Source organism: Nesoenas mayeri, assembly GCF_963082525.1.
Source record: "Nesoenas mayeri genome assembly, chromosome: 15".
Classification (NCBI taxonomy): Eukaryota; Metazoa; Chordata; class Aves; order Columbiformes; family Columbidae; genus Nesoenas; species Nesoenas mayeri.
In genome coordinates this window covers 8,112,831-8,173,934 of record NC_137559.1, presented here as the reverse complement: position 1 = coordinate 8,173,934, position 61,104 = coordinate 8,112,831, and the positions used below count along the sequence as shown (strand labels likewise).

The 61,104-nt window shown below is 47.7% G+C and overlaps 4 protein-coding genes across 10 annotated transcripts; 2 read left to right on the top strand and 2 right to left on the bottom strand.

Moving 5' to 3' along the window:
* Nucleotides 1-841: 841 nt before the first annotated feature.
* On the bottom strand, nucleotides 842-2,865 carry MRPS34 (mitochondrial ribosomal protein S34). Its single transcript, XM_080353890.1, has 3 exons — nucleotides 2,440-2,865; nucleotides 2,303-2,345; nucleotides 842-1,533 (listed from the first exon to the last, which is right to left on the bottom strand). Exons 1-3 carry the CDS (start codon nucleotides 2,755-2,757, stop codon nucleotides 1,256-1,258), a joined length of 639 nt encoding a protein of 212 aa, XP_080210016.1. The 5' UTR covers nucleotides 2,758-2,865; the 3' UTR covers nucleotides 842-1,255.
* Nucleotides 2,866-3,946: 1,081 nt separating this feature from the next.
* Nucleotides 3,947-32,568, top strand: GLYR1 (glyoxylate reductase 1 homolog). Of its 6 annotated transcripts, XR_013922881.1 has the most exons (18): nucleotides 3,947-4,033; nucleotides 6,158-6,194; nucleotides 7,422-7,501; nucleotides 14,178-14,316; nucleotides 14,903-15,145; nucleotides 18,064-18,150; nucleotides 19,049-19,105; nucleotides 20,180-20,230; nucleotides 20,343-20,416; nucleotides 22,249-22,348; nucleotides 23,244-23,354; nucleotides 23,667-23,768; nucleotides 24,822-24,984; nucleotides 25,405-25,584; nucleotides 26,066-26,190; nucleotides 26,508-27,127; nucleotides 30,024-30,282; nucleotides 32,501-32,568. XR_013922881.1 is itself a non-coding variant. In XM_080354124.1 (17 exons), the coding sequence occupies exons 5-17, from the start codon at nucleotides 14,230-14,232 to the stop codon at nucleotides 26,580-26,582; spliced, it is 1,455 nt and encodes a 484-aa protein (XP_080210250.1). In that variant the 5' UTR covers nucleotides 3,972-4,033; nucleotides 4,917-5,009; nucleotides 6,158-6,194; nucleotides 7,422-7,501; nucleotides 14,178-14,229; the 3' UTR covers nucleotides 26,583-29,894. The 6 variants fall into 6 exon arrangements, 4 of the variants coding, with proteins under 4 accessions (XP_080210248.1, XP_080210249.1, XP_080210250.1 ...); XR_013922882.1 differs by lacking the exons at nucleotides 30,024-30,282; nucleotides 32,501-32,568 and having other exon boundaries at nucleotides 26,508-26,724; nucleotides 26,988-29,894; XM_080354124.1 differs by lacking the exons at nucleotides 30,024-30,282; nucleotides 32,501-32,568 and adding an exon at nucleotides 4,917-5,009 and having other exon boundaries at nucleotides 3,972-4,033; nucleotides 26,508-29,894.
* On the top strand, nucleotides 31,198-42,336 carry ROGDI (rogdi atypical leucine zipper). Of its 2 annotated transcripts, XR_013922883.1 has the most exons (12): nucleotides 31,198-31,248; nucleotides 32,501-32,572; nucleotides 33,805-33,887; nucleotides 34,663-34,717; nucleotides 35,210-35,290; nucleotides 37,696-37,791; nucleotides 39,098-39,196; nucleotides 39,670-39,783; nucleotides 40,530-40,579; nucleotides 40,739-40,865; nucleotides 41,354-41,472; nucleotides 42,049-42,336. XR_013922883.1 is itself a non-coding variant. In XM_080354126.1 (11 exons), the coding sequence occupies exons 1-11, from the start codon at nucleotides 31,207-31,209 to the stop codon at nucleotides 41,393-41,395; spliced, it is 861 nt and encodes a 286-aa protein (XP_080210252.1). In that variant the 5' UTR covers nucleotides 31,198-31,206; the 3' UTR covers nucleotides 41,396-42,336. The 2 variants fall into 2 exon arrangements, 1 of the variants encoding a protein (XP_080210252.1); XM_080354126.1 differs by having other exon boundaries at nucleotides 41,354-42,336.
* An 11,916-nt stretch (nucleotides 42,337-54,252) lies between these two features.
* On the bottom strand, nucleotides 54,253-56,707 carry LOC308046290 (galanin receptor 2b-like; the record flags this gene model as incomplete). Its single annotated transcript, XM_080354020.1, has 2 exons — nucleotides 54,253-54,991; nucleotides 56,334-56,707. The coding sequence occupies 2 exons, from the start codon at nucleotides 56,705-56,707 to the stop codon at nucleotides 54,253-54,255; spliced, it is 1,113 nt and encodes a 370-aa protein (XP_080210146.1).
* Between the last annotated feature and the right edge of the window lie 4,397 nt (nucleotides 56,708-61,104).

Genomic DNA, 61,104 nt, shown 5'->3' with positions numbered 1-61,104 from the left:
GCTATCAAACAACAAACCATATCTGTTCTGTATGTAATAAATGTGTTAACATGAGCAAGTGCAGGGCGTCTTGTTCCTAGAAGGGCACTGGGATTTCTGCTCAGTCTTTGAAGAAAGTGTGGGAATGCAGATCAAATGTTCACTGTTAAGCAATTCAGTGGCAAGAAATTAAATGCAGGTTGGTGGGAGGCTGCGGAAGGGACTCACTCATGTCACCCTTCAGACAACCTTCCCCATGCTTTGAAACGATGCAGGAGGTTAATGCATGGGTTTGAGTCTCAGCAGCACTCCCAGCGTGTTCTAGGCATTGAATCTAACACATGGCAAACCCAGACTGCAGCTTTCCAGAAGGGACCTTCAAACTCAGACAACTGTCCCAGGCTGCCCAGGGCTGTGTGTGAAAGCAGGCCATGATTGTACTGATCAGCCTCACCTGGGCACCCACCATACGTGGGCCATTTCCACCCATGGCCCAGGAGCCTCGTTTAAGCACCAGCTGGGGCCTCCAGTCCTTGCCTAAGCTGTGCTGTAGCTGTGCCTGTCTCCATCTGCTCCTAGATGGACCCATTGGACTTGGGGGTTTAGACTAGATTATGTTCAGAGGTCCCTTCCAACTCAAACCACTGCATGGTTCTATGCCTTACGGTGGATTATCTCCATCTGCTTTTGCTCCTGGCTGGGCTCCCTGGATAGACCTTGGTTATGGGTCATTTCTTGACTCCGCAGTGGTTAAGAGGAACCTGACACTATGCCTGTAGTGGGTAAGTTAATGACTCGGCCTTTGGACCTCATTATGATAGGCACTGAAAAAAACCCAACAAGTTTTCTTGTAACTGTGCTGCAGAAAAAAACCAAAACATTTATTTCTGTTAGCAGATACGTTTGTACACAACCCTGTGAAATAACATCATATTTTCATTTTTCTGTGATTTATGTAGAACCCAAATTGTCTGGAAAATGTTCTTAAAAACATCATTTTCAGGCTGTAAAGAAAACTGTGCTCTGAAGAACTGTAACTGGATGACAGGAGCTCTGCATTCAGAGACTACACAAGGAACCGAGAAGGCTTCTGGGCTGACTGAGACCAAAGTTACAGATAAAACAACCTGAATGCAGCTGCATCTTTCAGATGAGGTGACTGTACAGTGCTAGGAAACCCAGATACACCATTCCGCAGCAGACAGTTTTCTGTAAGGTGACGTGCTTCTAACACGCAGTGAGAGCACGTGGGGAGCTCAGGACGTGGAACAAGTCTTTATACAGATGTTCCTCCAGCTTTTTGCTTTGCACTCCGAAAGGGAGAGGCCATGACCCTCTTCAGATCAATCATTGGCTCCTCGGTGATTGGTTTTCCCTCTTTCTGCCACTGCGCAAGGATCATGGCTCGGAGCAGAGGCGGGTACGGAACGTACTGAATGGTCTCCTCTGGCACTGGGGTGAATTTCTTGAAGGCCTCTTCCTCATGCTTGGGCACCATACGCCAGTCGTGGTACATGACTTTGTCGATCTCTCTCACTTCTTCTTCAGTTTTGCCTGAGAAAAGATGATGAACACCAGTGTCCAACACTATTGGCAACAAACTCCCTGGAAATGCAGCAAGTGTTGACTCCCCAGTATCAAAGGTGCTTCAACAGGCAATATCAAAAGAAGTTTTCAAAGGGTCAAGAGAGTATCTTTCCTGCTATACTATGGGATCCCACTTCTGTCCTTGGAAATCAAATCAGAAACAGGCTGAAAGGACTACAGGCAAATCGTTCCAATTCCCTGCTTGACTCCCTCTCTTAAAATGTCACTTGATCTCACTTTGGTTCAGTTTCCATGGCTAAGGAACAAGAATAATTTCTCTCTACACTGGTTAACATTCCCTGGGAAATATATTTAAAATACCCAACAACTTTAAAACCTTTGAATGAGAAAAGTTTCAGAAACTCTAGCAAGCAACAAACACAGGCCTAATACAAAGCAGCTTTAAAAAGGCAAATTCACTCACTCAACTCCACGTTAATGTAAAATCCCAGTAATGTATATTTACTTGCCATCACTCCTGTTATACCGACAGTTTTACCTGGAATACCCTTGTGTTCAATCTGAATTTCACTTTTGAAGTCTAAACAGTCTGTAACCCCCTTGTCTCCCCTTAGAAACACATTCTGAGGGCTTAACTCCAGCATTTGAAACTCAAAAAGGGAGAACTTGTTTTCTGATGAGCAGATCTGAGAAAGACAGGTTTCCCAAGGGGGAAAGCTGCAGCCCCGTTCTTCCCTCTGCAAACCTCGTGTGTAGGAAAACAAGCCGGTGTTACCTCTGAAGGTCAGGTAGCCCCAAGCTCTCCCATGATCCATGTTCTGCAAAGAAAACAAGAACCCGTGGAGGTGGCGGCGGGGACTGGGGAGCTGGGGCCGGGGGGGCCGGGGGGGCCGGGGGGACTGCGGGCGTTACCTCGGCCGTGTAGTCCGCCTTCACCTTGGTGATGACCCAGTAGCAGGGCTCGTCGTACTCCCACAGCCAGGACTTGCGGGTGACGGTGCGGCCCACGCCGAACTGCGGCAGGCGGCAGAGCAGCGTGAAGAGCCGGTTCTCGTTCCGCACGTCCTCCCAGGCCCGCACCGGCAGCCGCTTCTCCGTCAGCGGCCGCCGCAAGGTCTCGTAGTCCAGGGCGAAGCGCTGCGAGTCCCGCGGCCGGTTTTTCAGCGCCCGGTACTCGCGGATCTTCTTGGCCATGGCGGCGATGGGCCGGTACAGCTTCTTGCGCGCCATGGCGCCGGGACACAGCGCGGAGCGCTCCCCGCGACCCCGCCGCTTCCCGCGGCCCCCGGAAGCCGCTCCCGCCCGGCGCCGCGGCGGAACGAGCGTGCGGCGGAACGATCGTGCCGCGGCCCAGCAGCCGGGGTGACTCCGCCCCCCGCTGGGTCTGCCCGCCCCGGGCTCCGGCCGCGCTGCGCCCGCTCGGCAACGGGGGGTCCCGTCCTGGAGCTGCCGCCTGCCCGGTGTCCGGAGGGCGCAGCTCAGCGCCGTCCTGAGGTTCTCCTTGCTCTTCGAATCAGCACGTTTTGGTCGTTCAACTGGAGCTCAGCGACTGCAAGCCTCGGATAGCAAAATCTATTTGAACAGATTCACCTATTCAAGGGAACTTTCAAAGGCAGAGAGTAAATCTTTCGGGATTTTCGGAGAGTGAAGCGATGTTGGCGGCTGGAGCCGAGCTGAGCCAAAAGCAGAACCCGAGTTTTGTAACTCCGACCCCTGGTATAGCCCGACCTGCTCGGGCTGTATTCAGGAACTGCTGCCTGCTCGGGCTGTATTCACCCCTGGATTTTGGCTGCAGGCTGGTCAGTTACACCTGTCAAGAGAAGGACTGGGGTTTTTTTCCCTTTTCAAACCCGTATCTTAGACTGAAGGAAACGCATCCGTTCTAGTATTGCTGTAGAGCCCTTTACTGAAGGCATTCGGGCACACGAGGGTTTTTGTCAGCAGCCAAGGTCAATGTGTGGAGGAAAAGGGGGGGGGGGGGGGGGGGTGAGGTGCGTGTTAAAGAACAAGTAAAACACCCATTTTAAAGGCTATTACTGCTAGGGAGGCCGTTCCCGCAGCCGCTCGGGGAGCAGCGCGCTTCGCTGCCGCCCCCGGCACAGACACGGGAGCGGGGAGAGCGGCCGGGCACGGCAGCAGCGACCCCCTGACCGCCACGGCCGCTTACCCCTCCCGAGCCGCGGGCGGGCAGGGCGGACCGGCGGGCGGGCGGACCCTGGGGCTGCCCCCGCCGCTCCCCGCTCCGCTGCCCCGGACCGGCCACCGCCCCGCGCGAGCCCGACGTCATCACGACGGCGCACGTCCAATCGGCGCCGCCGCCGCAGTCACGCCTCGGCCGGTGACAGTCCGCCCGCCCACGTGACGAAGGCTGACCAATCCCCGCTGCCGTTGCCCGCCCCCTCCCCCGCGGCGGGTGCCGTCCTGTCCCGGCAGCCCTTGCGCGGGGCGGCTGTGGCTCTGTCGGTAAGATGGCGGCCGTGAGTCTGAGGCTCGGAGACCTGGTGTGGTGAGTGGCGGCGCAGGCCGGGCGGCGGCGGGGCGGAGCGCGGCAGCGGCCGCCGGGCAGCGGGGGACGTGCCTTTTGCGCAACGAGACCGAGGCTCCGCCTGTGGCAGCGGAAGCTCGGGCGGGGCGGCGGCGGGGCTGTGTCCGGCCCGGCGGAGCGCGGCGCGGCGGGAGCCGAGAGGGGCCGGGCCCAGCGCTGTCAGCCCGCAGCCGCGGCTGCTCTGGGGGGCGGTTGCGGGGAGGGAGGGACTCGGTAGGGCTGGCAGCGGTGGGTCCGCGGCCCGGGCGGCCGGGTCTCGCTGCCGCCGTCCGTTGAGGCGGTGTGAGGGGCGGGGGCCGCGGGATGGGGCTGGAGCGGCCTAGGGGAGCCCAGCTCGGCTCTCGGCCGGCACCGGGGGCCGGCGGGAGGTGGCACATAAAAGAGCCTGTGTGAGACGGAGCCGGGTGAGGGGAGCGGGGCAGAAGGACGATCGTTGCGGGGCTCGGTTGGAAATACGGTCTCCTGCCAAGGGAACTGAAAAAGAACATGGATAAGTTAGTATGTATGTAGGGAGAGCAACGGTATGATTTCTTGGCAGTGCTTTAGTGAACCAAGACAGCAGTCTGGGAAAACAAAGGGTTTATTCCGGGTTAGGATGTCCCTGCTGAAGCTCACAGAAGCTGTTTCCCCTTGTCACTCCAGTTTTACCCTCAGATAGTCCAGGGAGCTGTGATTTCGTACTTCCTGATCAGGAGAACCAAGGGGATTCCATCGAGCCCTTCAAGTGCTGATTTTTAAGTGCAAAGGCTCTACTGTACTCGATAAGCTTGGGCATCCTGCTAGGGCTTGCAAGAAATAGCTAATCCCCAACACGCAAGTGCATGCATTTATATTTATATCCCAGATAAAAAGAAGCGCGTGCTCCAGGCTGTGGCAACTGCAGTTTCTCATCCGAAAAATTGACAGTGCTGTGAAGTTGTCTAATTTATATAGCAAAGTAAGTAAAGATTGGTTCCTTTTAGCAAACTTGTTTTTTTCCAGCAAGGATTTGGGGAGTACACTGCTTTCAGTCTTGGAATGCAGATTATCCTGCTTTCATTCTGTACGTGACAACCTAGACAGGTACTAACCCTAGAGCCATTACAGAAGAACTATAACAATAAGACAGTAACATATGAAAGGCATTGATGAATGTCTTGTTCAGTACATGAATGAAAACATCGAATATGAAGCACGATTACAGCTCTTGGCAGTGTTCCTGCCTGACCATCGCTACCAAATCATCTGCGTAGCTTTGCCACCTCAGGAGGGGCTGCAGAGCCACTTGCTGAGAATTTTTGGTTCAGGAGCTGGCAGGCTACACAGGTCCTTTGCCAGTCTCTTGGAAGGTGGTGACTGGTAAGGTTTAGTGAGAGAACTGCAGCCCGAGTAAGTGACAAGAGTAAAACACACATAAACCCACCATGCTGAGGTCTAAGACTGCTGTCTCTTCCTCCTCTGTGAAGAAACATTTTTTTGTGTAGCTTTCATAATGGAAACATTTGCAAGTATAGGAAGTAAACTTTTCTTCCTTTTTTATAGCTCTTTTATACCCTTAGCACGTATTACTGTGCTGTTGAGCACCTGAAGAAAGTGGTAGTGGAACATCTGTTCAGGGGGTCCTGCCATTAATGCTTTTCTGTGAGAACCTGTAAGAATCTCAACTCTGTGAGCTCGCGGTCGGTGGCTGCTCTGCTCACCAGACTGTTCTGTCCGTATGGATATAAGTTACCAACTGAACTGTGGTTTGATTCCCTGCATCTGTGCCTTTCTCGGCTCCTTGTGAGGGAATATCCAGTCTTACAAGAGCACTAAGCCCTGTTAGCACTGTGTCTTCTAGGCAGCAGCTGTGCTGCTGCTGTTCTGTTCACTTAAATTCTGATAGTCCAGTGAGTTCATGCAGGCTGTTCGGGGGCTTAGTTTAGGTGTAGGTATCTAACAATCCAGTGCCTGTATGTCAGCTGCGTGTCTTGCCTTTCACGGTAGGTTGCTGTGACTTGTAACTCTATTAATATGAAAAATCTGATGTAATGCAAAAAGGTAGACATGCGATACTTGTTTTTTCTCTGATTCTAGTGCCTAATACTTTTTTTTTTTTTTCTCTAGGGGGAAACTAGGCCGATATCCTCCATGGCCAGGAAAGGTAAGGTTTAGCTTTAATTTTATTGTTGCTTTCTTTGCATTTGTTTGGTTTTGCTCTTTCCATCTGCACAGAGAAAGCTTTGCCTGAAAGCATTACAGTTAGAGATTGATATTGGGTTTGGTTTGTGGTTTTGTTTGGTTGGTTTATTTTCTTTGTGTGGTGGTGTTTTTGTTTGTTGTTGTTTTTGTTTGGTTGGTTGTTTTTTTGTTAAATACATACCCCACAAATCTAAACTATGAACCAGTTTAGGGCTTTATTTGATCTAGAAGTTTAGCCTGTTACTAACAGCTGTTAGTTCAGATGGAATGAAAAGCAACAGGGAGCCGTTCGTCCGGCTCTGGAACTGATTGTGTTTCCCAGATTCAGTTATTTAATCCCTATCACTTTCTGCAAGGCAGATTTCTTTCCTCCCATAGTAAACTGGTTAAATGCACTGTGTTAAATAATAGAAATAAAGAGCCTGACTTCTCAGGATACTGGTTTAGAGCTGTGATTTTTGAGTAATAATTTGGGACGTAGGGAGTAGTTAAACTTTCTCTTCTGGTCTGGTTGTTTTCTTTCTGATTAGAGACTAAAAATATTAAAAAAAAAAAATAGATTATATATGTAATTTTTATTATTTCAACTTCTGTGAAAGAACTTTATTTTTACTTTTGGTGTAAGTGTGAGGACTAAGCATGCTGAGGTAACCAGCAGGGAAAGGTGTTGTCAGTGTGGTTGACAATTGCAAATGTTTGGTTATTGGATCAAGTCAAGTCCAGGCTCCACTGCAGTCTTTCAGGTGTCACCTGTGTGACTGAATGGCAGCTTTTACCTTTACTAATATTTTAAACTTTTAAAGCAATCTGTTCTGGGAGCAAAGACAAAACTTTAAATGTAAATTTTAAAAGTTGCCTGGGTGGAACAAACCTTTATTAATGCCATTTGGCTTTCTAATTTTTAAAAAAGATTGCTGGTTTATCTATCAGAGATAGGGAGAAGAAACCTCACTAAGAATATAGGGATGTATCAGTGAAGTTTGGGTGCTTTTTGCTCTGCTGCAGCATACCCATATCTAAGGAAGTGCATGGTTGCATATTTAGTTGAAAGACGTAATACAACAGATTCAAGTTCTCTTACTAGTCAGATTTAAACAAACCCTATAATAGCTGTAACACATGACAGTAAAATCACAGAGCATAAATTTTCATTATGTGCTTTTTAACTTTCATTTCTAATCACCTTCAGATTGTTAATCCACCTAAAGATCTGAAGAAACCTCGTGGAAAAAAGTGCTTCTTTGTGAAGTTTTTTGGAACAGAAGATCAGTATGTACCTGCTTGTTTTGATCTGATGAAAATACTGTGCCTTATAATATGGATCTTTTGTGGAAGAAATACTAACAGTGCAGTGTAGCTTTGTAGAGGATTGTCTTTGATCTACACACACAAAAAAATTAACTATTATTGCATGTTATAGCTGCTCATGTGGGTGTATGAAGACTGTAAAGACTTAAGTACTCAATCATGTTAGGATTTAAGTTGCTGCTGTGAAGGAAAGTTCTTGGAAGTTTGCCATTTTTAGGAGAGTAGGTGTGACATGACTGACTTAGATTTTAGCATGTAACCATGTATGAGAGGGGTACAGCTAGGAGTATTCATTTGTTTTTCTGCCAAAAGAATGAAACAGCTATATGCTTGCCACTTGTTAAAGAATATACCATCATACCTGCTGACTGAAAACATTCTGGCTGTGCTTTGGAAAGACTTTACACTATAGGAATGCCAAAACTGTTATAGGCTACAAGGCAGAATTTATTGATTCCAAACACATGTACAAAATCATAGTTGTCTTAGACTTAGATACTTACAAACTGGAGAAAAAAAGAAAAAACCCACACCACTGAGAACTTGGATATTTCATGAAACTGAAAAATATTTTGTTAATTTTTCAGTTTTCCCCTGTATTTTCTGCTGTTTTGCATTAAGTCATACAATAAGGGAAAAAATTACAAATATCTGTGGAAGACTACAAAGCCCTTTTTGGAAGAAAGGTTATGAACTGAGACCATTTAATGGATGTTTCTTCAGGAAAATATTTTTTGACTTCTAAATTATTTTTACTCAATATTTAAAATAGTTTTCCATTAAAAACTGAGGTCTGAACTTGATGGAGTAGAAATGAATGCTACATACTAATAGGAACATTTGTTAGATCTGTAGTAACAAAAGGTGGGTGAAAGCTGATTTGAGGGCAGAGAGTGGTTTTCAGTGGTGGCATTGTTGTTAAATGTGGTTATTTGAGCTAATTAAATTCTAAAAGTTTAAGAGATTTTCTGTTTTTCTCCCAGTTGTTAGTTCTTCATTCTTGTATTTCACATTATTGAATCAAAAATAAAGATGTTTTGTTGTAAGACAAGTTTGGAAAAAGTGGCCATATATCTGGGGTACTGTAGCTGAGATTAGTAGCATGATTGCAAGTGAAAAGTTTAGAACTGCAAAATAATCAGGATTTATTGCATGATTCTAGAGCTCTGGCTAGGGAAAATCCAATCGTCTGGCACAGTAAGGTGGTGTCTCCTCCTGCCTCCTGTCTCCAGCTTGTGAAATTTAATCATTTCCTGCTATAGTCATCATTTAGAAATTTACCTGCTTCAACTGATATACCCTACCTGGAAATTAAATAGACATAAATACTGACCCCTTTGTTCTTCTTTTAAAATAATATTGATAGAAGAGAGAGAAGTTTGTGTGCCTGTTCTGTCCTGGAACTTTAAAAGAGTGTGCTGGTTAGAACTGTGCTGGTCTAACCAGTGTGCTGCTTGAGAAAATCCTTATTTTTGAGCATAATCAAAGAACCAAATGAGGAAAAACGTGAATATTTTCACTTAAAAAGTGAGCGTGAAGGGAAAATCTCTTATTTTGTGCAAGTAAACTAATGTGTTTTGCAAATACTTTTTCCTCAGTGTGTATAAACAGTAGGTGGTAATACGTAGCTGACAAAATGTCACTACTCAGCATAGTGAACAGCACAAGGAGCAGGAGGAGGATGCAGAGCTCCATCACTTGCTGGAGTCTGTGGTGTGATGAGTACGCTGACTCATGACAGTATTCTAGTGCACATTGCTTGTCTTCTGGCGCTTCACTTTCTGCCGCTTTCAAGTTTGTAGGGTGACATTACTATACCACTGATTCATTTTTACACCTCTCTTATTATTGCTTTACCCTGTCGAGGTTTAACAGGTGAGCGTGTGGATATGAGCTATTGGCCTGTTGTCTAGTGTGTGTGAGGTGAAGGTGATACCAGTTACTGGGTAGAATCCCTCTCTCAAACTTGTGAGGGTGCTTGCTGGCCAGTCTATTGATGGGTAGGCAGTCTCAGAACTCATAGTTGTATATTCTTCTGAGGATTCCCAGGTGACGGTGGCCAGAAATGCCACTGTTTCAGTTTAGGTGAAAATTGTTTCCTCTTGACTTCTGTGGCTCCAGTTTGCCATACCAAAGATTGAGGAGAAAGCTCCTTAGAAGTTAGAACTGGGGTACACGCATCTGAGTGGAGTGGACAGGTGAATAAAAACATACTGATGAGTTTGGAAGTGGTTTTGGTGTAGCGTATAGATAGGTTTTGGTTATTTATGAAATCTTGAATGCTTCAGGATACAGTACAGAAGAAAATGTTTTTTTTCTTGTGAATTGAATATCGATACTTACTGGCCCAGTGAGGTGCTGCAGTGACTAAGGAAACACATGAACTGGAAGGCTGGAAATAGTTTTCGCCAAAGACATAAAAGTGAGATCATGAATGTGTTCAGGCTGTGGTCTCAGGCCTGGGTTTTGATAAAGTTTCTACTTAGTTCTATGATCCTTATGTTTATTGTGTTGGTGGAGTAAGTTGCTTCTGTTATTTTCAAAGTAGTAGGTTTTCTGGAAGATAGGATTCTCTACCCATGGACAAAAAAATTGCTTATTTGTTTAAACTGTGAAGTACATCTGTGCTTTACCTGTGAAAGCCACCTTGATGTTCGTAGTAGTAATACAGTATCCGTGTCCTGTTGTGATTGCCTGAACTGCAATGCACTTACTCATGTAATGTCTCTTACTAACTTGTTCTCCAAATTGATAAGAAGTTTTTTCTAGTCTGCCTAGAAGTTATTTTTCTAGAGTGTCTCTTCCCAAAGTAAATCACTTTTAAAGGATTCATCATCTGAAATCAAGAAGAGTTGATGTTTGCTGCCCGTAGACCCGGCAAGCATGTTAGGGGAGTAGAAACAATTTTAATTTAGCCTTTCTAACTTTGACCTGTTATCTGTGTTTCTAACCATCCTTTTCAACTAGTTTTTAGATCTGTTTTTATTTTCCAAACTACAGTCTTCTCGTAGGAAATCTTCATACATCATTCCGGTAGTCAGGTACTGCAATGTAAGAACCTATACATTGCTATATATGTGCATTAGTTGCTTTTAGCAGCTAGAACTAATAGACTGGCAGGCCTGTAGCCTAGAAATCTTTCTCAGTGTGCTTCATCCAGTTCAAAATATTCTTATATTTCACGGCCTGCTAGGGAATTCATCATGATGTTGTCAAAACTAAAAAAAATCATTGCTTTGAAGTTATCCTTCTGTTTCGTGGAAGTACTAGGGAGAGTCCTGCAGTCATCAGAGATGTGTGCACGAACACACACATTCACCTCCCATGCCCCCCTATTTTCCCCTTAGATATTCTTTAATATCCAAATGGTCTCACAAGTCATAGATATCAAAGTCTTAATAGGAAGCTGGAGCAGTCCATTCTTACTCATAGCACCTTTTTGAAGCCCCAGTACAAAACTAAATAGTCTCACTAAATGTGGTGGGGTCAAGGGGCACTTCCTGACTTGAAATGTTATGGAAAAATTGGAGGAAGCTTGCAATCCAAGATAAGTATAATAATCTGCAGGCTGTTTCCATCAGGCACAGTGATTTTAGCACAGCACTTACTGCCTTCCCATCCTCTGTATCCTGTTGGGATGCAAACACCCACCCTCTTCTTCTGCCCCTGTTCTCCCTGGTCTTTTAGGAGAGAGAAATTTGGGGATGTAGTCTTTCTAAAATGTTCTTTTAGGTCCTGACATCAGAAAACATTTGCTTAAAGTTTGCAGGTGTTGGACGTGGTGCTCGTTGGCAATCTGACCTTGCTGGTGTTTCTCAGTCGTGTGCGTTGTCCCCTGCACAGCTCTCTGTGGCTGGGGCCGGACTGCTGGGCCGCTGAGCCACCTGGGCTGTTGTTGGGTATCTCTGCGCACAGAGCGCCGTAGCTGAAAATCACGATTGTCAAAACTTTTCCACCTCTTAAAGGTATCTTTGAATGTGTAAGCATTCTGCAATTGTTTTTATTGCACAAATTTAAAAAATCTAATACTGAGGATTTCTTTCAGAATTGCCCTGCTACTTATTATCTTTTGCTAAGTATCCCGTGCATGGACATCTGTTCTAATTTAGTGTGGTCATTTTTGTATCTTTTATCCATTAAGAAGTTTACATATCAAATTTCAGAGCTCAGCCATTTGAGTTCTTTTGCTGATGAATATTGGGACATTCCTTTTCTACAGCAGGAAACCTATCTTGATTTCTCTGTTGTGTGCTCACGCACACTGGGCTTGTAAATAACTAAGCAGTTTTCTTTTGACTGTTGCTTGTGTTAGCATTTTGTGTGGGTATCTGAACTGCTAGAGTGTAAAACTTCATGATTTTTTTTTTCAAAGACTGTAGTAAGTAATAGAAATTTGGAGATGCAGTGCTGCTGTTTTCCATCCGTAACTGTAAGGCTTGAAAAAGTGAGTGTGGATATTCTTCCACTTTCATGTCTCCAATTTATCATTAGGAATTGATTATCTTTTGACTAGAAGAAAGTGGCTAGGAGATTGGGGGGTTTAAGGTCTCCTTGCCTGGGTTAAGCTTATTTGTTTGTTTCTGAGATCTCAAGCTCTTTGTCTGGGGGGATCACAAGTGCCAAGATATACCTTTGAAACCAGGAGCCAGAAAGTTTTATGCTTCAGAGTTTCTCTGTGACAAAGGAAGATTAATGAGAAAGGAAGCTAATGAACATTGTGCAGAGAGGAGGGATAGGATGTGCAGAAACCAAAGAGAGTGCCTTGATAGAAAAAGGTTATCTTTATTTACAAATTCAAATGAACTTTTAAAATGCTTTATTATAATGCAGTCCAAAATTTTGTTTCCTTTGTATACATAATGAAAAGGTTTCTGATGAGCTGATGTTTTCCAGTACCTAGGAATGCTTTGTCACCAGGTGCCACACAGAAGAGCTTTACAGTGTAAGAGAATTTTACAATATGCTTCATTGTATTGTCTGGGCAGCCAGGAGGGATTCTCTGATGGCTGCTGGGTTACAGGCTCTAGTCTGAAAGTGACGATTTGGTTCATTATATTACATGAAGTCAGTTACTCTGAGGAAGGTGTAAACTAAACACAAGGATTCAGCTTTGCATGCAAAAGCTTACGGGGTTCTGCCCGGGAGCTGCGGTGGAATCTTGGTTTCGGCAGTGTGGACAGATGCCAGCAGGTTTTGTAGTCACTTCTAGCAGCAGACCTCACCTCTCCAAATATGACCCAAGAAGTTTCAGTTTACCTTGAGCAAGTTGATTCCTGACTAGAGACAATGGCTAATGCTAGTGAAGAGAAAGATCTCCATGAAGTTTTAAAGAGTTTATTGGGCTTTACTGCTCCATGAAGAGAGGACAAGCAATATCTGGCAAAGCAGCATTGTTGTTATTATTTTCACCTTTAGTTTCAGTTTGACTGTATGACGTGATGCTCAGTGTCTGAAAAAGCAGCTATTAAATCACTTCAGCTGCTTGCAGGAGCTCGACTGCACTGGAGACTATTTAAAACCTGTAATTGTGGCTATTCAGTGTTTGTAACACAGGTGTTTTGAGACCAGAAAAAATAATTTTGGCTTGTTTTTGCTCTGTGTTGGGCTGCTGTATGCTGAGAAGTACTGTTGGCTGTTCTAGCTCAGGAAAAGCTTTTCTAACTCATATACAGGTCTGTTTTCAGTAGGGCGGAGAGAGCTTTTTAACAGTGTGGCTGGTAAGCCTGGGCTTGAATTTGGGGCGAGAAGAAGGTGGGTAGTGTTAGCTCTGCAACAGCCACAAGGAGTGTTAAAAGCAAAGGCATTCCTGCAGTGAAGGAGGGGCAGAAGAGCTGGTCAACCTGAAAGAAAGTGGAGTTGTCACCCTGTACTTGACCACTTAATCGTGTCTAAATGTAGCAGTGGAAATAGGAAAGTCATTTGAGTGTCCTCATAGGACTGCAGTCAGGTTAATACTCGGCTGTTGCACCAATTTATCCTAAAACATCAACAGCAAAGAAAACAGTTCTTTTTCCTCAAAAGTCAAAATGTTTTCATGTAGCATATCAAGGTACATCAGAAATATGTTCAGCAATGAGCCATGTGTGCTCACTTTGTTTGTGGTCAGCTCTATTGAGAGAGATGTAATTTTGTGAGTTTTTTTCTCCAGTTTTTGCAGACACTTGTGTGTGCACAGTATGTTTGAACAAGGGATTGATGACTTCAAATTGTTACGTGGCCTGCACTGCCAGCTTCTTGAGCAGATTCATATCATTGGCTCCTTTATGTGGAGGCATGTGACTGTGGGTGTTCCTCCTGGTAATACTAGAGCAGTCTCTAGACAGCCTTTATTCTAAACAGATACCTGTGATCACATCTAAAAGCTGTCTTGGTGATAGAGAATATGCATGATGCTCAGAGCGGAGTGCTGCTGGCATGAGAGATTATAACACTTGAGAGAGAAACCAAGTAAAAGTACCAGAAGAAAGTTTTCAGTGAATGCAGAAATTGCAGCCCTTCAGGTTGTAGAAAGCAAGTGACTTTGGACTGCCGTCATCAGTTGCTCTGGAGATAAAAAATATACCCGTTTCTAAAAGTGTGATGGTTGAGGAAGTTGCTGTTTGGAAAATATAACTAACTTTTTTTTTTTGGTTTCTAGTGCTTGGATCAAAGTGGAGCAGCTGAAGCCTTATCACGCTCACAAGGAGGAAATGATAAAGATTAACAAGGGTAAGCGCTTCCAGCAAGCTGTGGATGCTGTAGAGGAGTTTCTGAGGAAAACCAAAAGCAAGGACCAGGTGAGTGGTTTCCATTTTACTGTGTGCATCAAAACAGATCTTGGCTTGAGTGATGGTCAGATGCATTTTTATGTGAAATAAGTTTGACGCCTCTTGCGGGGGGAGGTAGTTTTCATTCCTTTATGGGTTTTTTGTTTGTTTGTTATTCCTATCTTCTCTTCATCCCCATTCGATCTTGTTTCATGGGGGAAAAAGGTAGTGTTAAACAGATGAAGAAACTGAAGAGGCTAATTGATCTTATGATGATTTGGTAAATCGGTCCTAAGTTTTGGGCTAGAATTTGTTATCTACTAATCTTGTCTTTAGTGTATTGGAAGTGCAGATATGTGCACGCACTCGCAGCAAGTCTTCAAGTGGCCTGTTCTGTTACTCGCTTACTTAAACTGATGCGTTTTTGCAGGAGAACTAACAAGGAACTTCACTCACCGACTTCTAAGGGCTAACAAATACCTAGTTTTCAAGTTACCATGCTGTTGTTTTTCTTGGTAGTTATCACCACAGGGTCCTTCACATCCTTGGTTTTGCATGAAAATCGTTCCAGCTCTTCTCTTCTTTCCTTACCATCTTCTATTCTGTAATCTCTCAGGCGTCTTCCCATAACTCCAATGAAGAGAAGAATCGGCGTAATTCCAGTGAAGAAAGAGGCAAGCAATCCGCTGCTGAAGAGAAACGCAAAGCCAGTTTGTCTGAAGGGAAGTTGAAGAAGGGCACAGGGGAAGGAAAAAAGAGGGTCTCTTCTGTATCGTCAGAGAGAGGATCAAAATCACCTTTGAAAAGAGCCCAGGATCAGAGCCCCCGAAAGCGGGGGCGTCCACCCAAGGATGAGAAGGTTTGTGTTGTGCATGTCCGCCAGTACCTGTGGACTTTGCAGATGGACTCTAGGGTTGGCTGGCACCTTGACTAAAAGGCCAGCAGGAAGAGTCAGTTCAGTATCGGGTTTTTTTAAGCTATTCCATGTTACCACTTCTAGACCGTTTGCTTGCCTGATACCTTTGGCAAGCACGTTGTTGATTCTTCCTGTGATTTTCACCAGTTAGTTATTTTGAGTGGCTCTATTCGTATCTTTGAGAGGACTTGGAGAGCTGTATCATGAGACTCCACCTTTCATCTTGCCATCCCTCAAGTTCAGTTTGTGTGGGAAGGATTAGTGGAGAGATGTGGGTCTTCATCTGATTCCTGACCTCTGCCATCTCATCTCCTTTGTAGGATTAAGTGATTATTAGTCAACCTAACCCTCAGTACTTACAGAGAGTGGGGTATTCTTAAGGGCTAGGGCTTAAAGAAGAAACTCTTGTAGCATGGGGAATCCGCCAGAAGAATGAATTGTATTCATTTCAGCTTCTATGCTATAGGATATATTTCCATCCTCCATTATAAAGGTTCAGCCTTTGAGCATTATTGGTTTATCCCCTTTACTTCACTGTTATTTCTGGATGTTATGGCAGCAGCAATAGCCACCAATACTTTGTCTACCCTCATCTCGAGTTCCAGCCTTTTTATTTATTGTGGAACTCACTGTTGTGGTCCAGATCTTCCTCTTCCAAGTGGATAATTATTTCAGTGGATTATTTCAATGCACGTGCTCCATCGGACACCACACCTGAAGACCATTGGGAGACTTCAGCTGATACACCCTGTGGCAGCCTGCTTGCTCATCTGTGCTCCAAAGGGATCACGTTACGCTGTGCTTCACAATCTGTGCTTTCAGTGCACTTCAGGATGCAAGTCAAGATGGTAATCTTTGATCTCCAAAACTGGGAATGGATTGGCCTTCACTGGTTGAAGAGCAAACTCCTTCTTGATGTAGTAAAATGAAGCCCATCATCTCAGATATGAGTGATGAAAGAAATACTGGCTGTGTTTTCTGTTTTTCAAAGCCAGCTTCTGTTCAATCAGGCTGTACAATAGGCCATCAGTTTCTCTTTTTTTTTGGGGAACTTGAGGAGGGGAGGAATGGATGCATATTTGTTAATTCTTACTAATAATTAACAGAACTTGTACCCTGAGCTGTAGAGGAAAACCCTTTACTGGCAACATACTTTCACCTTTTAAAGTGTCTTGCTCTGAGCATATTGTATCTTTGCATATTTCTGTTAAAATAAGCCGAAGGGCTTTTTTTTTTTCCTGCTTGCAAAATGCTTCTGTATCTTTGAGCTAGATTCATTCCAAAATCAATCAAAACTAATGGCTGGGAGAATTCTGATCGTGCTGACACATTCCATGCTTAGGTTTTACTGTATTAGCTACCTCAGGGCATCGGAGCACTTTGAGTTAATTGTGGTAGTCGAAACTATTTTACTGGCAAGTTGCAAGCGGAATGGTTGTGAACAGATCACAAAGAGGTGGCCAACAAAGGAATTGCCATGAAAATAGAGCAGTACTGCCTTAGTACTATTTTTCAGCCTGTGAAATAATTTTAAAATCTTGTCATCTTCTTGCTTGGTTCTCATACTTTCCCAAAATTCTTAGCCCTAGGGTAGAAAACATGTCACTGTTCTGAATTACTGCAGTGTGGGGATTTGGGGGGGGTTTGCCCTGTCACAGTCCAAATTCTGGCTTGCCAAGCAATAAGGATGCACAAAATTCAAGGATCCTGTTGTTGAAGTGTGCTCTGTCTAGAAATGCTCTGTAGGCACACATGATCAAATTATGCAGATACTCTCATGTTTAAGTTTAAACTAGTATTTTTCAAGGAACCAACATGACTTCATAGGTATAAGGGCAGGGTATGTCCACACTTTACTGGTTGAAACAGCAGTATGGTCTGTAAGGGGAGGATTTTAGTGTGCAAGGCTCTCTCTAGACTGAAATGACACTTTTAAGGCGGGAGCCTGATGCCTAAATTGTCCCTGCTGACAGATGAAACAGTCACGTCAATCTGGGTTACATCCAGGGATCTTTCTCTCACAGTGCTCTTCTCTTGTGGTTCTGCGTCATCACCAAGGTATATTGTGCATTGTCAGGGAGTTGTTTTGGGGGGAAGATAATGTGATTCCACTTTTGAACCCTCATTTTAGGAAGACAACACATAATATGATGAAGTCCTGCACATTCTCTTCATATAGCGTGAAGACCTAATGTGTCTATACCATACATCTATGACCTGTAGCATGAAGACCTATTTTAACCTATGTATCCTGGGGAAATAAGGCAGATAAATTTTAATCTGCTCAACAGTGAAATACCTGATGTATTGAGCATTATCATGACATTACAGATTGTGGCCCGTTGAGTGAATGGGGCAGTCCATGTAGAGTTTGTCCCATGGATTTTGCAAACTTGAGCAGATGTGGCTGTCACCCTCATGCTTTGAAGGTTCTGTTAACAGGCTACTTTTTATGGCAGCGGACGATTAGAAGTGTTCAGACCTCTATGGTGATGTTGTTTACCTGGTTTTTTAGTTTTTTGCATCTACTGGAGGAAAGTGCTGGATCAAATGTGTTTGTTTGCTTCTCTGTTCATTTCATGATTACACAAGTACAGTGATTCCTCTTGCATCTGAAGAATGGATTCTCCAGAAGCCATAACCGTTGTTGAATTCCTCCATTGGCAGTTCATGTTGTTTTCACCTCACCTGTGTTGATAGCATACTGTCTGTCTAAATATCAACTCTTTATGGAAATGCATGTGAAATGGAAGGCATTTGTAATGCTTTTCAAAACTCTGTCTGCTCATACGATCAACGTGCTGTCGCCAGCCACTGAGCCAGGTTCTGAGCTCTTTCTGATCCTCCTTCTGTCTCCTCAGGACCTCACAATTCCAGAGTCAAGTACAGTGAAGAGAGTGATGACTGGAACAGTGGCTGGATTTAAATGGCCGCCAAGCGTCAGTGAGGTGAGAAACTTCACAACATATGCGATCTGGGAACGGAGTTTGTGGAGGCAAATCTAGAACTTTTTGTCAAACAGTGCTTCTGCCTGTAGGAACAAGTAAGACACTCTCATTCTGTAGTGTAACAAAGCTAGACAAAATTCTGGTCAATTAAGAGGTATGCTGAGAAGTGAGATTTCAGTCTTTGTGGAACCATTTGCAGATTCACACTTGACTTGCTGCACTAATTTTTACACTTTGTGTTTCAAAAGTATTTCTGGGGCTGGCTTTCCAAAACGGGAAGACATGATGTGGATAGTCTCTCCCTGTCTAGATACTATTGTATGAGGTGGTTTCATTTGATTTCCCTCATAAGCAGCTTTTGGAAACCTTTTGTTTTTGTGGATAAATAAAGAAGTGATCTGTAAAGCAGAATAAGAGCAATGTGACTCTAGGCTAATGCATATGATGCTCACTGGGGAGGTTTGAGATACCTGGGTTACCAGTCCTTGTTGCTGTTAATATTGGTTTCCCTAGCATGTGACAGTGCTAGGTGTCATCTCCAGTCAGTTTCCAGCATGCGGTTTTAAGGAGTTCCTTGGAAGCTGGAAATTAAATGTTTTCCTTTACTTGGGAAGAGGAGGAAGTGGGATATGAGATCTCTTCCTACCATGTAAATCTTGCTCATAATCTTCGGTTTTCTGGCAGATGTCAAAAACTTAGGAGTTTGCTATGAATGGCTATGGGAATGAAACACAACGTAAACTGCTTAATTGAAACAGGCTGCTTGATACCGTTGATACATTTTATGTTTTCCACCTTAAGCTATTGTTCTCATGCAGCTTGGGAGAACAAGGGAATCGTGCTGTTGTTCAGTGACTCTCTGGGAATGTTTCTGAGCCTGTATTTTCTCTCTTTGTAGCCTGTGAAGGACAGTGACCCCCATTTTCATCACTTCCTGCTGAGCCAGACAGAGAAGGTGAGGATTTGGCAGACAGGATCATTCTGCTGGTCTGTCTAGCTTGGCATCCTGCCCTTTGCTGGGGCTGAGTACAAGGAGTACATGGAAAGAGCTCTGAAATTGTGTTCTTTTGGGACTAGCAGCAATTAGATTCTCATGTGTAATCTTGTAGTTCAATTACTTCCTAACCTTAAGGTCTAGAATGGTTTAGCATTGAGTACAGTGAGTCATTTAAGTAATTAAAGATAATCTAGGATTTGACAGATCTGTGACAGTAAATTCTGTAGCTTGAACATTGAGGGGCAGGAAAAGCTGTTTTTCTGTTTAAAACTGTCGTTTGATTGTCTTTGGTTGTCCTACCAGTTCTTTCATCTGAATGAAGTTGTCAATTAACCAAATATGGCAGGAGAATTTCCAGGACCAGAAAAGCTCATGTAAAATGTAGCCAATTTATCTCCTGAAACTCAGAAGCCTTGTGGGATTTTATCTTCAGCAGTTGAACATCAGGAGGAAAAGGAAAGATCAAATTAAATGAAAAAGGATTTGTATCTAGCTGAGGATCTGAGCAGAGCCAGAAGGATTAAGAGCAGCTAGCAGTTTTAATCTAGACAAGCTCACAACAAGCAGCATGGGAAGGGGCAGCCTTCACCTTCATGTTTGGTGAAAGCCACGTGCCTTCTCATCATAACAAGAAGGTTGTTTTCTTCCACAGTTGCATTGACACACCGAGCGTAGGTACCAGCAAGGTTGTGGCAGGCTTGGAAGGGCTCTGTTTTCTTTGGGCCAAATGTGAGAGTAGGGGTGCGCTGGATCCGTGGCTCTGGAGGATCCTGTCAAAGGGAGTTTGCAGCACCTGTGTCAGGAGATGGACGGAATTGCTGGGACAGGGTAGGAAAAGAAGAGCTCAGTATGTTGCAGCAGGTTTCCTTGTGTTTTTCTCTCATTGAGGAAAGCCTGAGAGTTTTCCTGCTTTGCAGATGGTGGTGGGTGGGTGAGCTGCCTGTTTCTTTGTGATGAGGATAGACGGTCTGCTTGCTCAGCAGAGCAAATCAGCACTGTCCTTCCCCTGAATGCTTTGTCTTCTCCATACAGCCAGCTGTCTGCTATCAAGCCATCACAAAGAAGCTGAAGGTTTGTGAAGAGGTAAGGCAAATCTTGGTTTTGATGGATTGTCCTTATTGTCATGAGGACTTGCAGTTCCTCCAGAGCTGTGCACTCTATATATTTTTTCCTCTTCCCTCCCCCACCCCTCCAGGAAACAGGATCCACCTCCATCCAGGCAGCAGACAGCACAGCAGTCAATGGCAGTATCACACCTACAGACAAAAAGTAAGATCTCCAACGCACTTCAGCCATTTCCCTTCCTTTTTCTCCTTCCCAGCTCATACATGCAGCCATTATCCAGCTTGTCACTGAGAATAAATAAATCTAACGTTTCCCTCTAACTACAGATCTCCTCTGTCCTTGTGTCAAACTCTGATTTGGGGGGCAGGGGGGAAGGGAGGCAGCTAAAAAGGAACAGGAGCTATACAGTAGAAGAATTCAGAATAAGGTCTGGCCTGGATACATTTGCATTTCAGGGCTTGTCTGCAGTTGCTTTGCTCCTGTAGGGCAGACTGCAGAGCGTCAGGCAGTGTGAGTGCTGCATGAGGCAGAAAGATAAAAGGGTATCTTTCTCCAGTAGTGCCTGGCAGTTGACTGGGGCTGTTTAATCGCTCTTCTGAGTGTGTAGAAGGCAAGAGGAAGAGGGAGGCGTGTTCTCCCAGCACAAGAGCTTTGCTGTGAGCTTTCTGGTTTCTTCTAACGTCCCCCTTCTCCTTTCTAGAGTGAGAGAAGCTTAACTTGAGCTTCCTGTTTCACTCTGTAACTTCCGCTCTGTTCAAATTGAGTTCAGGCCACAGCTTGCTGTTTGCCGTTGGGGTCGTTCTCATGGGATGTCAGTTCTCGACTGTACTCCAGGGGAACCAAAATAACAATGAAGCTGTTCAGGTAAAACAGTCTCTCAGGAAAGCGTGGCTCAGAGGTGGGTTGGAAGAGAAGGAATATCTCCTCTATTTTAGAGACTTGAAAATACGTGGACCTTGTTTGGGCTGTTTAAGGAGCCTATAGTGACTTGTTCTGACCTGTCTAAATTAGTTTGCTGTAGCAAAAGGCAGCGTGGCTTGGTGGGAGAGTGCAGGTGGCTTGTGAAATCCACAGCACAACTGTAGTGTGACTGATTCTGAAGAATCAGCTGGGGAATTGCCGGGCAAATTTCGTTGTGAAGTTACATCAGACGTGTAACTGAAACTTCACGATCTCGTACTAGCATTGCGGGTTTGGTATGCAGCTAGCTGCATGATGTGGAAAAGGATCCTTGCAGAAATGGCTGCAAAGGAATTCCTGTTGCAGGTAACTAGGGATGGAACTTGTTAGTGTGTTGTCTTTTGAAGAGGGAGAACAAAACTCTTGCCAGCTCTGCGGTGGGGGTGGGGAGGCTCGGGGAAGGCAGCTGGTGTCTGGGGCTGTTGTATTGTCGCTCTTGGTGATCAGTACTGGCCTATTCCTTCCTTTGTGTGTCTGTCCAAAATTGCAGCTGTAGAGCAGGAACCAGGTCTTTGGTCTGTGCATGATGCTTAGCCCAGCAGTCCTTGCTGGAACTACTTTGTAGTGTATCATTCAATAGTATAAGCAAGTCGTTGTACTTGTGACTTTGTTTAAAAATCAGAAGGTTAATTAGAGAAGTATCTGATGTTCTAAATGTTCCTTTTATTTTCGGTAAGTCAGTGGCTGGCAATAGAAGGCACAGGAGCAGCGATTTTAATAAAAACAAACAACAGAAAAAATATAAACAAACAAAGAAAGCATAACCCTCCCCACCAAACAAAATCAGACCACCCAAACCTTTAATACTTAAATAGTCTTCTGAAGCAGACTGAAGACTTTCTTCAGGAAATTGTTAGGAATGCTTAGTAAGCAAAATAAATACCAGTATCTGCCAATTTGGAATGGTTGGTTTAAAAATCCTCTTGCTCTAGCTGAGGCTGCAGAGGAATATGTTTGGGGATCGTTTGTTTTTTTCACTGGTGACGCTCCAGGGCTTGCTCTTCATCATCCCTAAGGCCATGAGCAGCTGACACCAACTGCTTTCTGCTGCATTAATGTTTATCTCTTCCCTTCAGGATAGGATTTCTGGGACTTGGCCTGATGGGGAGTGGCATTGTCTCCAACTTGCTGAAGATGGGTCACACTGTCACTGTCTGGAACAGAACTGCTGAGAAGGTAGGCACGTGTTTAAGGTACAGGTGATACTTAACCTTTTCTAAACATGTAGTTACCACCTCTGGCTCAGGGAGGCCTGGAGTCACCAGTCGGTGCTGCCTAGGAAAGTATGCCAAAGAAACATAAGTATTTGCTCGCCACCTTGTTCCATTATTATTTCCTAGGTGCTTGTTGGTGGCCACTTTTGGCTAAATGAAGCTGTGGTCTGTCCTATTATGTTCTTATGTGACCAGTCCCCACCCCATTGCCAGTTTGTATGAGATGAGAGAGTTGCCAGAGAAGTTACAACCTTGTCCATTTGTTGTGGAATGCGATATCAGGTGCTTCTGGAGATACCGCTGATGCAAGGCAGTTGGCCCTAGGAGCGGTGTGGTAAGAGGCACTGCTTGATCACAGCTTCGTCTACACATCCATTGTACTGGTCATGTTGTAGTAACAAAAGTTTTGTTGGAAACCTGCTGTGTTGTAAGGCCAGGATGAGAAGGTTTTTATAGGTATATTCAAAGTGGAAATGGAGCTTGTATTACATCTAGCTGGCATTATTCTTCATAGTGGAGGAGGGAAGGTGAGTGACTGGGGGAGATGTGGTACTCAGATGATATTATGGAATATCAAAGGCAAGAAGAGCACTGTGGTTACTTTGTTAAAAGGAATTAAAATATATTTTTTAACTGCAAAACATGGATGGTTCACTTGGGGTTTCAGAAAAGCTGTGAAAGACCCCCTTGTGTATGTGGAGACAAACCAACAGAAGGCAACACAGTTGCTATGTAATTAATATGCCTGGTTCCTTTTGAGTCCGGTCCAACAGCAGAGTGTTTCAGCAAAATGCTAGAGAAGAACCCATTTGCTCTGTACTCAATTTTTCTCATGTTTGAATTTGTGACTTTTGCAGTGTGATTTGTTCATCCAGGAGGGGGCACGGCTGGGAAGAACCCCCGCTGAAGTTGTCTCCACCTGTGATATCACCTTTGCCTGTGTATCAGATCCAAAAGCAGCAAAGGATGTAAGGATTAACTCTTATTTTTCCTCCACCAGCTAGACTACAAGATATAGTCACTGAGTACCAGTTCTGATTCCTACTAACCACGGTAGCCTGGGTTGTTGTAGATGCAGGGCGATGTATCTATGTAAAAATAAATGTCCTGACAAAAAACATGCTTTTAAAAAAATAATCCCTGGGGGACAGGTTTTGATATTGCTCTAGGGATCTACCACTGCAGTGCCAGGTTCACTTGAACTGCTGTCCTGCAGGATTGGAGAATTGAGGTTTCCTTGCAGACACCCTATTGCTTTACCGCTCTTCTGTTCCCCACAGCTGGTGCTTGGTCCGAGTGGAGTGTTGCAGGGGATTCGCCCAGGGAAGTGTTACGTGGACATGTCCACTGTGGATGCAGATACAGTCACGGAGTTGGCCCAGGTAATCACATTGAACTGAACTCGTAACATCTGTGATTCAGCAGCAGCACTGCAGTTCTTGTTGCTTCGGGTGTTAAGCTGTCAATAATGAAGATGTTTCTGAAGATTTTGGGGCTTCTTTTAGGAGACAGTCAAGTCCCAGGAAAATAAGACAAAATAAACTGTCAAATCTTGACCAAAGTTGGTGTTAACAGCAAAGCCTATAGATTTGGCGGGGCTGTTAGCTGGCAGCAATGCAAGAAACCAGCCGAATTTTGATCTTTTAAGAAGGAATTAGAGCCAGATTGGTGTTCTTTAGCAAACTGGAGGAGAAAGCACTGTCTGGTTTAATAGCTGTCCTTAAATTGATAAAATGCCTAATCCACTTATTTTAAATGTTCGGGTTGCTGAAGAAGAATGTTTTCATGTTTCATTCTGTAGAAATATTATTATAGAGAGGATTTCTGTGGAAGTGTTTTGATTATTTCTGATGTGATGTCTCTGATTTCGTCTTCGGTGTTCTTGATTGTTATCTTCTGCCCTAACAGCATTATGTGTTGTTGCACAAGTTTTGGTGATGTTTTAAGCAGACATATTGGTGATGCAGTAGTGTGTAATGTGGAGAATGAAGAGTCATACATATTAGTAAACCTCTGGTTGAAGGAATCTGTCACAGGCCTTTCCTCTTCGGGCAGAAAGGAGAAAATATCGTAACGGTCAATCTCCTGAGATTCCTACACCACATGTATGACTTCAGCACTGTTTGTTGGCCGTTATGGGGTGCCATGGCAAAAACACATAAATTCAGCTGCTTAAAACAGAAACAGTAATGATGGGTGAAGGAAAGTATTGCTGGAATGTGAGGTCAAGTTTTGTTCTCTAGTACCCTTTTCAGGATGCAGTGCATGACATATTAATGCTTTCCTCTCCTGTTTGTATGTCTGAGCTGTGTGTTTGGCTTTAAAATTCTGTCCTCAGGAACAGGAATGCTCTAAACAATGTTCTTGCTGTGCTGCCTGCTCAGCATCAGTGCGTGCTGCTCGTTCACAGCTCACCAGCGATGCTCTTTTTCCAGGTGATAGTGTCCCGGGGCGGTCGCTTTTTGGAAGCACCAGTCTCAGGAAATCAGCAGCTATCTAATGATGGGATGCTCGTGATCCTCGCTGCTGGCGACAGGGGTTTATATGAGGACTGCAGTAGCTGTTTCCAAGCAATGGGGAAGACCTCTTTTTTTCTAGGTAATTGAAACACAAAGGGCCTGATAGCAGTTTCTTAGTGCAAGGATGGGGAATTCCAGCAAGGAGTCTCAGAGGGGTGTGTGTCATCTGTTCCTGGTCTCCTTGGGCAGTATGGGAAACTGGCCTGCTCTTCTGGAACTTGGCCAATTTCAGAGCCCTCCAGCCTGAGTTTTCTTTCTGAATACTGGCTCATTTTGGGGGATCCATGATGCTTTTTATTTAAAGTCATACTTTGTTATGATATCTCCCTTCCTTTGAGTGCCTGGAAAATGGGTAAGTTTTCTACAGTCTTTTGGGGGGAGGGAGAGCTGCCAAGTGCTTGATATGAAGAGTCTGGTAGTGTTAATACTGTGTGGGGTGGGGGAGCAAGGCTGCTGTGTCTCTTCTGGAGGGATGCCCAACGGTGTGTCTCGCTCTCAGGTGAAGTAGGCAATGCTGCCAAGATGATGCTGATCGTGAACATGGTCCAAGGCAGCTTCATGGCAACGATAGCAGAAGGACTGACTTTGGCTCAAGTGACTGGCCAGTCCCAGCAGACCCTTCTGGATATCCTCAATCAGGGACAACTTGCCAGCATCTTCCTGGACCAGAAGTGCCAAAGTAAAGTTCTCTTACGTTGTTCAGTTGTAGGACATTTGCTGCATTTCAGATAATGGCAGGAGGGAGAAAATACCTGTCCCATCTTCATCAGCCTGGGATTTGGGGTATTTTAACCATTCTGGAAATGAAGAGCTGAGTTCCTTTCCTTCTCCTTCATAGCCAGGGCTTCTGAGAATACACCCAAGCTCTGCATTGTCTACAGCCTACTTGAATTCACAGTGGGGGTTTCATTGGGGCAGGGTATTAACTGACATGGAGGGCAAGCTGCTTAGAAATCTGAGTTCACTTTGTCAGTGGGCAATAGTGAAGGTATCAGCTGTGGCCAGATGAAGATACAGAGCAGAGAAACAGAAGAGCTAAAAGCAGTATTCCTGATGATCAGCATGGGAAAGGGAAGTTGGGGGTTGAATTGCATGCCCTTGCAGTGTGGGCTTGATTTACTTTTGTCATACTAATTTTTGGTACATGTTCCTCTCAACAGATATCTTGCAAGGAAACTTTAAACCTGATTTCTACCTGAAATACATACAGAAGGATCTTAGATTAGCTATTGCACTGGGCGATTCTGTCAACCACCCAACTCCCATGGCAGCTGCTGCCAATGAGGTAAGAGTTGTTCAGTGTTCAGATATGTTACTCAGCATTTCTTCCCTTGCCATCTCTAAGACAAGGGAACAGCGATTGAAATATATTTTGACTAGGACGGAATTGGATTTGTTTTGATTGTAGAAAGCCTTAGAGTGTCACATCAGTAAACACAGATGGCCTCAACAAGACCTGGTGTGTTCTGATCTGCGCTGCACTAATTATTTGACATACTGTGCAGTTCTGTGGTTTGCAATGGTCAGCAAAGTAATTTTTATACTAGGGAAAGGCTTTATACAAGAGCAGACACTGATCCTTTTCTAATTTTTCTTCTCTAGGTCTATAAACGAGCAAAAGCATTGGACCAATCAGACAACGACATGTCTGCAGTGTATCGGGCCTACATCCATTAGGCTGCACCGTTCCTACTGTTAATACTATGATTATTGATTAATATTATTATGATACTGGGTTTTAACTCTGGACCAGTCCATCTCTGTCTCTCCATTTCCTTTTATACAGACTTTGAGATCTGCCACGGAGGCAGCTGCTGCGGTGAGCCTTCCCCTGGTGGCAGAAGGGGGGGAGGAGGGGGCTCGGATTGTTGCAGTCTAATTAGAAAACTCCATGCCATGCACTGACAGTCATGGAACAGAACAGTGGCGGCTTGTTCAGAAGCTCTGAGGCAACTCTGCCAGAAATCTGCTGCTTGGCTGCTTTTATTTTCTTCTTTGTACGCTTGTCCAAGATGCTGTTTCTAATGATCCCTTTTCTCCTTTGCTGTGAAATAATGCGCGTGTTGGACTCTCTGCATCAAGGGGACAGGTGACATACATCCCATCTACCTGTGAATATCACTAAAGTCCTTGGTCCCAAGTAAGGTGAGGAGCATTCCTGTTAATCGGCCACTGTTAGAGAACAAAGCACCTCCCGTGGAGGAGAATGGCAGTTCTAGAAGGTAATGGGGTTGCATGCAACACTGTCTTGATTCTGTTTCTTTTTAAACTTCCACCTCCCAAGCACCTTGATGAAGGAATTCCTTGTACTGGTAAGAAAAACAGATTGCATTGACGTCTTCCCCTGTACAGACAGCTATTGCTTAGGGAACACAAACCTTACTGAAGATAAGAGAAAGCCATCGTAAATGAGCCTCCTAAAAGGCTAATCACAGCTGCCCATCCCACAGACAACATTGGAGAGAACATTTGCATGGAAAATTGCAAGAGAAACATAGCCTGAAACTGGGTCAGAGGTATTTTATCTGGGGAAGGAACAAAGCTTAGGGTTACTCGTGGCCTTAGCTGATGTTGCTTCACTACTTGCATTCTTTTTTTCTTTTTTTTTTTTAATTTCCCATGTAGTCAACAATTTCAAAGGTGTATTGGATTCTAGCAGTGTCACAAGCAGAGTGAGTCTGACAGGTGCAAGAGGAGTAATCGTAGAGCCAAGAGTCTGAGGACCCTGAGCTCCTTTCCACACTCTGGCCTTTGCATGGTCATTACATCTCTTAGCCTGTTTGCCCATCTCTAAAGGTGGGGGATGGTTACCTACCTCACTCGGATATTTTCTGTACTGATGAGTGATCTTTATACATGTCAGATTTTCCATACGTGTTCTTGGTGTTACTACTCTGGGTACAACAGTAGCACAGCATGAGACTTTTCCCTATACCTGTGACCCTGCTTGTGGCCAGACACCAACTTCTAGAAAGAGTAGTAAGGAAAGTGGAAGGCTAAGACCACTGCTGAGCTTTTATCTAGAAACGTGGGGCTTGAACTGCAGATGCCAAGGCCAGAGAGCAGAGATGCTTTTAGTGTTAATAGCGGAGCAACGCAGAGCCCAAAGGATTCCTGTCTCTCTAAAAATACACAGAGCATGTTTTGGGTTTTTAGAAATTGTTCTCAGTATTAGCCTTTTAGGAGGGCTCTTGCATTTTAGGTTTGAGAGTAAGTAAAATGCCAGTAAGAAACTTTATTGGCTAAAATCGCTTCTCAGTGGCACAGTCTCCTCCCTTGTGTTGGGATTCTGAAAGGAAAGAAAGCAAATTCAAAGTAGACCATGTTCCTTTAAATCTGTGTGGTCTGCCCCTCCCACCATCTTATATTCCTAGGAAGTTAATGGCTTTGTAGGGAAATTTTCTTGTGGGTTAGGATTTCTTAACAATCCTGCTTTGTGCAGCACGTGCATATGGTTCAGGGCCACCTTATTAAGAAATAGAGAAAGTATCAGTTACTCATTACAAATCATGACATCTAATGCTGTAAATGTTACTTTGTTAAGTATTTCACCTCCTGTGATCACTATTATTTGTGGGCTAATATTGTGTTACGCATTACGTCCTGTGGTGAACACCTCCTAGTAAGTAATCGATCTGTTAGACATCACTTCGCCCGTTTGTCAGTGGTATCTGTGAACAATACTAGATATACATACATGTTTCTTTGGCAGTGCAGCTGTCATCCTGCATGTAGATACTCACGTTAAAGGCACATATAGCTACCCAGGATAACCAGCCATTAGCCTGCTTTTGACACACCTGCGCTTCCCCCATCCCAAAGAACTCAGCTATTAGCGTCAGAAGTCCTTGGTTAAACATGCCGCAGTTAAGAAATCACTTACATGAATTGTGTATTGAGGGCATCGCCAGGGACATTGTGGTTTTAGGGGCAGGAGATAAGACCACACGTTTTATAGCGTAAGACTTTGAGAGGAAGAGAGAGGAGCTGTCTGGGGTCCAGTTGAGGGGAGAACTGTGCGGAGCCAGCGCAGCAGCATCCCCCACCTGTCCTGAGGAGGTCTCTCGGGCCAGAGCGGAGGTGAATGGATCTGAGCAAAGGTAATGGGGGATCTCCCTCTTTTTTACATTGTGGTGCCTCTGGCTAGAGTCAGAACACAAAAGGAGCTCTCAAGTCCTGTGAAGTGGATTTCATGGCGAATTCAAAGAACCCTGTTTGTGAGAGAACCACTCCTTAGGCAACTTACAGCTGCAGGTTTTGTTTTCCAGAAATACTGTAGTTCTCAAAATGGAGCTGGTTATTGATGTGGGAGTAGCAGGTGCAGACTAGTTAAACACTGTAATTTGTCCTGGGAAAGCCTGACGGCAGCTTTCTGGTGAGGTCAGCGGATGTGGGTGGCCGGAGGGCGCGGAGCTGCCCAGCCAGCTGTGCCATCCCAGATGTGCCAGGAGACCGAGAGCTCTGATGTGGATGTGAAGTGAGGAGGAGGGATGGAAATGGTGGAACTGGACTGTTTCAGATGCCGCTTGAGACTGACTCGTGTCAGTCTCACTCGGATTCTTGTATTTATGTCTGTTGCCTCTGAACATGGATCTTAGTCTGTTCGAGGCCTGAGATTTGGGGGATGGAAGGGGCAGAAGCTGTGGATTGAGAGATGCTCCAATAAAACTGGCTAGTCAATGTTGTCTTAATATTGTTGACAATTCTGTAAAGTTCCTTTTTATGAGGATTTCTGTTTTAGCTATTTGCTTTTTTTGACTCCCTCCTTTTTAAAGAGAAAATGTGACACTTGTGAAAAGCTTGTAAGAAAAGCAATTTCTTTTTTCCTCAATGATAGATCCTATAGTTAATTAAGGTTGTGAATTTTTATTTTTTGCCTTGTTTTTAATTAACGTTTGTCATTCAGAATAGGATGTGTGAAAATGTTTAAATGGCAAAACAAAAATTTTTTTGTGCAATTAACAAAGCTACTGGCAAAAGGAATAAAATCTTTCATGGTAACATAATGTTCTTGTGGCAGTTTGTGGCATTAAAGAAGTATGTGCATTCCTCAGAACGTTCAAAAACCCGAGTTGCTGAAGGATAACGGTATGCCTGAGAGCATTTTTGTTGTTGCAGGAGCCTGATCTTGTCTGTGAGGCACCACAAAGGAGGAATTTGGATAAATTCCAGCCTCTGCATGCAGAGGGCTCTGTGCATCTGGGCTGCGAGGAGACGAAGGCTCAGTTCTAAAGCAAAGAAGGCTGCGAGGGAGCTCCAGGAGCTTTCTGGTGTCGATGACCTCTTGTGTTGCCAAAGTTTTGGGAGCCTGGTGGCCCAGCTGCTCTGTCTGGAGTCTCCTTCCTTTGAGCATTTGGGATTATTTGAGCACTAAGCAGTAAGTGGGGTTTTCCAAGATGAGATTGCTTAGCTGGAGCGTTTGCAAGCTCCAGAGCATTGCTTTTCCCTCATCCAGGAGTTGGTTGCTGTCAAATAGCAGGAGATGTTTATGTACTGGGGCATAATGGGCTAGTAGTGATTAATGGTGTGCTTTAGTTAAAATGTAGTACAGGTGCTAAACTAAGGAAAAACTCAGTTTTAGCACTGTGGTTAAAAGCAATGCAGAAAGTGATGGAGCAAGGCCCGCGAGTCAGAGTTGTGCTTGCAGCAGAAACTGTCTCCATCAGAAACTTTCCCCGCTCTGTGGGTGAATAATGCATCCTCTCTTGCTGGGGTGGTTGTGAAGATGATGCCGTTCTCTTGGCTGCACATTCCTGTGAAGTGGAGCACACCAACTGGCTTCAATCCCAGTATAAATTCATTTCAGTTTCAAAATTTTGAGAAGAAACTGATGAAACTTCTAAGCGCTTATGAGTCTTACATGTAGCGCACTTTTACATTAACCTGCTCATGGTCAGCTATGGGTGAGCAGTGCGGATAAAAACCATCCCGTTGCCATGACAACCGCTGCAGCCGCGCTGCAGCCGCCCGCCGGTGCTGCTGGCAGGGGCGCTGAGCTGCGGGGTCTGTGGGTGACGCTGGGCAGTGCTTGATCTCGCCTGGAAAGCGGCTGAGACCCAAGCCCCGATCTCACCGCTGGCGCTCTGGTGTCCCCGCTGTCCCCTGCCAGCACCATCCTCTCGCCTGACGTCACACCTAGCACCGCCCTCGCCACGCCTCCACTGCGAGGTGCTGGCCTATCAGACGCTGTCTCGGCCGCGTTGCCGGGCAGAAGCCGTGCCGGCGTGGGCGGGTTGAGGGCGGTGCCGGTAGCCAATGGGGGAGTCCGAGGGCTCCGCGAGGGGGCGGGGCCGGTGGCGGGATGGCGGCGGCCATGGCGAGCGCGGCGGAGCGGGCGGTGCTGGTGAGTCGGGAGGGGCGCGGAGGGTTCGCAGTTGCCGTGGCGAGCGGCAGCGGTGTGGCCCGGGGGTGGCGGCCCTGCCGGGACCCCCGCAGCTCAGCTCCGGCTGGAGAGCAGCCCTCCCGGCTGCCCGCGGGCAGCGGTGAGGCCGTTCCCTGCCCCCGGCTCTCCGTGCGGGGCTGAGCCGCTCGGTGGGGGCCGCCCGCGCACGGCTGCGGGGGCAGCTGCTCCGGCGGGTCTGCAGGGCCGTGCCTGGGTGCCCGGCCCCGGGCTCCGCTGCCGTGCTGCCCTCAGGCCCGCGGCCGCCCGGCAGGCCCTGGCCTCCTCTAGACTCCCCTTCAGCTGCCGCGGTGTCTCCGCTTTGGTGTGCGGCCCCCGAGCGGGGCTTGCGGTGACACCGCTCCTTGCCCCGGCTTGGGTGTGTCCGGGACAGGCCGGTACCGGGAGCAGCCCTGCCCGCGGTGAACAGTGTCACACGTCGTGTGGCCTGGGTCGTTTCACAGTCCGACACACCGCTCGGTGTCATCCCAGACAGCCCGTGGCTGGCGGGTGTGTCACGGCCGCCTCGCCGGGCTGGAAGGCCGGGGAGCCGCAGAGCGGCCGCGGTGTCGCACACCGCCAGGGACGCGGCTGCGGCAGCGCTGGGGGCGCCTGCCTGGGGAGGGAGTGCAGGGGTGCACCCGGGACAGGTGCGAAGCTGCATGTGAAAACCAGAGTCTTCTGTAGTTAATGTGATTCAGAATAATAGGGGTAGTGTTCCACAAAAACACAGACGAGTAGTGCACAGACACGGTGAATGAACTTGACTTGGTATAAAATTCATACCAGGAGGGAAGATGGACTCCTGTCTCGAGAGGAATGAAAGACACTAATGATGATTTGAAGTAGAAACATGTGTGTGACAGCAATGGGATGGGGAAGGCACTGAAGGTGTCTGCCTACGTGGTTTTTCTTCCCTTGGGAACCTGGAGAAGAGCAAGTGTTACAGGGAACGGTAGATCAGGGAATCCAATATGTCAACATGGTGCCTAGAAACCCAAAACAGGCTTGAAGGATAATAGAGGATCTCACCTGGGTTTGTTGTTTGTACCTGCCTGGGGTGAACGGTTATTAAAACAAAACCGTCCTCGTCCTGCTCATTGTTCAGATAACTCCCGCATAAGATGAGTAGTTATTTTGTGTTTCTGATGGTGAACAGGAATATTATCTAGTGTTTGATGTCTAATGATTGTGCTGCTATCTTTCCACAATGCAGGAAGAAGAATTTAAATGGCTTTTACAAGAAGAGGTCCATGCTGTTTTGAAACAGCTGCAGGATATTTTGAAGGTGAGGTTAATTTGCTTCATCTGTTTTTTTTTGTGTGGCGGGTTTGTTTGTTCTCTCATGAGAGGAATGGTGGTAGATTTTCCCTGGAGGAAAGAAATCGTGATGGAGGATGCATGGAAAGGTCCATTATGCACATCCAGCGCTGTTCCAAGGGTTTGCCTGCCCTCTGATCTTGAGGACTCACAATAAAGCTGATTTCCCCTGGAGTGCTCTGTTCTTGACCCTCTTTGCTGAGACAGGGCAGCATGGAAGAGGCAGACCTGTCTGCCAGGCATTTGCCTGAGACATTCATATTTTCTGGAGCAGAGAATCTGGATCTGCCTGGAACTCTGTTGTGTTACAGTAGGGACGAGCACAATGGCCTTTAGTTGACAAGCTCCTACTTGTGCAGTAACGAGTAGCATGCATCCTCCTCATGCAAAACCATCTTTCCCTCAATACACCCACCTCTCCGCTGGCACCTGCCCATTTAGAGGCATGAAGGGTTCTCCTGAACTGGATCTGCAACACTTTCACCAGCCTGAGCGTGAGCTGCCGGGTTCAGCTGTTCCTGGGCAGCCGGGTGGTGAACTGGCCAGAGGAGGTTGTGAGCAGGAGAGCCCCCGCTCCCCTGACCCATTAGTTTTCCACAGGCCGAGCCCCTTGACGCTCTGAGGTTTTGGAGGGGGTTAGTGAGTGGTGCAAGAGCAGGGGCAAGAATGTGGGAGTGACTGACCCAGGACGTGACTCAGCAGCAGGTGACAATAAGCTGCAGTGTCTGTATGTACAGTATCTGTTTTGAAGAATTTGTTGTAGTTTTAAGGGTGACGCATGATCAAAGGACAGTTACCAACCAGTATAACCAGTCAGGAGGGCTGGTTTTCAGTCCAGACTTCCCACGTGCGGAAGGGACCGGCGGTGCTTGTGCTGTGCAGCCGGGGCTGCCACTCCTGCCACAGCATGGTCACCCTTGGGCAGCGCCCGCCTTGCCCGCTCCGGGGTACGGAGCTGGAGCGCGGATTTCCAGTGCCTTCTGCCATCAGCTGCAGGCATTGAGCCTTCTCCTGGGCTGTGCGTCCTGCAGGAGGATGAGGGAAAATCCCTGTGCTCCACTAGGTGGGTTGCAGGAGGCTCGCACAAAGGCGACCACTCCAGCATCTGGATTTCTGCTCTTGCCTTGTCTTTGTTCCTGGACTGTGGTGGGCTGGGCCCCGGTGGCCGCTCCAGCGCTCACGGTGTCCTCTCTTGCGCAGGAGGCCGCTCACCGGTTCGCTCTGCCCGCCAGCGGCTCAGCAGGAGCCATCAAGCAGGAGAACTTTGTTCTTGGCACGTCAGGGTAAGTATTCATGGCGATGCTCGTGTCTGTGCCAGGGGCTGCTCGCTGCTCCCTCAGTGTCTGTGGCAAAGGCCTCCACAGCACCGCTGGAGTCACATGAGTTTTTTTATTAGGAGATTTCACTTTCGGGAAAACAAATGGACAAACTCTCACAGCAGGTTAACACAACAGCCTGCAGCCACGTTCCAGGGGCTGCCTTAGCCACGCTTGTGCCATTTCCTACGGACAGCTATAATAAAGTCCTTGATTCCTGACTGCAGGCTGGGGTGTTCCATCAGTGTGTTTCAGTCTTCCCCCACTGTTCATTGTAGATGTGAGCCATCTTGCAGGACCTTTTGAAGGGTTTGGGGTGTGGGATTTTTTTTCTTAGGGGTAGTGGGATTTGCAACTTTCAACTCCCATATTAACCAGGTAGCACTCCAATGTCAGTAATTCATCTAACATGTGACGTTTGTGCCTGCTAGAGAGCTGTTTGTAACAGCACCAAATTGTTGGTAGATAACACATAACCTAAGGATGAGATCAGGAATGAACTGGTTTTGGCAGGGCAGTTAGGGGGAGGTGGCTCAAAAAGAATATGACAGCAGCTGCCACAGGCCAAGAGCTGGGGACTTGAAGTGTGTGTAGGGTTCACCTGCATCCCCCAGCTGACCCCTCAAGGACGGGAACTTGGCAGCTTGGGGGTTTGTGGAGGAGCAGCATCAGGTTGGCAGTTGCAGTAGGTGCCTCTTGCCTCCTGTGACTTGTGTCACCCTGACCCTCCTTCTCATTCCAGCACGGACCAGGTGAAGGGGGTGTTGACGCTGCAGGGAGATGCTCTGTGTCAAGCTGTGAGTACTTGCTATGCTTCCTGCTTTGTACAACCGTCAAGGGCTGGGAGTCATCTGTATTGCACTTTAACCTCAGGGGAGAAGCCATCCTTATTACGCTTTACCAGTGATCAATAATTATTCTTTGCCGGTCTTCCCTAATAGGCCTTAAAACCTTAACTTTTCCGCAACAGTTGAAATTTGTCAGGATCCAGCATCTAACCCCCTACAAACACACACACACACTCTGTGGTGAGTGGTGGAGTTGATTTTTCAAGGGGATTCCTTCCTTTTGCCACCTTTGTTGTGTAATATTGAATTTCCTTGGGGGTCCTCTGAGATGAGGTCGCATGTCCTTTGTATTAACATCTTCCCATAGGAGACTGACGTTCTGGTCATGCCAGGACTGCTGAGAGCGAGTTGCCAGGGTGTTCTGGGAGGCAGAATGGGGTGGCACTGGCAGCCTCTGCGCATGGGAGTTGCTTGCTCTTACATGTTTGTTTCGTTCTTCAGGACATTAATCTGAAAATGCCCAGAAATAATCAGCTCCTGCACTTTGCATTTCGGGAAGACAAGCAATGGAAATTGCAGCAGGTACTGGTAACTTTAGATGCTTACCCCTCTGTAGCATCTGCGCGCTTCGGGCAGTAGCTGTAGCCCCTTGCTCTCCAAGAGAGGAGGTTATGTTTGTCCCACGCTAGGTCCAGTGGTAAAAGCAAAGGGAGGAAACAAATTCAATTAAATTCAGTTACGATGCAGGAGAGAGAGGTGTGTTCTGCTTGTTCCTAAAACACCAGCAAGCTGAAGGCTGTCTGCATAACAGCCATAATCCTTTAAAGGGAGTGCCTAGGGTGCCTGTGCAGCACTGGCCTTGTGTCTGCTCGTAAAACCCAGGCTAGCAGGGCAAAGAGCAGCTTCAGGGCCTTTGAGTAGCTTCATCTCATTCTGTTACAGAAGCATTTCTTTATGCTGAGAACAAATCTCACTGCATTGTGCTCTTGTAGCATAGCTGAGTTCCCTCCGGTGAGGAGTTAAAGGGATGTGGCTATCCAGAGCAGTGAATCTTGCCCACCGTTTTGCTGTGAAATACCTGATTTCAGGACCCAATCTAGTGCCTGATTTTGCAAACATAGTTTCCCGTGGTTACTTTGTCATAGCTGAGTAGGTTGGAGAAAGATGTATTCCATGTGCGTTGCTGTGCCATGGCTCAGATTCTTCTAGGTAATCTGTGCATTTTGTCTTGAGTGCAGTTTCCAACAGCTGCTTTGGCAGCAGAGTGAGAGCTCTACCTGGTAACTTCATAGAAATCTAGAAAATTGTGTTCTTGAGATGTTAATGCCAAACTTGACTGAGTTTATTTATGCCTTGCATAAAGGCGAGGAAGTTTTTGTGAAAACACTCAGCAGTGCATCCTGTTTTGTGGGAGTTTTGTGCTGCTGCCTTGTTCTTAGGTTTCTATACCACTTTTAATGGAAAATGCCTTCCTTTATTTACTTGGAAGAATTTTGTGTTCTAATGTTCAGTTGTGGAGTGTGAGTGCCTAAAGGACTCTGTGCAGAAGCATTTACAGTGATTGTGTGGAGATCTTTGTCCTGTCTAAATTAAAAATGACCAACTTGAAGTACTGTGAGTTTCTTCCCTGAGTGGTGCCAGTTGGAGTTCTGTTTCTCTCTACCAAGTCAAGTCATCAGTAAGAAATTGTGGTATAGGCACATTTCTGAGAGACACAGGTCAGGTCACACAAGTTTTGAGGAACTTTATTACAAAACAGAGCAAAATCAAGGGGGAATAGGAATGAAGAAAGTCCTTATAATAGCAAGACTGACATTGCTGGGTTGGGTAATGCTGCCAGGAACCACTTGGCTTGTTCAAAAGCATCTGGGAGATGTAAAGGCTGGAGGTAGTGATGCTTGGAGATGCCATAACCGAAGTACCTGCAGACTCTCTCTGCAGTCTGACAGTGGACTTTATCATCTCTTTTCTGTAGCCTCCTGTGCCTTGTGCTTCCTAAGAAGTAGGGCTGTTCTGTGATCCCTGTGCTCCACACAAGAAGGAACCAGCGTGCAGATCTGTGCCAGGAGGGCCTCTACAAGGCTGAGCTGGGATCTAGGGTTCCTGGGGAGCAGTTTAGGTGCATCAAACTACAAATATCCCAAGCTATGTTATACTGTCTCCCAGCAGCCACCTCTCAAACAGGCTTCCCTCCTTACCTTTCCAATTGTTTACACCCTTGGATTTACTCCTTTGCTTTTTTATCAATTTTCCTGCTGCCCCTGGGACTGAACACAAATCAGTTTCTTCTAGAGCCACTTTCTTCTTCCCCTGGTTGGTACTTGCTCCCATGAAAGTGCTGGCCTACCCTTATCAACCTTGCTTTGATAATTTTCTGCCTGCTGCAAGCGGTCTTGCTTGAGAGGGACTCGAGTTAACCGGTCTGGTCAAGTTCCATACAAGCAGCACAGTTGCAGCTTCTTGTTGCTGGAGATAACTTTCAACCCCAACAATTATAGTTCAGAAGGGCTCTGGAATACTGCCAGAGATGCTCTATTGGAAATCAATTTTTGCTGCTATTGCTGTAATTTACGTCATTAGTTTTAGCTCTGATGGTTCCTAAGGAATAAATCATTCTTGCTAGGTCTAATTGCTGTATCCCATCAACAGTGAGGATTCCTACCTGAACAGTCACAGAGTCCTCCTGGGATGAGAGTGCCTCATGTCACTGTTTCTTCACGGCAGCAGCAATATTTTTATTGACAATCCAGGATGTAGCCATCAGACTGTTTTGCATCTCCAGTCCTTGGGTGAAGAACTTAATCATGTGTGTGGGCAGCAATGGTAGATTTGTGTTAGCGAGTGTCTAGTACTCAGAGAGAAATGACCTTAGCATTTGAGAAGTCACTATTTTCTTAGGGCAAACGAAATAGTCAGGGAAACCTCTACCTTCTTGTGTGTATTATAGAGAGTGTTTCTTTAATAGGGCTGCATTTGTACCTTTACAGATCCAGGATGCTAGAAACCACGTTAACCAAGCCATTTACCTGCTTATGAACAGAGATGTAAACTACCAGTTCAAGACAGGCTCGGAGGTCCTCAAGGTGAGGAGAAAGCCCTCTCTACTTGGGTAGGAACGTGCACTTTTCTTCCCTCCATTTCTTGTTTTAAACACAGGTAATGCACATTACTGTTTGAGACTCTTACTGGAAACGGATTCCCCAGCTTGTACCCGTATGTACCTGCGTCAAGCGTATCTGCGTGACCTTGTATTTTATATGAATCTAAACCAGTTTAGCATCAGTAGCAGGGTTGTACAGTCTGGTGAACGGTAATCTGAGCAGTTAGTGCTCTGCTGCACAGCAGTGATATTCTGAGAGCATCTCCCTTGATCTCATTTGGATGATGTGGTTACACAGCTCGTGCTGTTCCTGGTCAGTCAGTGCTTTTGGGGAGAGAAGAAATGAGGCAGTCATCAGCAAACAAAATATTACAGTTAGTACTTGTTATTTACTGACAATTTTGAAGGGACTTCTCACTTGCTAGTAGTAGTTGATGCAGTCTGATACAGAGCAGCTGCTGCATGGCAATAAAGCCCAGCCTTCTGCTTGAAAATGCTCTCTGAAGCTACCAGAATCTCAGCTTACTCATTAGAATCCATCACAATATCAAACATGAGAAAGCTAAATCTTTTTAGTCTCCACATGGGCAAGGGCTGCTATTAGGAAGAAGCTAGGTAATAAAACTATTTTCTTTTACTTTTTGGGTGGAAGTAAGGGGGAGAAATTAATAATAATATAAAACGCCTTAATCTTTGCAGTCATGATCTCTGTAACAGATGTGTTGCTTCCCACATTTTTTTCTGGAAAAGGAAGTCTGCCTGAATAGAGCCTTTGAACTGTAGCTTCTGGCAGGATTGGATTCGCAACGTGCTGGTTCTTTTCTCTAGTGCTCTAACTCATAGATGGTTATGAACAGGGGAGCCCATTCAGCAGTTGTTGTAGCCTTGATGTGGGAATGGGGAGAACTAGAACACAGCTGGTTGTTTTTCCTTAGTACCAGCTCTTCAAAAGATCTGTTGATGAGTTTGTCAATTCTTCTGTGGCATCAGTAATTAATCTTATGTTCTCCTCTTATTCTTCTAATGAATAGCTGCTCTCTCTTCAGTCCCTGGTATTAAACACTCCTGGTCTGTCTCACAAGTGTCTATGATGGTGGTAACAGTTAAACTGCATTTATGTGGGAGCCACCCCTTCTCAATAAGTCCCTGAGTTTCTAGAAGGGTGGGGGTGTTGGTGGTGCTGGTGGTGGTTGTTTTAACACTTGCAAAAGGCTGTAGGATTCTACAGCATGCTCTCCAGAGCTGTCCAGAGATCTCCACTCAGCAGCGTACTGTACATTATCTTGTAGCTTATGGATGCTGTGATGTTACAGCTCTCAAGAGCCCGAAATCGGCTTACCACTCCAGCCACTCTGACCCTACCAGAGATTGCCTCCAGTGGCCTCACAGTAAGTATGTGGTGGTCTCGATCTCCGCACAGTCTGACAGGATGCGATATGTAGCACGTTGTGTGGCATCCTGGTGAAGTGAATTTCTGAAGTGTCCCCTGTGGCAGAAATAGAGCTGAAGTAGGTGCAAACCTGGAGCATTTTTGCCTGTTCTGTATTTTCCTATGGGAAAGCAGATGACTGGGGATCTCATAGAGTGAGTTCTGCTCTCTGCCCAGGAATCTTGGCCAGGGATGATTTGTACCTTTGAACACTGCTCCATCCTCTTTTGTCACCATCCTGTCAACAGCATTTGATCAAGTGCAGCAAGAGGAAGAACTATTGCCTGCAAGCTGCTCAGTCTTTTTTGTCTTTCCTGATGTCCCTCTCTCTATGGGGTAACTGGAGTATGGTTTAGAAAAATGTAGTGATTTCCCAACTGTAAGAAATAATGTTCCTTTCACTGACAAAGAAACTACTGATTTTCTCAACAGAAAATGTTCACCCCTGCTCTGCCTCCAGACGTCCTCGTGAATTTCTATATTAACCTGAATAAGCTGTGCCTGACTGTCTATCAACTCCATGTGCTGCAGCCCAGCACAACCAAGGTGATGCCTACTTTTTCTTGAGCCTTGTTTACTTACCTCTTCCTACGTCCCACTGTGAGGAGGAGATCACACTGCTACGTGGTGTGATGTTACGTACATAAGATAATGCAGAAATTACTGTAACTGGTGTTAAGTGTCTGTGTTTAGACCTGCTGCAGACAGAACACTGGCTCTAAATCTTGTTTGGGACATGACCACTTAGAAGAAGATACCAATGCCCTGGAGAAAGCCAGTAACTCTTCTTGCCCAAGTCGTGCTTTATCTTACAATATAGTTGGATAATTTTGGAAGGGTATAATTGTCTCAATCCAGTTTACATCCAAGTAGCATCTTGGGGTTTCAGAGTGGAGTTTCGATGGATGCTTTTCTACTTCACTTGTTTCATTTGGGTCAGCTTAATGTCTTGTAAAAAGAGAATTAAGCTCTTACGCTTTATGAAATGCACTCCTTCCATAAGGATATTTTTCCTAAAATCTATCTTTTATTTTTCTTCTGCATCTTCTCATCTTAGTTTTTGTGGTGCTAAAATTTGGAGCTAAGTTGGACTGGGACACTGTGGATTTTTTTTCACGAAGGAGCAGGAAGAGATTAAATTACATAGTTTCTATATGAAGGAGGTATTCAGGCAGATACTGTATAGGCATTTCTGGATGTCAGGCTACTGAAAGTGCAAACCTGAAATGTTGTCCTTCTAAGTAGTTTCTTTACTGCATCAAAATCCTGATAACCTTTTCCTTCTCCTTTAGAACTTTAAGCCTGCTGGAGGGTCCATTCTACACAACCCTGGAGCCATGTTGTAAGTACAGACTGAGAGTTTATACCCTATAACTTTGCCAGGTGCTGTTTTAAATGTAGTAGAAATCATAATGATCTATTGTGTGAGAATGGAGGACAGTTGAGTGTTGTGTTCTGCGCTGTCGTGTGTGAAGCTGTGCTCTTTTTTCTCCCACTCCAGTGAGTTTGGCAACCAGCGATATGAAGTCAGCCACGTCCATAAAGTGGAATGTGTTGTCCCATGGTTAAACGATGCCCTTGTCTTCTTCACAGTTTCACTGCAGCTTTGCCAGCAGCTGAAGGACAAGGTAATGGCCTTAGAGAAGGGTCTTTGTTTTTAACGTTGGATTTTGAGAGGACCTCAGGTCTCCTAAAAATATGATATGATGTTACTCTGTACAACTTATATATAAACTGAAAACAAGTGATAAGTTAATGCTCTGGAGCCAGGTTGCTGGCTGGCACTGCCTAGGAGACAGCCATCTGGGATAAGTGTAGCAGTATGGCATATGTGACTAGATGGAATGGAGCAGGTAGACACTTTTGTGTTCTTAATCATGAGCTGGATGTGAGGAAATGCCAGGGTGCTGGAGCAGAGGCATGGAGGTCTGAGCAAACTAGATTCCAGTAGACCTGGCTGCCTCTTCAGTGACAACAGCAGCAAATCTGTCCTTCTGCAGTGCAGTGCTGGAGTGTGTAACACTGTAAAGCTCAGTCTTCACACACACGTTTTATGCTTTTTCTTCCATGGCCCAAGGGATACAGGAACTTACCTGCTTTTCTTCTTGCTTTCCAGATCTCTGTTTTCTCCAGTTACTGGAACTACAGGCCATATTAATTCTCTGTGGAGTATCCAAGTTCTTACAGTACTTCCAGTGTCTCCCTGTTTGTTTTCAACATGCCAGCTGAGTCCAGGTCAGCCTGGGGAGTGCTGTGATTCACTACCATGTGGCTCTCCATAGGGTAGGGTCAGCCTATCCAGAGACACAACTTTAGCAGCCGTGTCTGGGACTCCTGCATGAGCAGGGCACCAAGCAGCGCTGTGTGGTTGGCAAGAGCTTCCATCTCGCTTTGTTCTCACGTGTGTCGTGTGGCTGATGCTTTCCGAGCCTCTCATGAATTACACTAGTGCATTCCAAGGGATGGGAGCAGTGAACTTACTCTCACTAACTGAATTTGAACACAGTGCTGCAACTAACTGCTGGGCTGTGGCTGGGGAAGGATGGAGACAGACTAATTTAACACAGCACAAGAAGGGTAGGGCATGTTGCTCCATGTAGTGAAATATGTTGTTGTGATCTGGTCCAGCTGTGGTTATGACTGGCCCTGAGCTTCTCCAGCTCCTATCTGTTCTGTCTATGTCCATGTTATTGATTCCCCTCTGGGGATATTCTTGCTTGCTGCTGTTGAACTTCTTTTTTCCCCCTGGCATCAATGTGATTACATATATATTTTTCCTAAGCCCTAGTTGGGCCAATTGTTTTTTTCCAGGTTTAGTATCTTGTTTTCACTGCCAGCTTTTGGAGCTGACTCGGTACCTTGAGCACAGCTGTGCAGTCTCACATCCTGTCATTAAACCCAAAGTGAGTATCACGTTGTTACTACAATTTGCTGTCTACCTATGGATGCTACAGTATGTAACTCATCCCTCTAGCCATTGATAACTGAAATAAAGATCCTCAGACCTGCCGTGCTCCTGCAGGCTGTCAGTGCTGAGAATGAAAGAGTATCAAGGTTTATGTGCTCTCTTACAAGTGAGTGGCTCTTCTTAGTCTTACATGCTGGATTACTGTTTGTACTGGGAGGACAGTAGGAGTCTCTGAGGGCTGAGCTGGGCAGCACTTCGAAGGCTGGGCCTGGTTTGTGTAGCCTCAGCCTAGTGCTGTCTGACACCTCAAGTAGCTCTTGAAGCTTCCCTTGACAGTCGTGTTTGGAAGAAGCTGGGTTGGGTTGGTTCCTGTTGCTGGCTGTCAAGGGATGAGGAATCATCACTTATCTCCTGCTCGGCTCCAGCTCACCCTGTCCAGCCTGTGTTTCTGGTGCCTTTCGCCATGGGAGTACCTTACCCAGGAGCCTACATGTGCGCTGGGGTGAAGGCTGCAGTCCCACTGAAGTCCCTACAAAACATCAGGGTCATTGGAACCTATCTTTAGAGCATGGTTGGAAAACACAAGTATCCTGGTGTTTTTTAAGTGCTATCCAGAGCGCTATGCTCAAAAGGAAGAGATCACAGAACAGTTGGGGACTTTTGTGGTCCATCTCATGCAATTCCTCTGCTCAAGCAGGGCCACCCAAAGCTGGTCTCCCAAGGCCATGTCCAGACAGCTTTTGAACAGCTCCAAGAATGGAGACTGGAGATAGGTGTGTTGCTTTAATTTTTTTATTATTGTGGTTTTTTCTGTACAGACCTCTGCTTTGGGCGTGTGTGGCCTCCCTTGTCTGTGACCTCTCTGTCTTGGTGAGGTCCCTGGGATCTGGAGTGGGTTAGTGCCAGCCTTGTTACTGCTGCAGCCTCCTTCTCTGAGGACTTGACACTTGGTGCTGTGCTTGGTCCAACGCATGCTAATGCTGCAGGTTGGAGGCACTAGCAGAGCCTACAAATGAGTATCAGGCTGTGACCGATGATTGTGTTTGTTAGTAATGAAAGGTAGCAGGTAGAGAGGCCTGGATGGGCTGATGCAACAGCAGACTCATTACTGATTCCAGTCAGTTAGCCCTGTGACTGGCTGTGGTCATGACCCTGGGTATGCATTTACCAACGCTCGCTCTGTTCCAGACCATTCTCTGCTTGGAAAGCAATTGCGCATCTGTGGGACTGCTCACCATTAACAACTTCTCAGATTAGAGTATTTTTATAGTTAATAACCTCTCTGGAGCTGTTTGTGCTCTTCTTTAACCCTTCCTGTGTGTGGAGGAGGCTCCTTTTTTAATTCACACTAGTGCGTTCAGTCCAATCAATGTTGCCACATTCTCTCCAACTCGGCGTCCTGCTGAAAGGGATATAACATGCAACCCAGTGCGTGTTGTTTTCTTCTGATGAAAATAATCTTCAGTTCTGGAGGGCAAGGAGCATGCAAAATGGAATACCTGTCTGGTGCGCGGTGGCTGCGCTGTGAGGACTGCTGGGTGGCAGTGATAGCTGCTGCAGGACACTGCCGAGGTCACTGGAACAGAACAGCGGAACAGCAAGGTAGGTGGGATTGAACAGGACCCAGAACCCTGCACTGGTACCTCGTGATTTGAAAGGTAAAACAAGGGTCCACCAATGAAAAGACTTAACAGTCTTATCTCACTGAACCTCTGAATGCAGAAGAAAAGTAATAAGGCCCCAAGGGCTCTGATTTTGCAGCCCAGTGAGGCTGGTGTGTGTGATTTTTGGATGCTCTGCAGTACTGCCAGGGCTTTTGATTGGTATGTGCACTGATGAGTGCTGCTGTGAGACTGGAGCAGAATAAAATAATCAGACTGTCTGCCTTTTCCTGGGCTGGGTCGTTATCCTCTCTTTTTTTGTTTCCTTTGGGGAAGCTGTAGTTCTCCTGAGCAAAACCTTTCCTGTTGGCCCTTTTTCCCAGGGAATTTCTAGTAAGTCTTTGGGAATAGAGGTCTGCCGCTTAGATCCACCAGCTGCCTGCTTTTGGTGGGTCTGGCAGTTGTGTTGCTGCCACCTGGATGCTGCCGGTTCTGGAACCACAGAAGTCACTGATCCATGGGCCTCTGCTCTGAGCTTCTCCATGCCCCTTGAAAAGGAATTAGAGTTGCCTGAACTAGGATGGAGAAGATCCTCTTGGCTCTCTGCTCCCCCTTTTCCCCATTGGCATCGCAGCACTTTGCATGAAGTGCTGTACATCACCGGCATGGCTACCCCGCAAACACCGTCTGAGCCCAGGCTGGTTGGTGCTGTGCTGGCATCAGGCAAGGTGATGGCACTGTCACGACAGTGGCCTTGCACCCAGGGGAGGTCACACAGGGAGTGTTTCCCCCAGGCCCCTGTATCTTTGCTGTTGTTGCTGCCCTTGCCTGCTGAATGTTCATGGAGCGGCCACATTCTGCCATTCCTACAGGGCTGTGAGAGTTGCTGGGATGAGGGCAGCTGCCTGTCAAGCCCAGCACCCAGAAGCTGTTTGGCACATGTGCTGAGCTGTGCTCACGGTGCTGCTGACACTATTTCCATATATGTGGTCCCTACTGTACTGGGGATGAGGAACATGGGCAGAGATCTTCTCCAAGCCCTGGCTCTCTGCTTTTGAAGCTGTCCTAAAAGCAGGTCCCAAAGAGGAGCTTATTCTAGATTATCAGCAGAGTAAGACAGCTGGCCAGGCTGGAGGGACTAGGCTGGGGGTCCTGCTCCAGCTGGTTGGCCCTTGTCCCCCCATCTCTTCTCTTGCAGGGTCAGAGAGCAGCAGCTACAGGACCTGCTGCAGTTTATTTTCCCCTTTCTCAACAGTGTTTTCTGCCTTTACTGCTGTTCCATACTGTTTTGCATTAAAAGGTGCAAAACTTATTTTGAAATTCAGACCACAGTGCTCTTCACTGAGGCTATAAAAATCTGTTCCTTATAAGAACCTTGTGCATATTACTGAGCAGTACAGCAGTCCTGAGGGAATGCTGCTCACAGACAGGAACGTCTAATACCAAGAGCTGCTTTTCATTTTTGCACAATAACAACAACAAAAAAATCACATAGCGAAAGTAGTTTGCTAGAATGAGACATCCCAACGGAGCAAGGATAGAGCTAGATGAGTTGTGTGAGGTGAAGATGTGGGTTTAGAGCCAAGTTGAGCAGCCCTCAGATCTCGCAAGTTTAGCTGAAGCTTTGATTTCAGTTGACGAGGGCTAGATATTTAACTGGTGGTAACTGTCATAGCTGTAGTTAACAGTGTTGAAAGTGTTTTTTGGTGTGATTTTTCTGTATGTGCATCCCAGGCAGCTGGAGACAGATGGCGCAGCCCTTGGGAAGGCAGCGTGGGGTCGGAACGGCTCTGGTGCCGTGGAAGCACGAGCAGGGTGATGCTCCCCAGCAGCGTGTGCTGGTCTGGCACTGATGAGGAGAAGCCAGGGGCTCCATCTCCTGCAGAGCCAAGAGCCAGCAGCCGTGCTGCCTGAGCACCGTCCTCCCTGACGCCTGGGGTGGGTCTGTGCCTCCTCATCCAAAACCTGGATGCCAAGACAAGGATTTTGCTTGCACACACCCCAGGCTTGACAGTGCTTGTGTTATCTGAAATGGCAGCAGACAAGCTGATTTGACAGTCAGGTTTCTGCTCTATGGAGTCACAGTGAAGTGTAGTTTCACGCCTGTCTGGTCCCATCTCCCAGGTCCTCAGCAGGAGGGAGGAGGTGCTGCAGAGGTTGACGCATGGCCTCCTGCTTCTCAAGGTGACTCGCTTGGCAGAGCTGATGTTCAGGTCTCAAGCTGTTTGCTCCAGCAGAACTGCTGTTCCTTCTGGTCTCCCCTATGTTCAGGACCTGGCTCTCGTGCCTGGGCTGGGACACTGGGGAGGGAACCCTGGGTTTGTTGCTCATTTCCAGGAGACTGTCCCTGCTTGCTTCTTGTAGAGCGGTCCAGTGGATGGAGGCATCACAACAGGGCTCTGCGATCAGCCTTGGGTTACAGGGGAGGACCCCTGTGGGTCCCTGGGGTCTGGAGCTGGGAAGAGCCCTGTATACCCGCTCCCAGGGACACCCATCAGCTGACATCAGAAGGAGAGAGGTGCGGGACTGAGATGTGCATTGGCTTTGTTCCTCTGAACACTGGCAGAATACAAGAATCCATCGGTGCTCAGCCTGAATGTGGCCACGCTGGGCCACGTGCTCGATCTGCGGCTTAGACAGGAGGGAGCTACTGGAGGTTCAGCAAGCCAAGCGTTAAAGTAGCTGGAGAGCTGGATCAAGAGGGAAGGCCACTGCAAAGCCTGCCAGGAGTGCTTGGGTGTCTGCAGCTTTTTGGGGCGGCTGGTGAGAGGCAGTGTCTGGGTGGGGGATGCTTTAACAGAGTATTTACTAGGTAAAGTATTAGGCATTGATTTCTTGCTTCTGTCATTTGAAAATCCTCAACTGCCTTCTATTTGTAATAAAGCACAGCTCTTTCCAGATTAAGCTCTGACTAAATAAAATTATTAGTGTTCAAAAGGACTAGGGAATGCTAACAAGGCCTTACAAGCCCCTCTGCAAAGTGGGTAGGGGACTGTTATGGGTGCTATTTTGGTGATATTGCTACTATTTTTTCATTAAGAGAGAAGCTGGTGAACAATGAAGATTCTTGGTGCATGTTTGGGCTGGGAGAGGCTCAGACTTCGCCGTGGTAAGATTTCTTTGCTGTCAAGTGAAAGGATCACTGGCTGGTCCTGCGCTGTCCCCACGTTACTAGGCAGGGAGTGATGTGCAGTGGGTGAGGCTGTGTGTAGATGTGGCGCTGACTCCTCAAGAGCTTGGGCAGCCTTCTAGGTCCTGCCTGTGTCTGGGGAGATCTGAAAAAGAGAGAGATGCACCATTCCGCAAGGACCCACAGACAAATGTTCCTTTCCTTGAGCCAGGGGCTGTGGTGAAGCCACAGGGGAGAAGTGTGCTGGTTTGGCTGAAACTGAGTTATTTTGTTATTAATATTTTACTAAACTGTGTTTATCTCAATCCACAAGTCCTTCTCTTCCTCTTCCCTTCCCTTCCCTTCCCTTCCCTTCCCTTCCCTTCCCTTCCCTTCCCTTCCCTTCCCTTCCCTTCCCTTCCTTTCCCTTCCCCTCCCCTATTTGGGGGTGGAGGTGAGCGAGCAGCTATTGTGGTTTTGAATTTCTAGCTCAGGTTAAACTGCAACAACAGGAACACTTCAAGATCAGGTAGCCTGCACTTTTCATAGAAGCTCACTGAACATGCCTCATTTGTTGGTCCTTGCACTTTATACCCAGATGGCTGCTCACTGTGGCAGCCATGGTCTCCTAACCACCTGCTCTCCACTGCAGGTCCCTCAGTTACACCATTCCCAAAACATGGTGGGCTGCAATCCCCTGGAGACATCCATTCCCTCCCCTCATTTGGGCAATGGGAGGGAAGATCTCGTTGGTCAGCCTTGGCTGCACAGGGAGAGTTGCCTCCACCTCCTCCTGGCTGCTCTGGTGACATCTTTCCCTATGGGGAAATCACTGGCAGAAGCAAGATCAGTTTGGTCTGTGCTAGACTTGCTGCAGGGAACTTTGCTGTATCCCCCACAGGGCAGTTTTACCCCAAAGGCGAGAGCATGGGGGCTCCAGCTGAAATGTGGTGCTTTGTGTCTACCTAGGGTAAGATCTAGGGCGAAACTTTGTCCTGTCTGGGATGAGGAGAACTTCCACAACTCCTGGTACACAGGGCATGAGTTCTATGAGTTCTGACTCATGGTCTGTCACAGGTAAGAATGCATTGCACAGGTATAAGAGCTTTGCGTCTCTGCCCAGGATGTGCGCAGGAGCAGGGAGGCACCAAGGTACACTGGAGATCGCAACCAGCCATGTGGCGTATTTGAGGTGGGAGACAGAACAGGTTCTGTTTGCTGGTAATCTTTGCAGAAGGTAGAATAGCTTGTCCTGATAGCTGTGAACAGCAGGTGATACAATGTGTCCCTGCTTCTCTCTCCTACAATCTAATTATTAGAGCCAAATTCCACCACCACTCAAATTGTGGTGTCAGTATAGAAGCATTTTCAGTCGACTCAGGCAAATGAATATTTTACCCCTTGGCTTCTTATCAGCAGGGCCCATAATTCACCTGAAAGATATTCATGTGCGCTGATTCATTGCTCAGAGACAGGAGTGACGTTCAAGTCTCCTCGTTGGGCTGCTGGTCATGAGAGCTGGGCTGGGGGCTCTGATACCAGAGCCAGTGCCTGGATAAATTTGCCCACGTGGCCAGCTAGATGACCGAGTGGCTTTACAGGCAGATGGAAAGTTAGCTGGGGAAGCTGAAAGCTTGAATGGCTGAGAGGCAAAATGCTGCATTTATTTGCTGAATGGCTAGATAAGTGCAAATAGACAGGAGGAAGAACTAGATTAAGCAGCTGGTGACAATGGAGAGGTTGTGGCTCACACGCCTCTGGGTGCAAAAGTAATTTGTGCTCCTAGAGAAAATACAGTCTCCAAAATATGGAGCCGGTGTGGGAGGTGGTCCTTGACTCTTGAGCACCAAAATCACTCAGTGTTTTCCTGCATCTCCCAATTACGCTCATTCTGCTCCCACCTTTGCTGCATTCCCACTGCTGGTCCAGCTGCTCTCACTGTCCCTGCATTGTCCTCTTCACCACTAAACATTGGGACTGGGACACCCTCTTGCTGGGCACCCCCGGGAGAGCATGGTGAGCTTGCAGCTGCTGTGGCTGCTGGCTGTGGGGCAGTGCAAGATAGATGTGAGAGCAATTCCTTCTTCTTGAAGCAGATTGCCAGGTTCTCTGTACTTGGTAGTGGTGTGGGTGATGCCGTTCAGGTGATCAGCAGGATCAGGCCACACCAGCAACACAGATTTCGGGGTCAAATCTCATGTAGGGAGTCAGATCGTGAGTGAGGAAGACAGGGATGGAATCCAAACACTCATACCAGTGAATGAGAGGGGCCAAGGGAGCCACTCGGCAACTTCCTACTCAGGTGAGGTGCCCATCAGGGGGTGTTTCTAGCCCTAAGGTCACCCAGAGAGCCTGGGTGGTCAGACAGCAGCCCTGCTCCCCTGCAAACCTCGGGCTGCACAAGCTCCTGCAAGCCCTGTCACTGGGGCTGACCTTTAGATTTTCTTTGAGAAAGCCTTTGACCTGAGATCGAACATTTCCACTGTCGCGGTGGAGGATTTGCTGCCAATTCTAACAACTGTCGTATTGCCCAGTAAAAGAAACGCATGCTTTGGTTCCAGCCTGAGTGGGTGGACCTTCCATTTCCAGCTAGATCTGAGATCCCAGCCCGCAAATGGGGCTTCTCTTTTTCCTTAGCACAACGACGCAATATTCAACCAGATTGAAATGCCAAGTGCTTGCTTTCTCCAGCCTGCCAAACAAGATGGGTGATGAAGGATCCCACATCACTAGTGATACTCAGCAGTGATTCTCCCTCTCTAGCTGTGGTTTGTGGCACAGGCATTTTAAAGGAGTTTTAACCCACTTAGTGTGCATTATTCTGATTCTGTATTGTTCTGGTGTGTTACTTTCAGGGATGGTCTGGTAGACAGTGCCAATCAAAGTGGGTTTATAGAAAATAGCTCTCATCAAAGTCACTTGATATTTTTCAATGTAAGTGGATATTTTATGTAAGAAGATACCCGTAAAAGCTCTGAACTAGCAGCATATGACGTATTAATTAATGAATCCCATTTCAGCTTTTCCATTATTTTCCTGAGTTGGCATCAGGCTGATGGCTGTATAGTTACCTGCATCCTCTTGGTTCCTTTTGTAAATTTCACTGCCAGCCCTGCGACCTTCTGAAGAGTCTGAAGATTTACTGAAAGCCAGTGCTGGCTGGCCTGAGAGTTCCTAGAAAATTTAGATGCAAGTTTTCTGGTTCTGCTGATTAAATCCTGCTTCTGGGCTTTCTGTTGATTGCCAGGTTTTATTACTGCAGGGGAGTATTTCTGCTTCCTGTGATAGGAACACATTATGACCGCTTGCCAAAAGGGAACAGAAACATTAATTAACTCTTCTGTCCTGTCTGTGCAAGTATTGCAGCTCCTCAAGGTACTTCTGTTGGTTATAGCAATCTCTTTCCTTCCCTTATCAGTTTTCTAGCTTTGGTTATTTGTTATACATTGGTCGGGAAGGAGTTCATTCTTACCTATCTTCTTTTTCTCTTCTAACCTGCTGCCAGCTGTCCAGTGGTCTGAGCATCCCCAAGCTGTGGTGTTCAATTGGGACTTTTCCTCTGCTCCGGGCCCTGTGCTCAATGGCAGCAGCTCGTGGTGGAGTCAAAAACTCAGGAGAGAAACTCATGTTGTTTTTGCTGTGTGCATTTTGCTCTTCCCCTGCTTTAAAATAATCTCTCTCCAGGAAAGCTTTTTCATTAAAATCATCAAGGAATAGACGTAAGTGGCTTAATTTAAAACACCGCCAAACATTTGAGAAAAATTTAGACTGAGATCGACTTATTCTAGATTTAGCTATTGGCTGGGGCGACAGCCAGCTGGGAGTCATTAGTGTGAGCAGGAAGGACATGGGTAGGTGTTGTGGGCAGGAAGCTGTACAGGACACAGTGCCGGGATTTTGCTGTCTACCCGAAGTCAGGATGAACACTTCATTAGAAGCAAGCTGTGTAACGTTCTAATATTAGCAAATCTGCAAACTGCTTGCTCTGTCCGCAGCCTTTCTGCAGGCTGTGCTGCGGCATGGCATCCATGTGTCTGACGGTACTGGGGGTGGGCTGGGGGCGCAGGGCTCTATGTTGCTGCTGTCAGAGCTCCCTGTGGTGTGGGGCTGGACTAGGGGGTGCAATCCCTTTGCTCAGACATCAGCGGGCGGTTTTCGGAGGCAGCGGCACTGACAGATGCTGGGGAGATGCGATGTGCGAGAGCCTTCAGCCTGCTCCTCACGGGCCTTGCGCAGGGGTTTGTGCTCACACATTCCTGCGTTGAGCATTCCCCCCAGGTTCTGCTGCTCTAATTTGTGAGGTCTCTGTTATTAAGTGGCTTCTGTTTTTTGGACAAGAGCCGTTGATGAGATCACTTGAGCATAGTCCCTAATGGAAAATATTTCTCACCTGTCAAAGCTGTTGGCATGAATTGATTATAATGCATCAATCTATTAGATGGCACTAATCAATTTGTGTTTAAATGTCCCTTGAAATACTTGTCTTCTTCTAGAAGGACCTGATCCAGAATCCAGCACAGCAATTTGACCTAGTGAATCCTGACTCTTCCTAAAGCCTTGCTCTCTGTTTGTGACTTGGAGAAACATCTTCTCTACCGAGAGGAGAAAATCAGCTCTATTCTCCTTTCCCCCAGCCTTTGCTGCCCATTTTGTGCTGTCCTCTAGACTACTTAGACTCTGATGCTCTCTTGCTGTACCTATGGGGCAGTAATTCCACCTTTATACCCACTGCAGCCCCTCCATCCACCCATCCCAGAGGAAAGCTGGTAGCATGCTATATCTTGAGTGGATTATGTCTGCCCACAGGTCCCATCCAAGCCTGATGTTGTATTACCTGGCCTGGTTCCATACTTGGCAATCTGGGAATAGTTTGACTATTTCCACTGATGATTTCTGGCTACATGGGGAAAAAAAAAGTGACTTTAACAGAGGACTGTGTAGATGACAGCCATGTGGGTCTTGAAGCTAAACTTAGCTTATCCACTGAATGCAGTTTTGGAAAGAAAACATGTGTTCACCCAGAAACATCAAGCAGAATAACAACCCTGGTATCCCCAGCACAGCTTCTTTTTCCATTGACTGGAGCATTATTCATCCAAATGAAATTATTGCTCTCTGACAGTTGAATGTTCCTGGTTAGCAGGGAAGGATGGACTTGCTGTAAGAGCAGATGGAGTCATTTGTTTCTGCCTGGGTTGATACTCATTGCTCTGAAGGGATCTGGAAGTGTTGTGACTCCTGTCCTGAAGCACAGACTGTGTTATTTTGATGTCAGGTCATGCTACAGGCTCCCTACTCACAGCATTTATATAAGCGGTATATTGAGAGGATGGAAAGCAGGCATGGGAGGGGGGCCCTCAGGAATGCAGTGCAGCCCATGTGGAAGACAGGCTCCGTGCCCAAGGGAGATGTCTGCTTGCTCATGTCTTTACTGACCCCAGCTCAAATCTCCAGGACATCTCCTTGACTGTGTTATCATTGCACTTATTAGGGTGCTGCTGGGACCCTGCATGAGCCACCCAGCTAAATGATGGCGCGTGTCTGTGCCAACGTACTTGAATTAGTACCGGTCTCTGTCTGACATTAGGAGAGAGAAGTATAATTAAGGTAATTACAAGCCATTCAGTATCAGTCAGGAACAGCAATCTGTCTTTCACATGAGAAAAACACGGTGTGTTAGTCTGCTCAACCCATCAGAACACAGAGCAAACCCAGAGATCTCCAGCCAGCCCAAGGAGAATCCCTGGCAACTGTGCTGTGTGGGCTCTGTCCCCAGGACAAGCAAAACTCGACCCCCAGATATCAGCTGAGCTCCCAGCACTCCCCTCAGAGCAGGGTGAGCCCTGGCTCTGCTGTGGCTCATTGCTGGGGTTGAAATGGGTGCTGTGGTTGTCCGTCTGGGTGCCTGGGCATATCTTGAGGTATTACTGTTAACGTTGGATAATGATGCATTCATCCCGCACAGCACAATACATCCAGATGACAAAGAAGCTTAAGGAAATTGCTCACTCTCCTGCATGTCAGGAAGAAATTAGACCTGTTGAGTTATTTACAACTGTAAGACTCTTGCTACCCGTCTCTATTTGGAGTGCAGGGTCTTTGGGACAGGCACCCGCTCTGCTCTGGGTTCCTACAGCATTGTGCATGTGCAGTGAGGGCCCGTAGCTGGGGTTTCCAAGCTGTCCTGCAATAGAGCTGGTGGCAACGCTGGACACGTGCCAGGGCTTTACCAGTGGGACTGGGAAGGTGTGCAGAGAATGTAACCGGCTGTTTTTAAGGCTTAGACGTGTTTTGTTCCATACAGGTCCCAGTCTTAGAGCCGGAAGGAGGGTATGCATTACCCCACTGTTTGCCCAGCTGTACAAGATTGGGATCATCTGTTGGAAGAGTAGTCCCTGAGTTAGTGAGGAGAGTTGGTTGGACTATATTGAGCACAGCAAGGAAGGAGTGGTAAGTTATTCCCAGTTTTGACTGTCTAGGTGCTAGCCTCTGGCATGGAAGTGTCTTGTGCTTGCAGATTTTGGCCTGATAAAGCTTGGCTGTTGTGAGTTATCATCAGTCACAATGAGAAATATGTTTATTAGATCAAGTGTTCCTTGGCTTCTCAGTCAGCTGGCGTGGCTTTTGGTTGAGAGCCTCTGGGCAAGGGTGAAGGGGAAAGCAAATAAAGTGGGTGTTGTTGTGTGAGTCCAGCCAGGTACAGGGTACCATCCCCGCCCTAGATGATCACTGCAGGCCCCACTACTGGCTGGATGAGGAAAATGCATTTATTTGCTCTGAGATAGAAAGACATTCCTCTAGTATGTACAGCAGCAACATCCCACACATGCAGGGAGCGAACAGCCCACCCCCAGCCCCAGGGAGGGCCCAGTCACTGGAGAGCAGCCCGGCCAACACCAGCACCATCACTGCAAACATCCACGGGCTGTTCCGGCCACTTTCCACACCACCTTTGCTTGTCTGGCCCTGCAGGCACTGCTCATCTGCCTTGCGATTCTTGCTGTGGGAGGCTGTCTGGCCAGATGGGGCATTGGGAGCGAGAAGAGACTTGTTGACAGCTAACCAAGGTGTCCAGAGCAGTGGGGCCATGGAGCGGAGGAGCTGGAAGGATGAGAGCCAGCAGAGGAGCTGGAGCTCTAGTTCTTGGAGCCCAGGTGGTCTGAGGATCCAGGAGCAAGCCTGGGTTCATTCCTTTCCCATGCATGCAGCGTGTTGTGGGGAGAGCATGTTGTTGCTCAGGAGAACAGCTGGTGAATGGAATGGGAAGGAACAACAAGGCCAGAAGTCATGTGAAGCAGTTTCTGGCTTGCCTTTCCAGCATCCCCTCTCACCCAGGGGGAAGGGTGGTCTGAAGCTGGTGACACAGCTGAGCTGGCAGATGGAGTGGAACTTGGCCACTAAGAAATACAAAGGGGCTTGGAGGAACTGGAGGGGACTGCCATGGAGGCTGGGATCAGCTCATGCCTGTTGTTCTCCTCATGCATCTGGGACACTTCAGTGGAGCCTGGCTCAAATCCTGGCACTATGTGGGCAGCGTGCACCACATGTACCTTGTTGCGGTGCTTTTTCCTCAAGAGACAGCTGAAAACTTTTTTGAAGCCCTTGCGGAAATGCTTGGAGACCAGAGCGTAGACAATGGGGTTGAGGCAGGAGTTGGCATAGGCCATGCAGTGGGAAAGCAGGCGGAAGGCATAGGTGGCCTGGTTGAAGGGGAAGTCTCCGTAGAGGTATCGGAGGATGACTACATGGTACGGCAGCCAGCAGAGGCAGAAAAGGATGGTAACAATGATGATCATCTTGGTTACCTTCCGCTTGGCCTTCTTGGACTCTGATATGTCTTCCAGGGGGTCCACTGCTGTCCACAGGTACTTGATGGTCCTGGTGTAGGAGAGGCTGATGACCAGCACGGGGATGACATAGCCGAAGGCAAAGGTACTGGTGTCCATGACCTTGCGTCTCCACTCCTCCCAGCCAGGCATGCAGATGTAGCTGGACTCCCACTCAATCAGGTCATAGTAGCTTAGGTAGGGCCCAGCAAACACCACGGAGAGGCCCCAGATCACAGCCATGGCAGCCACTGCATTGTGGGGGGTGCGCAGCTCCCGGGAGCGCAGGGGGTAGCGGATGGCCAGATACCTGAGGGGAGAGCAAAGCAACCAGCACTGAGATTTCAGCCAAGCTCTGCCTGGCCACAGAAACTCCAGGGACAAGACAGTTTCCATCATTCTCCTGAAAGTCCCTGAGCAGTGGCCCTATGTATTATCTCACATTCTCTTTGAGATATAGCCCTGAGTAAAGCAGCTTTTCTCTTTCTAGCAAGGATGTTTCTCCTCCACAGGCTTAGACTGGCTCATCCCCTCTGTACATGGTGGGCTCGGTTATGTCCCTGAGCTGGGGCCAGAGCGATGGTGCTGTGGAGAACATGCAGATGTCCACTGCTTAGCAGAATTATGCAGCAGAAAGAGGTCTGAACTGGGGATTCAAGACCTGGGGAAGCTTCAAAGGGTGATGGACACCATGCAAGCTCCTGCCCACTGAGGGCATATTTCCAGCCTTCTCAGGCTTTTGAATCAGCCTGGAGGGAGGGAGATTTGCCTACTGGAGCTGTGACCAGGTGGGCCCTTGCCTTTGATACTGTCTGTTTTTTCAGGCCAGCCCAAAGCAGACAGTGATGGTCTGTCTGATCCCTCCAGCAGTACAAGGAGCAAGGTGGGCCAGGATGTGTTCCCTGTGGGAATCAAGGCTGGAGTGCACCCCAGTGGGGACCTTTTCGTCATCCTGGGCTGTTAGTGTAGGCTCAGTCAGAAATGGGGCGGCTGACACAGTCACCTTATAGAGCCCTTGGGAATAATGTAGGTGGCATCGGTCAGGGCCAGAGTGTCCTGGGTGACCTCCCAAGAAGGGACTCTGCTCACAGTGCAGGTGCCTTTCTGCACAGGGTGCAGGAGGACTGAGGATGGTGGGGGGACAGGAATTGCTAGATGACAGGTTTTGTGCTGGGCTGGCAGCCCCTGGGGAATGAGAGATGTGTTTGCTGCAGGACTGGGATCTCTCTTGCGAATTTATGTGGCTTCTCTTATGGTGCCTTCTGTCTACCTTGCTGCCTGCACATGATGCTTTTCTGAAGTGGCAGCTTGGGCGAGTGCCATTGCTAATATAGAGTGAGGTGACTCTCAGCAGGAGTCTGTCACAGCGGGGAGCTGAGCTTGGTCTCACATGCCCTAACCACAAGGCGCAGGTCTTTACTGCAGAAAGCGCAGACAGGAGCAGCACCAGCTATGCCCTCGAGAGATCTGGAAGTACTGCTTGGGGGCTATTAGGGCAAGGTTTGGTCCCCAAACTGCTTTTGACATGGATCAATACCACTGAGGTTTGAGCCATCTGCCTCATGGTGATGGTGATCTTTCCATGCCCTCACGCAGCCCATCTTCTCAGACCACCCTCCTTCCCCAGCCCAAGGGTGTCTTTAGACCGTTACCTGTCCACAGAGACGGCAGCCAGAGTAAAGCTGCTAGCATACATGGTGAGGTAGATGAAGAAGTGGACTGCCTTGCAGATGAAGGAGCCGAAGACCCAGCCCTCAAGGGAGTAGATAGTGGCCTGGAAAGGCACACAGAAGACAATGAAGAAGAAGTCAGCCAGGCTGAGGTTCAGGATGAAGAGGTTGGTAGTGTTGTGGCCCATTTGCCCGTTGCGCAGCAGCACTGCCAGCACCAAGCTATTGCCCACTGTGCCCAGGAGGAAGATGAGGGAGAAGACCACAGGGACAATGACACTAGCAGGGCTGAATTGGTGGCTGTTGGAGGAGTTCCAGTACGCAGCCAAGCTCGCGAAGTCCTCGTGCTCCGTCATTCTGTGTTGCGGTGAGATGTTGGAGCCTGGGGCAGCAGAGGGAAAGAAGTGAGAGACTAGAGAAACACTGCATAGCTTGTTAGCTTGGCTGATGGGCCTTTTGGCTCATGGGAGACACAGAGCCCATTTTCAGCTCTGTGACCTGCATGGTTTTCAGCAGGTTCCTCTGGACACTGCTGGCTTGGAGGACAGGCGGGGTTAGGTTGGTGGTATGGAGTCCCCTGGAGTGAATCCACAGCCCATGTTCAGACACTGCTGTTGACTGCTGGAGGTGAGGTTTAGGGCAGAGGAGAGGATAGCACCTCCTGTCCATCAGATCTGGGGATCCAGCAAGCTGCCTGGAATCACACCAAGCCCTGTTCAGCCCTATCACAGCTGTAATGAGACTATTCCCATGCAGTTGAAAGTATCTCCAGAGGCAAGTGTCAAAGGCTCATAAGGTCTAGGAAGCAGGATGCCATCTTGAGGTTCTCTGTGGTTGCCCATGGCTCATGACTCACCTACATGAAGTCAAATTAGTGCTTCCATCCCTTTTACAGATGGGACTTGAGACATGGCAAGCATGGAGAGGTGGCTTTGTAACTCATTTGATCAGGGAACTCACTGATGCAGCTGAGAAACAAATCTCTATCTTTGCTGGGTTAACTCTGATCATCACTCTGTACCCAGTCCTGCCTGCAGACAGGACAGTGATAGAACAGGCACAAAGAGAAATCAGGCTCTCTTAAGTGACGCATACAAACCGTGACACTGTTGCTGGGACACTGAGATGCTAAGAAAGTCTCATGGAGTCATTCAGAGCATCTCTGGCAGAGTGCGATGTCTCCCAATCCCTATTTAGCATCTTCTCAAGAAGCTGCCACTCACCAGCTGGACAGGCTGTAGGTGCCTCTGCTTCCCCGTTTGTGCAGCAAAGCTGCCATCAGGTGCCTCGTTCGCTCTGTGGCGGCACAAGCCAGAGCCCCCCTTGCTTGGCCGGTTCGGAGATTTAGCCCGGGAGCCGCCGCTGCCCACCAGCACCCCACGGGGCACCAGCCCGGCCACAGCCCCCTGCCTGCGCCGGGCAGGGTCGGGCAGCCCGAGCGCCGTCCCGTCCTGCAGCGGGCACGGCCGTCGGCGCCCGGTTGGGGCTGCCCGTGCCCGCGAACTGCTCCCCTGCCCGGCGCAGGTTCTGCCGCCACCCGCCCCCGGCCCCGCTCCGCTCCCGGGCGCGCTGCCCGCGACGGGGCACCGGCTGGACTCTACCTGGCTCCGGCCCCGCCGCCGCTGCTCGCTGCCCGTGCTGCTGCTGCTGCCGGTGCTGCTGCTGTTGCCGATACCACTTCTGCTCCTGCTACCACTTCTGCTCCCGCTGCCGGTGCCGCTGCCGGTGCCGCTGCCCGGTGCCGCTCGGGCAGAACCCGCTTGCTGGCGGCGGCTCCACCCCTGCCCCGGCGCGTCCCCGAGCACTCACACACAAACTGTGCATGCACACGCACCCGGACACTCACGCAACACTGGCAGAAACACAGACGCACACTACTGCACACCCACCCGTGTGTGAACACTCGCACCCCACAGTGTGTGCAGAACACACTCAGCACCCGCACCACATGCACGCTTCCCCGAAAACACACACATAAAATCCACCAGCAAGCATAAGCCTCTTGAACACCGATACTGAGCACAACCTGATGCATGCCTGCCCTTGCACACGCAACCCCTGACACACCCGCACAGGTGCTTCCATCTACACACACATCCCTCAGCACCAGCCACCTGTCCCAGGTGGGCACCAGGGAGGGCTCTGGAGCTATCTGGGGACCTGAGGGGCAGCAGAAGCTCCCCCAGCAGCTTCCCTGGGGGTCCTGAGCACTGGGCAGAGGTTGGATGGCCCTAAGGGAACCCAGGGAGTCACCAGCTCCTTGGACACACACACAGATATTTCAGGCTGCTGGTACTCTTGTGTCCCCTGCACTCCAGGATCTGCACCTGGGCTTCCATGATGGTGGGATGGCCAGACACCCACCCCAGCTGGGCTGGTGGGCCCAGGCTGACAGCCTATCCTATTTTTTCTTCCTTGAACTCTGTCCTGCAGCCCATTGCTTTTTTATTTCTCCATCCCTTTGTCCTGATCTGCATCCCCCTGTTTTTTCCCCTCTAGCCATCTGACTTGTTCCCTGTACTTATTCTTCTCCCCCATCCACATTTCCCACTCTCTGTCTCAGTCTTTCTGTCTTCATCTCTGTCCTTCTTCCTGTTGTTCCTGTCTTGTAAACTGTCATTATCTTATCCTTCTATATCCCCTGTCCTTCTTCTCATTCGTGTTTGCCTCTCTGTCCTCCTCTCTGTCCCTGCCTTTTTGTCAGTCCATCTGTCCTCATCCCTGTCCCCCTCCTCCTCTCAGTCTTTCTGGCCTCTCTTTTTTTTTCCCTCTGTCATTGTGTCCTGCTCCCAGTCCTACTGATTTTCAATTCTTGCTGTATCCCTCTGTCCTCATTTTCTTCACTTCTTCATCTTTATCCTGATTTGCATTCTTCCCTTTTCTCTGCCTCTGTCCTTCTTTTTCTCTGTCTATATGTCTTGCTTTCTCCTTTCTTCTTACTCTCCTTCTCTCTGTCCCTGTCCTTTTCCCCATCAATACTTTTTTCCTCCATCTCTCTGTTCTGCTGTCTCTCTGTTAAGCCCTATGACCTTCTTCCCATCCTTCTTTTTTTGCTGTCTGTCCTGCTGCCTATCACCATTTTTCTTTCTGCATCCCTCTCTCCTGCTTCCCACTCATCTTGCTCACCTGATCCCCATCTTCTGCTCCCCATTAGTATTTTTTCCAGCTCTCTGCCCCACTCTTTTTCTCTCTGTCCCTCTGTCCTCCCTGTTCCTTTTTTCTTACTCCACCTCTATCCCTTTTTGTCATTCCTCCCGCTTCCCTGTACCTGATTTTTCTTTGTATACTTGTGTACCGCTCCCTGTTCCCTGTGTTTCTATCCCACTGTCCTGCTCCCCATCTCTCTTTGCCTCTTTATCCTTCTGTCCTCCTCCTTATCCATGGGGTTTTTTTGTTAGTGGTTTTTTATCTTTCCCTACCTATTCTGCTCCCTGACCCTCACTTTTCATGTATCTTTTTGTCCTGCACCCTGTCCCTCTCTTTCTTTGCACTTGGTTGGTGTGTTGTCCCAAAAACAGGGTTCTGTCAACCACTGTTCAAAAATGCCAGATTGTAGCACACAGAGATATGATTTATTACAGAGCTGCACAAGCTGGATACTGGAATAAAGCCAGCATACCAGAAAGAAAAGTAACAGTCATTATATGCAAAAATCTTAATCTTGAAGAGCCAATTGGTTACACATTTGCATATTGTATTACATAATCATTTTAGTGTATAACGAGCAACATTCAGCTTAAAGACACTTTATCCAACAGTCTTGAGATATGTGTTAAAGCAAGACTCAGCTACTTGTGTGGACTTCAAAATGTGTAAAGCTGCAAGGTCAGTAGTGTCTGTAGATCGTGATGAGGTGTCTTGCAAGTCACTCTTATCTTTGCTATATGAGCAGACTGACCTAAAGCTGAAAGCATTTCCCTGTCTTTAGGGAACTGCAGACAGGATGAATTCCAGTGATGACAACAGATCGCTGTCAGGGGGCGGTGGCCCCACGCTGCTGATGGGCTGCAGCTGTGGGCCAGGGCTGGAGGAGCCGCAGGTGTGCCCGGGCGGCTATGGAAGGAGCTGCGGCAGGGAGCGCGGTCTGTGGATCTGCTGCCGAGCACCGCCTGGGCCCACCGAGGTGAGCGGGGCCGGATGGCCCCTGCACCGCAGTGCAACGGAACGCCGGGAGGGGCGGGCGAGCGTCAGGACGGAGTCCGGACAGAGGTGTCCTGGGGCAGGGGGACTGCCCGGGGGCTCTGCGTCCGGCCGGCGCCGCGCGAACTGCGGGTCCCGGGCAAAGGCTCAGGGGCGGTGGTGCCGATGGGGGCCGTGCGGGGGGGCGCGAAGGGGCGAGCGGGTGGGGCGAGGGCAGTGCCCAGGACTGCGGCGTCCCCGCAGCCCCGGGGCGTGCTGGGAGCGAGACTCCTCCGGCGCCGCTCGGCCACGTGCTCCCGGCGCGGGCGGGGCCGTGCGGCCCGTCCCGTGCCGCGGTCCCGCCGTTTGTTTCCCGCCGGCTTCGTGCCGATTTCGCGCGGTCGCTGCCGCCGGCTGGCACGCGCTGCAGCAGCGCACGGACGGCGCGTGCGCGGTGACGTCCGGTGCCGCTCGTGCGTAGGTGGGGTCCGCGCTCCGCCCCGCGAGCGGCAGTCGGTCCCGCCCCTCAGTGGTGCACATGCGCGGTGGCGCGCAAGCGGACTCGCTGCTGCCTCCTGGTGGGCCGAACTCGATGTTGCACGTCGGCTGTGGCGCATGCGCGGTGAGGAAACCG

Excerpts from the sequence above, each read along its gene's own strand:
- MRPS34 (XM_080353890.1), bottom strand. The coding sequence starts at position 2,757 with ATGGCGCGCAAGAAGCTGTACCGGCCCATCGCCGCCATGGCCAAGAAG. Across the intron at positions 2,346-2,439 it reads AGGCGGACTACACGGCCGAG|AACATGGATCATGGGAGAGC; the intron begins GTAACGCCCGCA and ends TTTTCTTTGCAG. Across the intron at positions 1,534-2,302 it reads GGGCTACCTGACCTTCAGAG|GCAAAACTGAAGAAGAAGTG; the intron begins GTAACACCGGCT and ends ATCTTTTCTCAG.
- GLYR1 (XM_080354122.1), top strand. The coding sequence starts at position 3,996 with ATGGCGGCCGTGAGTCTGAGGCTCGGAGACCTGGTGTG. Across the intron at positions 23,769-24,821 it reads CAGTCACGGAGTTGGCCCAG|GTGATAGTGTCCCGGGGCGG; the intron begins GTAATCACATTG and ends CTCTTTTTCCAG. Across the intron at positions 24,985-25,404 it reads GAAGACCTCTTTTTTTCTAG|GTGAAGTAGGCAATGCTGCC; the intron begins GTAATTGAAACA and ends TCTCGCTCTCAG.
- ROGDI (XM_080354126.1), top strand. The coding sequence starts at position 31,207 with ATGGCGGCGGCCATGGCGAGCGCGGCGGAGCGGGCGGTGCTG. Across the intron at positions 31,249-32,500 it reads CGGCGGAGCGGGCGGTGCTG|GAAGAAGAATTTAAATGGCT; the intron begins GTGAGTCGGGAG and ends TCCACAATGCAG. Across the intron at positions 34,718-35,209 it reads GAGATGCTCTGTGTCAAGCT|GACATTAATCTGAAAATGCC; the intron begins GTGAGTACTTGC and ends TTCGTTCTTCAG.